This window comes from Procambarus clarkii, chromosome 29, assembly GCF_040958095.1.
Source record: "Procambarus clarkii isolate CNS0578487 chromosome 29, FALCON_Pclarkii_2.0, whole genome shotgun sequence".
NCBI lineage: Eukaryota > Metazoa > Arthropoda > Malacostraca > Decapoda > Cambaridae > Procambarus > Procambarus clarkii.
In genome coordinates, this window is record NC_091178.1 from 9,350,891 (window position 1) to 9,422,979 (window position 72,089).

General features: G+C 38.0%; 5 protein-coding genes across 8 annotated transcripts in view; 2 read left to right on the forward strand and 3 right to left on the reverse strand.

The window, feature by feature from the left end:
* Positions 1-4,130: 4,130 nt before the first annotated feature.
* On the reverse strand, positions 4,131-28,900 carry LOC123765021 (uncharacterized). Its single transcript, XM_045753371.2, has 4 exons — positions 28,151-28,900; positions 11,708-11,843; positions 11,237-11,366; positions 4,131-8,718 (listed from the first exon to the last, which is right to left on the reverse strand). Exons 1-4 carry the CDS (start codon positions 28,855-28,857, stop codon positions 8,633-8,635), a joined length of 1,059 nt encoding a protein of 352 aa, XP_045609327.1. The 5' UTR covers positions 28,858-28,900; the 3' UTR covers positions 4,131-8,632.
* A 4,271-nt stretch (positions 28,901-33,171) lies between these two features.
* LOC123765022 (putative peptidyl-tRNA hydrolase PTRHD1) lies at positions 33,172-36,415 on the reverse strand. Of its 4 annotated transcripts, none has more exons than XM_069333437.1 (3): positions 36,322-36,415; positions 35,219-35,416; positions 33,172-33,677 (listed from the first exon to the last, which is right to left on the reverse strand). In XM_069333437.1, exons 2-3 carry the CDS (start codon positions 35,402-35,404, stop codon positions 33,456-33,458), a joined length of 408 nt encoding a protein of 135 aa, XP_069189538.1. In that variant the 5' UTR covers positions 35,405-35,416; positions 36,322-36,415; the 3' UTR covers positions 33,172-33,455. The 4 variants fall into 4 exon arrangements, with proteins under 4 accessions (XP_069189538.1, XP_045609328.1, XP_045609330.1 ...); XM_045753372.2 differs by having other exon boundaries at positions 36,284-36,355; XM_045753374.2 differs by lacking the exon at positions 36,322-36,415 and adding an exon at positions 36,252-36,286.
* A 4,210-nt stretch (positions 36,416-40,625) lies between these two features.
* LOC123765024 (zinc transporter 86D) lies at positions 40,626-46,438 on the forward strand. The gene is given in 3 exon segments (XM_045753379.2): positions 40,626-40,905; positions 44,760-45,669; positions 45,671-46,438. Coding segments are annotated over 2 exon segments (1,083 nt in total). The 5' UTR covers positions 40,626-40,905; positions 44,760-45,127; the 3' UTR covers positions 46,212-46,438.
* A 5,469-nt stretch (positions 46,439-51,907) lies between these two features.
* On the reverse strand, positions 51,908-69,651 carry LOC123765023 (lysosomal cobalamin transporter ABCD4). Its single transcript, XM_045753375.2, is given in 15 exon segments — positions 51,908-53,326; positions 53,984-54,126; positions 54,243-54,445; positions 55,181-55,311; positions 57,660-57,739; positions 58,574-58,729; positions 59,189-59,317; positions 59,840-59,972; positions 61,031-61,104; positions 61,106-61,157; positions 62,174-62,290; positions 63,364-63,503; positions 63,769-63,896; positions 67,337-67,519; positions 69,595-69,651. Coding segments are annotated over 14 exon segments (1,941 nt in total). The 5' UTR covers positions 67,485-67,519; positions 69,595-69,651; the 3' UTR covers positions 51,908-53,019.
* Positions 69,652-70,032: 381 nt separating this feature from the next.
* The window catches only part of mRRF2 (mitochondrial ribosome recycling factor 2), a 27,888-nt gene continuing 25,831 nt past the window's right edge, over positions 70,033-72,089 (forward strand). The window contains exon 1 of the mRNA XM_045753380.2: positions 70,033-70,174. The gene's annotated coding sequence lies outside the window, so the exon portion shown is untranslated. The remainder of the gene's footprint in view (positions 70,175-72,089) is intronic.

Below are 72,089 nucleotides of genomic sequence, written 5' to 3' on the forward strand. Positions count from 1 at the left end.
TCGATTGTGAGAATGCACAATTGACTTGAGAATGGTCCAGGACGGACCGAAACGTCGTCGTCCTTTCACTTTCTAGTGTGTGGTCTGGTCAACAAACACCTCACCTAACCAGACAAACACCTTCCTAACTCTACCAAGCACACTGAGAGCCGTATCAAAGTTGGGAGGGTCCACAGACGAGAACGTGGTTGTAGTAGTAGGCATCCATCAGTCTCGGAAGACTATGGAGTTGCGCCCTGACAGGGCGCAAAGCCTGGGTAGGTAGATGTGGAGAAGCTGTTACCCATGCAGCAGGTCCCCCCTCTCCACGTTGCTGAAATTATCCAATAGAAAGGCAAATGCCAATACGCATGGTTCCAGCAACGTCGCAGGAGCTGCCAGAACGAGGTCGACGTCAACAACGAACTGCCTTAGGGGCTCCAACTCCGGATTTTTCCTCGAGGTTGACTCCTGAAGCCTTTCCCAAAAAAGGGGTATGGCCGCAAGGCAGCGGAGGTTTAAAATCAGGGTTTTCCTTCCCCTAGATGGGCTGCCTTCCCAGGCTATCGAGTCCCATCTCCGGAGCAGCTGGTTTTAAGGCGCCTGAGGCACGCCCTCGCCCCTTCTCCTGTCGGTAAAAGCAGTTCCGTCGGACTTAAAGACTAAGGCACCCGTGCAGGCCAGGAGTTGGACTTGGTTGTCAGAGGCTATTAATTGGAGACGCATGCCGTATAGGAGCATTTTATAGGTCATGGGAGTTCGTCCCCCATTACCACCCCCTGGCTATGACAACCCCTTGGAACCCCTTGGTGGTAAGTATAGGTCCACAAGCATGGATCCCAGTGCCCATCATCTGGGTTGGAGGGCAACAGTGCAATTGCTTTGCTCAGAGAGTATAATGCTGCTAACACAGCACTGCCTTCAATATGCAAACTTTTCAGGATTATTTAATTAGCTAAGAATTACCTGAATTTACCAGACGGTCACTATCTCTCAGTGAGGATAGGAAGCCGGCGGCTTGTCAAATGTCCCCTATTTGCCCTGGTGATTTTATCGAGCAATGTTTTATCAATTACGGCTTCGTCGGGAAGGTGGTTCCATGGTTTTGCTGAATTTACTCGAGGGTGGCCCTCGGGCAAATTCAGGTATCTCTCTCTAGTGGTCTCGACGAGGACAGGAAGGTTGTCTGGCTTGTCGAAGGCCCCTCCCATTTGTTTTGGGGCCAAACAAATGCCAATGTTTTGGCATTTACGGCTTCGGCGGGTATGCGTTTCCACAACTGTATAATTCTATAGGAGAAAACAAATATTTTCCATCCTTCAGTGTGGCTTGTTGAGCTCGAAACCGTTGCTCCTTGTTCGTCTTACATCTAGCCTTTTGAAGAAGTGTTCTGGGTCAATATCTTCCAAATTGTTCAGTAATTTAAAAGTTTTGCTGAGAGCAGCCCTGTCATGTCTGGTCCCTGTGGCCCTCAACCGTCCCCGGTATGAAAGTCGACTTAGTTCGGAAAAGATTTTAGTCGCCCGGTGTTGAGCTTTCTCCAAAGCAGATATGTCTTTATGAAGATGAGGTCTCAATGCGTGGATATAATAATCAAGTGGAAGGACACCAGAGATTTATACAGTTGTATAACTACCTTTTCCTTCGTCAAAATTTCGTTTGACTATTCCAAAGTTGTTGTTGTTGTTAAAGATTTAGCTACTCAGGACGAAGTGTCCATGTAGCAAGGGCTATGGTGAGCCCGTAATAATTCCAAAGGATTTGGTTTGCTTTTATAACTGCAGCTTCCACTTGCTGTACAACTATCAGTGATTGGTGGATTCTGACTCCAAGATAATGTTGATAATTTGGTAGTTGTGCATTTTTATGCCCCACGTGGGTGAAAAAAAAAATCCTTTTTTCTGTCCTAAGTTGTGGCTTGTTGAACTTGAAATCGTTCTTCCTTGTTTGTGATTGATTGATGAAGAGTAAGCTACCCAAGAGGTGGCACGGGCATGAATAGCCCGTAAGTGGAAGATTTTTTTTGGAGTGAATGTGATCTTTGGTCGTAAAAGGATATACTGCTTGCTGTGCTCGCATTGTCAGTTTGTGGCTGCTATCGCGGGGTGCTTGTTTGTGTTCCATCTGACCATAAATAATCATCATTGAGTTGGTTAACATTAATGGCCCAAATTAGCCCAACTTGCTTTTAAATTAGCCCAAAAAGTAGCAAGTAGCGAAATTAAAAATTTGGGAGCGCGGGGCTCTCAAAAGTAGCCCAATTCGCTACTTGTAGCCAAATCTGCCGGTAACCCTACTCCAACAGTTTGGGGGCGACGAGCGTTTTTATTATTGTCATTATCTTCATTATTTATTATCATTATTACTTATTATTGTCATTATTAATTATTATTATTATCATTATTATTATTATTATTATTATTATTATTATTATTATTAAAGAAGCTTAGGAACACAACAGAGCTAATACCGTGGAAACTTAGTACCCAAATGAGCCACAGAGACATTTAGAAATAAATTGTTCAGTGTCAGAGTAGTTAACAAATGGAATGCATTAGGCAGTGATGTGGTGGAGGCTGACTCCATACACAGTTTCAGATGTCGATTTGATAGAGCCCAATAGGCTCAGGAATCTGTACACCAGTTGATTGACGGTTGAGAGGCGGGACCAAAGAGCCAGAGCTCAACCCCCGCAAGCACAACTAGGTGAGTACCATGTTCTGTATTAGGAATTAAACAGTATTTACCTGAGAGCTACTAACACTAGTGGCCTCAACGAGAACAGGAAGCCGGTGGCTTGTCAAAGGTGTCCCCATTTGCCCTGGATTTTAGAATTGAAGAGAGTTTTGGCATGCATGGCTTCGGCGGGTAGGCGGTTCCATGGGTGTGTTAAAAACATCTCCTGTTTTCTGTCCTACATTGTGACTTGTTGAGCTTCAAACCATTGCTCCTTGTTTGTATTGCATTTAATCTTTTGAAGAAGTGGTTTAAATCAATATTCTCTAAAAAATTCAATATTTTTTTAAAGTTTTGATGAGATGAGCCTTGTCATGTCTGGTTTGCAGTGTTAGGCCTGTGGCCCTCAACCGTTCCTGGTATGAAAGTAGACTTTCTTCAGGAATGAATTTTTGTTGCCCGATGTTGCACTTTCTGCAAAGCAGATTTGTATTTCTTAAGATATGAAGTCTCCATAGGCAAAACATGTATGTAGGCTAATGTGACCTAGAAGTTGGGAGCCATTTCGGGAGGATAGCTTTAGGGAGCCACTGGGACTCGCCCAGTGAGGCGTTTCATTACATTCAACGTTTTATTTTGTACTATTATTCTATTCCCAGTTATAGTGACCCTTTATAAGTCTACCCTCGATAGTTTTACATTATCATTATAACTATGTATTTACACATGGTCACTGGTTACACAAATATATAAATTATATATCTTCTATCTCTTATTGTTGTTAATTTATAATTTACACATTATAATTTATTATAATAAAATTTTGTATTAAATTCAATCCCCAGTCGTTCATTGAGCCTAGAAAAGATTAACATGTATGGCTACAAGGGTAAGATGACAATAAGTTTCATGTTTGGCCACAGTCACATGCTGACCATGGCACCACAGTGAGCTCTGTTATGTCAGTGAAAGATAATACAGTACTGTACTGCAATTTCATATAAAAGATATCCAGGTGATTAATTCAGTTGATTGCGAATATGACGTCCCTAGCACCACAACAGCCAGGTCATTAGAAAACTATACTAGAATATAGTTACTATTACTACAGAATTTATTGTTATACAATGGTATAAGAACTTAAACAGTAGTGTCAGAACTAGAGCTAGAAGTCTAATCTCTTCAGTAAAATTGAATATTCTGCTTACTGGAACTAATAAATAGTGGATAAATTCGATTCAGACTTGTTATACAGCCATATGACCAAAATGTTGAGTATTAATTGGTAGAAAGATTCACTAATAATCATAATGGCAGGAAAATTATGGCTTCATGCATTACTTGTAGTACAATATTTCAAGGCTTGTGTACAGCTTCAACCACAACATTAGATTTATAATTTAACGTGCCTAAAACACTTTGTGCAAAATTATATATATATTGGTATAACATAATGTAGGATATAATAATACATGTTTTTGCTTAATACATTTATTCCAATTATAAAAATATATATAAATAGGAAGGCACAGTTTGTAACAGCTTATAATTATGTTTGGAAGAACAGAATTTAGAATTTCAGCAACTACAACATATACTGTACAGTATGTTTGGTAACACTTACTTATAAACTAGCACTCCAATATTTAATAACAAAACAAATTTACCTGTTTTGTAAATGTTTTACCTGTACAGTACTGTATATGAAATAAAGTTATTAACACAAGCTGGAAGAACTGTTTTGAAGCTACAGTTTATTGTTAAAAGGGTGGATGCATTGTACCCCACACACTAGGCATGTCCAAACTTTAAAAAGAATGTGCAGAAATCTAAAAAGAACTAAATAATCCCTAGTACAGTATTAATACAGTTGTAATAGTAGTACTGTATATATATATGTGAAATACTTATGTCTGCCAAGGAAGATTCTTCACAAGGATAAACTTTCAGAGCAAGGAAGTTCTCAAGATTGAAAAATATTGTACATGTACTTTAATTCTTTGAAGGTCAGATATGCTGAACCACAAATTCTTTCATTGTTGATTGGTTTTTATCCTACACAATTGCGGATTCACAAAACTGTCTAGTATTTCTTGCCTACATACTTTGAATACAAGTTAGTTTACGAGATCCTAGTGTGGCATGAACGTAGAAAACCTAGACATAAAAAATGTAGAAATTAACTACAGTGTATCTGAAAAGCACATGTAAAGAAAATAGATAGAGAAAGGAATTAAAATGTAATGGAAAGATGTTCAGTTCAAGTCAATAAATTCCAAGATTGAAATGAGTTCTGAGATAATTTGATTATGCTGAACAAGTGAATGATAAACTATTGAAGAGAATGTATTGAAGTGGACTTGAGGGCAGGAGAAAGAAAAAAAGCAGAGATGAGCCACCACTTTGACTAAATGGGGATTAAGTGTAAACAGCACATTGGATGTCATAGCAAACAAGGCTAGGAGGCAGCAGTTTCTGAAATGGGAGTAACTTACAAGGAGCACCATACACTTAGTCTTCTAAGTGGTGGGGTGTTGTTATGGATGATTTACTGGAGTATGGTGGTGCTGGTTCTTTCCTATACTGCTCCCATTTTTCTCTGGGTTGATGCCTCCTCACCTTATAAAAACAATATGATTAATGCCAGAACTTTACACTGTGCAGTTTACTGGTGAAAATACAAATAAACTAAGTATTGGCTAAGTTACTAGAAGGGTAAGAAATACTAAAGGAGAATGTGCTCATAAATGTCAGCATAAGTATACAATACAGTATTATGTTTGAGAGGCATTTGCAATAAAGTAATTGGCAAAGAGCAATATTTTGTAATATCTAAATACTGTCACTTAAATTGAACCTAAAAAATAATGGCCCAATCATGTTGTAAGAGAGCAAAGAAAATATTGCATAAAAAGTGTATTTTGTATGGAAATAATCAGTACTTTATGATGACCTCTTTCCTGATGATAATACTAAGGGCATAGAGATCCTGGACCAGGTATTGCAATTAAATCATGCAATTAAATCTCCAGGATGCAAAATATAATGAAAGAAATCAGTGAGAAGAATGAGGGAGTGCCAAGATATTATGAACAAAGATAAAAATATTATTTCATCATGTATATACAGTACAGCAGAGGTAATTTTAGAAATAAAGGTTGCTATGCAACTTCTGACATGCACTGTATCTGTTTATTTAGCTACAGGTATCAGTTGGCACGCAATATCTGAGTGTCAGGTATGTTTTTGCTGTGTTTTAGTGTAAGTGAATTCATTTTACTACTTATGTTAAACAAAATACTGCAATCTAGACTTTCATAATGCCATTTAGATATATATAGTTACAATAGTTTGTCTTACTACTGTTTATGGTGTGGCACTTCTCTAAATCATTAACTCAGTGTGAGATAGAGTTGAGAAATATGTGAAAAGGGCAAAAATATTTAAGCATTTACCGTTTTTTCCTTGATGGTATTAGAGTACAGTACTTTGTAATGTAACAGATGACTACCAATAATTTGAAGAAATTCTTGCATCAACATTACTGGTTGTTAATACAACTTCTATACTTATGATAAAACAAAATACAAAATTACTATTAAACACTAACAATATAGAATGGCTGAATATAATTTTGTATATATTTATTCTATTATATAAAGCATTTATATAACAAAATCCAACATCTGAAGATTTTATAGTACACTATATGTAGATATATTAAAAAAATATTATTCAGTGAAGGCCCATCAAAGATCTATACAAGAATAACGAACAGCTACTGCATATAAAACAATGTCTATTTAGTACTTGGTTGATCATTGTGGACACAACCATTAGAGGAATAACAAGCTATACAACAATTGTGCAAATATATGCCTATCAAATCCAAATATTTTTGCCAAAAAGAATATCCAGTACCATACATGTGTGCCTTAGGATGATACCCTTTGGAGACTGACCTACAGTATTTGGTTTTATGCAACAATTAAAAAGTTCATCCATTCCCAATGATTAACATGTTTTCCTCTTGAATTAGAAGGGGCAAGCCAGTTCAAATTCTAATGATTATAATAATAATAATAATAATAATAATAATAATAATAATAATAATAATAATAATAATAATAATAATAATTTGTATATAGCCAGAAGTCCTGTGTGTCTATTGATGTCTTTCAAATTAAACAACTTGAGAGAACTCATTTCTGAGATAACAGAAAATCCTGACTAGCACTGGTTAATGATTTATATCAGCAGAGCAACTCCTTTACTCAAGTGAAATGCCAAATTCTCTATACAATGCAACTCTGGCACAATAAAAATATTACAAAGTTATCAGTTTTACTTACATCATTTTAACAACAAAGGAGACAAGTCTGAGAAAAATATGGTAATATCTGGTCTGGTTATTAACCAGACCAGAGAGATTACTTAGTCTAAAGTAATTTGACTATTTGCAACCAATTTTATATATGCCAGGACGACTAAGCCCCTCTGAACTCGGTACTGTTCTTACACTAATACTTGTACTCAGGCTTTAGTGGTGCAAATAATGTACAGAGGTTTCCCTCCACTTTTAACCTCTGTTATACTGTGACTTGAAAACATTTGACTACTTTACTAGTGATAACACTGACCTCAATGACTAGATTACCTTCTTCCCTTCTTTACTATTTTCAAGTTAAATCACAAAACATTTTATATACACAATTCTAATTTTAAAAGAATTCATAAACTCTTTGTGTATCATCATAACACGAGTATCACCCACATCCTCAACCTATAAATACCTTTATATGTATGAATGAAAATGACAATAATGAGTAGAGTATTAATACATAGTTAAAATTAAGAAATTGTGTCAACAGTATACTATATAAGTTTTCTTTCAACATACATACAGTGTAGTACTTCATGCAGGTGTGTGATAAAGGATCTGGAGAGTTTTACAAATTGTACTCTAGCTTAGACAATTCTCCTCCCTGTTTCTAAGACCTGGAAATGTTGCATGTGCTCTACACACTTTACAGAAAATCCAGCTTCTACATTTTATCTAAATCAGGACTAGGGAAATCTGTACAGACTTTACTTTAAGAGACTGACATCAGCAATGATCTACTGGATACAGAGACAAATAAATATTAAACTGCCAGCTTCCTTTATGTGACAAGCTGAAAAACTCAATACTGTATATAATATATTTAAATGAAGACTATAAACTGTGCAATGGACAAACATGAAACATTATCAGGCATATAAAAGTTAAATATGTTACAGAATCTGTGATCACAATAATCTTTCACAATCTGTATAGCTGTAATATGCATGAAAAATATCTTGTATAATCACACACATTGTAACTAAAGTATAACATACTGAGGAATTTTTGGCTTTGATTTGTGTTTGTAAATGTGTACCTGCATTTGTGTTAGGGCTTGTAATACTGTATCACATAAAATGTCCTACAGGAACAATAGTTTGAGACTTTTTTGTCAATACCATCTATGTGACAATGCCCTATTAAAATGGTCTGCATACCACTGATTCCTTTGGCAGAGAGAACAAGCTTTTCGGTGAGCACAATGCGGGCTTCCATGGCGTATTAACTTCAATTTACTGTACTGTAAAATATGGGATGGCAGTGATTGCTTTTACTACAAATCCAGAACAACTACCCACTGCTCAACAATTCAGTGTAATCTATTGTTCACAGAAGCTTTGTGAAACTGATTTCTTACGGAGCTTGTTTGATCATTTGTGAATTTTGTGCTCTCAGATGGTTATAAGATGAAAACATTAAACATTAATACAGTCATAAATATAATTATAAAATATTGTTACATCATACTTGATGCTCATGTCTAATAGAGATCTGATGCAACTGAAGCTAATTCAAATGAAACACTGGTTTAACTTAAAGCAAGTACTATAATCATTTTTGACAAGTTACACCCAGTTCAACATTGGTTGATGCCTAGTCATATTCAGAACCAATAGTTATAGAAAGTTCACCTTCATGGATGTAGGTCATGTGGTACCACTGGTTTGTGTCGACAAAAACTGAAAGTAAAAATTTGAATTAAAAGTTTGAAATTAGTATTCTTTATTTTTAAATACATTTTTAAGTTAATTAAAGAGAATTAGCTGAGCTTTGTTTCTATATGTACCATATCATGTATACCGAATGATTCTGGATACACACAGAATAAATTACAAATATATTTCAAGATAGTCAATTTTATCACTGTTATCAATTGAGTTTTTTCTGAGCAAGGCCCTGAGTTGCTCCATTAGGCAAGGTGCTACAGATCTCATGAACAGGACAGTGCACAGTCAGGGCTCGTCAATATTCCACACCGGTGCAACAGTCATCTTTACAAATGTCCCTGTAATGTCAAACCTGAGAATACTCAATTCAAGCCAGATAACTGTGAAAATGCTAACTCAATTGCAGTACAACATTAAATGGGATTCCAAGTGGTACTTGACATGAAAGAGACCATTATGGAGTGTTTTTGGTAACTGTTAGTTGTCACAGCCAGCTACTATCCTGAAACACTACCAGATGGCAGCACCTATATGTGAACAACGTACCCTGACTCTACCCATTTCATAATCTGCCTGAAAAGGATCACCTATGAAGCATACAGTGAAGCAGTCCTAGCAAATACCTATAGGTAGAAACTATCCCTGCACCTAGCAGCAGGAGTAATGAAGGCAGAAGGGATAATCTTCATGGTAAAAAATTCCATTTGACAGGCTGTAAAACTGCACCATGTAGAATTATGACAATCTCTATATTGTGCTACCATGTCTAACTAGGTCCCAAGAACTCTGTTTCAGACTACAATACCAAGAAGAAGCTTGATCGACACAGCACACATACCCGAACCTAAATTTGTCTTATAACAGGGCGGGAAGAGATAGGGGTAATTAAATGAAGTAAGTGAAAGAATTTACAAATAATAAAATGTGTGGAAAGTGATTGAATGACAAACACATAATAACTGAATAAATAAATAACTAATGAAATGACTAAAACGACAAATAAGTATAATATCTTAATAATTACTCATAGACCGTTTAATTACTAGCGTATATTGTTACAAGTCTTATTAAAGGAACCACAGGAAAATCAAATCTGTCAAATCCACTCTAGTCCTTCCTTGCACTCAGTAACTAAAGAATTTGAACACTGGACAAAACTCAAAATTTGCACATCATCAATATAGATTACCATTTACACACTAGACTTATACAATTATTATATAGAATAACTAGAAGAGTAACTGGTAGTGCCTGGGTCCATCTGTCTGTCTGTCCATCTCAACCACCCCCTACCTCACTCTTTCCCTCTTACCCCTACTCCCCCTCATTCCCTATGTCCCAATCTCCCCACCTCTCACCTCTACCCTCCCCTCTCTTCCAGCATTCCTCCTCCCCCCCTCTGTTGGCCTCACTCTCTCTCTTCCTTTTTCAGTGTTACAACATATAAACATTCACAATTCTATACAGTGTTACAGTTCAACCTAAAAGACAAAATGGGTGAGGATAGCTAGTAACCAAAAAAAAAAAAAAAATAGTAATCCAGCATTAGATGCAATGAAATGTCTTTTTCTGGTGGGTTCCCTCTGCTACATCATGATTGAAAGGAAAATAATAACAGTACGGACTGCGGACTGTGGTAGAAGGGGAACAGACCCGGAAGACACGAATCTGAATAGCTGTGCAGAAGTCAAAAAGTGGACAAGACCACTAGCAGCAGACAGAACAGGTCTTCAAAGAGCAGGAAAGGTATATAAAACTACCCAGCAAGCCAGCAGGAAAACCGACCACTTAGACAATGAACCAGGGACACAGGCTCAACAGAAATAGTGCACCCACATGACCATCCTAAGCGGAATGCAGGGAATGCCACCACTCCTAACAAGCAAAGTGCTGGAGAAACACCCTGCCAACACGATCAAGTCCCACAAAGAGTAAGGCCAGCCTGATAGCAGAAAAGACAGCTCAGGCGGAAGGAATTGAGACCCTGAACAAAAGCGAACCCAAAAGGATGAACAGGACCAGCTATGGGCAGAAAAAGAGAAGATAAAGGAAGAACCCTAACTTTTCCTACTTTTAACTTTTAACACCAGCAATGCATGGCAGTTCACCACTACCAACAGAACAACCCAGAAAAGAAAAATCCAGAAGTGAAGCTTCCAGGTGGCCATCCATCAAAGAATGAACCAAATGTAATGTGGTTATATGTCGCCAAGCACTTCTTGGCAGACTCTTTGATGCCAAGTAGTATTTGAAAAGACTTGAGTGATGCTGAATAATCCTTCTTGAAATCACTCAAGGTTGGACTGAGCTTCCTCCAGCGTTATCCATTCACAAGTATGGCCGAACAGGGACATTTGAAATGATTCCTGTTGCTGTGATGTGGAATTTCAACCTGCCCTGACTGTAAATTTGAAAACAGTAGAACCTTTCCCAAGAGAAGCAACAAAGTGATACTGCTCTGAAATCTTCTAATACTGTATATGTTTTGATTTTTTTTTGTAATACCACTTCTCTCTAATGAAATACTTACTTATATCTCCCTTATTGACAGTAACATTGAATGGTTGGCAGACCTGCTGACACTCTGGGACAGGTCTGAAGTGCCATGTCTTAGTGCCACTGATCTGAGCTTGCCAAGAGGGTCTTTGTACATAATCCAGCTACAAATAAATAGATTTTATCACATTTTTACTATGTACACAGTTCTATATAAAGCACATTTCAACTAATACATAAATATATTAATACAAATTTTGAAAATTTTTATTTAAAAAAGTAGTATTACTGTACATGTACTTATATTTGTATTATCTATTGCACTCCATTAATATTTCATTAAAGAATTCTTCAGATGTAAAGAACAAAATTATTAGCATGCAAAATGGAGTAGGTACTGTAAATGTAAATAAATCTTCATCTCAGTTAGGTGTGTTAAAAACTGAAATCATAGCCAGATAAGAAAGTGTGAGCATAGAGAGAGTTAGCTAGGACAGAGACTTACATGCCAGGCAGCACCAGGTCCCTCACTGCCCATGAAGATCCAGTCAAGGGCTGATGACTCGGAGTGTAAAGGCAGGAATGCAGGTCGTGGTGCAAGCTGTCGTAGGATGGTACTCACACCGGGAGAGCAGTTACTCCTGTAAGATAAACCGCTTTAACATGATATACTTAACAGCAGGAACAGAAGATACATGTAGAAGAGCTTGAGACCCTTCAGTACTTCATCATGTAAACCATTTGTAATTTTAAAATTCCGTCTTGTTACTGTACAGGCAAAATATATTCAGAAGCTAGTTGCAAAAAATTTGTACACTGCAACATTATTTTGTTTAAATCTAAGAATTTCTGTAAGATCTTTAAATCTTAACAAATGAAACTTGAAGAATCAGTTACAACCTAACTGAAACTAGATAGGCTCTTGCTCAAAAGCACGAGGGCAATCAAAAATGGTATTCTGACTCAAAACAGCATATCTTATGGTTTGAACAGTGGCATAATGAGGCCAGACGTGTAGTGACCACAGGTTGGTTCAATGTGTACTGAACTCAGGCTGTTGTATGAGGGACATGCTGGTATATGAGGTACAGTCTGTTGTATGAGGTACAGTCTGTTGTATGAGGTACAGGCTGGTGTAATGAGTACAGGCTGTTGTAAGAGGTACAGGGTGGTGTAATAAGTACAGGCTGCTGTATGAGGTATGTGCTAGTGTAACAGGTACAGGCTATTGTATGAGGCACAGGCTGTTGTATGAGGCACAGACTGATGTGTGAGGTACAAGATGGTGTGATGAGTACAGGTACAGGTTGGTGTAGTGGGTACAGACTGGTGTAATGTGTACAGGCTTATGCAAAGGGTTCAAGCTGTTGTATGTGGTGCAGGCTGAAGCAATGAGGTACTTGCTATTGTATGAGGTACAAGTTGGTGTACTGTACTAGGTACAGGCTAGTGTAATGAATATTGGCTGGTGCAATGATTACAGGGTGTTCTATGAGGTAGTACAGGCTGGTGTAATGATTACAGACTGATCTAATGCCCAGACTTGTGGGGTTGGAGGAAGAGAGGAATGGAGGGTAAGAATGAGGGGAAAACGAAAGATGATTGCAAAGGAAGGGTGGTATGGGTGGAGGACTTGTGATGTTTGTGGTTGTGTCGTTGTGAGTGTAGTAGTGGAGTTATGTGGTGATGATGATGTGTGGTGATGATGTGCGGCAGTTGTAGTGATGCAATGGGGAGATGGCATTGTGTGTGAGGGTGGTGGTGGTGGTGCTAATGTGTGGAGGCAGTGCTGATGGTGTGTGCTGGTGGTGCTGGTGCTCAGTGAGGGTGGTGGTGGTGGTGCTGGTGCTCAGTGAGGGTGGTGGTGGTGGTGCTGCTGTTTGTGTGTGAAAGTGGTGCTGATGGTGTGATGGTGGTGGTGGTGCTGCTGCTGCTCAGTGGGGTGGTGCTACTGCTGTTGCAGTTCTGTAGTGGTGCTCTGTGATGATGACAGTGCTGCTACTGTGTGGTGCTGGCGGTGTTGCTTCTTTGTGGTGGTGGTGGTACTGCTTCTGCTGTGCTGTGGTGGTGGTGCTGCTCTGTAGTGGTGCTGCTGATGGTCTGTGGTGGTGGTGCTGCTGCTCTGTAGTGGTGTTTTGCCACTCTGTGGTGGTGGTGGTGCTGCTGCTCTGTAGTGGTGGTGATGCTGCTGCTGCTGTGGTGGTGGTGGTGGTGCTGCTGCTGCTCTGTAGTGGTGATGGTGTATTGCTCTGTAGTGGTGATGGTGTATTGCTCTGTAGTGGTGATGGTGTATTGCTCTGTGGTGGTGGTGCTGCTCTGTGGTGGTGTTGCTATGGTGGTAGTGGTGGTGTTGCTATGGTGGTAGTGGTGGTGGTGCTGCTCTGTAGTGGTGATGGTGGTGCTGCTCTGTAGTGGTGATGGTGGTGCTGCTCTGTAGTGGTGATGGTGGTGCTGCTCTGTAGTGGTGATGGTGGTGCTGCTCTGTAGTGGTGATGGTGGTGCTGCTCTGTAGTGGTGATGGTGGTGCTGCTCTGTAGTGGTGATGGTGGTGCTGCTCTGTAGTGGTGATGGTGGTGCTGCTCTGTAGTGGTGATGGTGGTGCTGCTCTGTGGTAGTAGTGCTGCTGCTCTGTAGTGGTGATGATGCTGATCTGTGGTGGTGGTGATAATGGTGATTTGCAGTGGTTGTGATGATGATTCTCTGTGGTGGTGGTACCCAACCACTTTGGCCTGACAGTAGAGCAACGGTCTCTCTTCATGCAGGTCGACGTTCAATTCCCGACTGTCTAAGTGGTTGGGCACTATTCCGTTCCCCCGTCCCATCCCAAATCCTTATTCTGATCCTTTCCGTGTGCTATATAGTCGTGATGGCTTGGCACATTCGCCTGATAGTCCCCTTCCTTCGTGACTGTCGCAGCATTGTATAACACACAATGTTATGTTTCCGAGAGTTGTTGATATACATAACTAGAGATGAATCGTAATATTCAAGTCCAGTGTTGTTCACGGGCGTTTTAAGGGAAATAAAGCCAACAAACTTTGTAAAATCTCTTTATGTATGTACCTTTACCTAAATAAATATTATTATTATTATTATTATGAAAGAGTTATGGTAGTCTGAGAATAGCATATTAGTTTGCAATACCAGCCCTCCGTCAGTGGCATAGACACGACAAAGTTTTAATGCCACAGTTATCTTCAAGTAACCTCTGTTATTTGACTTCGGTCATTTTATGATACCTAATTAACCTATAGTGTTTAGCACCGTTGCTGGTGAGTTAAGATATCGACGTCCAGGATAACAATTGTAAGGTAACATTCACCGGAAGTGTACTGTCAGCAATAGTGAAGGGAACCTGATACACTGTGAAGCTGAGAGGGATTCATCAAGCACTTAGGTGTTTACTTTCGAAACCTGTACATCTTAACTCGATCATGGAAGCTGTCTGTATTTATTAAACGCCTTACAAGCTAGTAAACGCTGCGGGATCATTTTTTGACCTCGTAGCGATTTAGAACTCAATATCTGTTTAATAAATACAAAATTAAGTCACCACGATTGAGGAAAGACGTAGAGGTCTACCCGTAAATGCTTGATGGATCCTGATGCACCGAGAGTGGTGCTGGTTGATTAGTATTACACGGTGTAGGGTGAAGGTGGGTAGCATCAGACTCAGCACGACTGGGTGGGGATCAGGAGGAATGGGGTGATAGAATGAGCAGGGGGAAGGATGGAGGGTGATAGAATGAGCAGGGGGAAGGATGGAGGGTGATAGAATGAGCAGGGGGAAGGATGGAGGGTGATAGAATGAGCAGGGGGAAGGATGGAGGGTGATAAAATGAGCAGGGGGAAGGATGGGGGTGATAGCATGGAAGGGGGTTGGCAAGACTGCGAAGGGGGTAAGATGAGTGGCATCAAGTGGAGCCGAGAAGAAGGAATGAGGAGCTGGGCGCGGCCGGAAGGGGTCAGGCAGGGAGGGAGGGGGGAAGGATGAGCAAGGCAGGGCAGCGAAGGAAGGGTTATACAGGGCCGGGCAAATGCCAACGAGCGGGGAGGAACTGCGGCAAGGATGAGCGTGCGTGATGGGCTGTGATAGTGATGAACGACGGGGAGCAGGGGTAGGGATGAGCTTGTACAGCTTTGGATAAGGATGGGCGGTGAGGGACTGTGGTAAGGATGAGCGGGGAGGGGCTGGGGTAAGGATGAGCGGGGAGGGGCTAGGATGGGCAAGAAGGGTAAGGATGAGCGGGGAGGGGCTAGGATGGGCAAGAAGGGTAAGGATGAGCGGGGAGGGGCTAGGATGGTGTCGGAAAATCCGACACCATTTAATAATCATACAGATAATAGCTGTGTTGTATAAACAAGTTACCCATAGAAAACGTAACTTGTAGTGGAATTACCGTCTAAAGAAAACGGGATATCATCACCACATACTATTATAATTCACCAGCTATTCTGCTGGGAATTATTCTTAAATACATTAGTCTTTGGACTTTACCATCATAAAAACATCTTATATAAATTAACTTAATTATCAATATTAAAGTAGAGTAAATGTGACCCTTCTATCACTTTCTGAAATCTGGACAAAGTAGGCCAGGCGTCAGAGTGGGGAAGGAGGGCAGCCATTGTTGTGTCACCTCCGAGACGTGTGGAGCAAATTTAGCTCCTATCATTCTGGACAATGTCGGCCAGTAACGTCAATAGGATGGAGTGTTAAACAGCCATTGTTTATAACGAGACCAGAGGCTCACACGGGAGCAAATTCGGCTCCTGTTAATTTTACTTGGACGTAGTGTTATGGAAACCAAAGGTGTACCATTTTTCAACACGCTGTCTACAAATTCAAGTTAAGTCTATCCGAAACCCGTTTATCATTCATTTATGGCCATTAATGTCAGGATATAGGGTGACCCGGTTAGATCGCGAAATCGCCTCAAACTAAAGGTAATTAAGCCAGGTCTTCATGTTCCATGTACTGTTTTCTCTGATATACTTGTCATATATAGGTATCTGGCTTCACAGCTAGCGCACTTTTGACAGGTCAAGACGAGGATGCAAGATTTTGTGCACCAGTTACTGGGTGATGGAAGCTGCCTCAAAGAGGATAATTTGGTGTCTACACCCTAGTTATACCTGGTGGACTAGCCTGCTGTACTATAAGATAAGGAACCTCTTCAATGTATGTAGATACTGTAGTTTGATTGGCTGCATATATATATATAAATATAAACCCCCCCTAATGTGTAGAGGATCGATTTGTGAGATTATGAGATTATCGCAGAAATACAGTCCACTTATCATTATACAAATTGCTATCGAAGTATATAAATTAACGTAAATATAAATTCATATAAATTAAATAAATATAAATCTCACAGGTCGGTTCCCACATTATTTGGTCACCTTCGAACCGGATGACGGATTATTTGATCCTTTGAACCCACATTTGGTCATCTTAGTACCGGATGAACCAGTTAACCAGTGGATTCATTAAATATACTAGTGCAGTGTTATTTAAACAAAGCCAGCAGTCAAGACGGCAGCGTAGCCTCGAGGGAGCTCAGGAGCCTCCCTCAGCCCAGTTCAGCTTCGTCAGCGGTTTCATGCACACCCACAGATATTTGGTGGCGTGTTATTTCGTGAAATGACAGCGCTAATATAGAAGCCAGCCTAATTAGTGACTGTGTCTTCGCGATATTGTTCACGGATTTCGTGGTGTTACATTTCGCGAGAGATTATCTACGAATTTTGTGGAGTTTATTTCGCGAGGTCACTAATAATATTTAATACTTCTTGATAATATTAGAAGTTTCATAGAGGCTAATTAAGAGGCTATTATCAATAATTGTGTATATTATTTCTCCAAAATAGAGAATCATTTAATATATACTGCACTAGTGTTCACAGTATAATATTTACTAATTGCCAACCCACAACAGGGTAGGATATTTACCATTGACTAGTTGAACTATTATTGCTCATCCTAGTCCCATTATTACCATAGTCAGTTGTACTATATTGAATAACCTAACACCATTAATGAATGGTGCAGACCCTATTTTGGGTGTAATTTTTATCAACTCGAGTTGAGTTGTATATATAATAATTTACTTATGATCATTACACCTTTGAGTGATTAATTAGTGTCTCTACCATCCTAGGGTGATATAGAAGAGCTAACCTAAAGGTACTTCCAGTGACACTGGTTTATCACTCAAATCATTAGTGTGTATGATTGTATATATATAATGTGTATTAATTTTAAGTGCTAACCTCTAGTAGAGGTAGGATTATTGCCTAGAGAGTGCATTTTACCCTAGGCTACCATCAGTGCTTGTTCAGTATTATGAGCAGCCCAAGTACAAGCCCCACAAGGCTTCACCAACTAGCCAGTATGGATAATGCAGGGAGAATGAAAAGAACCCTTGCAGGTCTTAAATGCCATTTAACAAGACAGATCAAGAAATGTGAAGATTTGTCACAACAATCAACAGTTGATTATGCTGACCTGGAAAGCTATTATCAAGCAGCTGCAGGTAAATTTAAGCAAATCAAATGCCAAATGGCTGTCCTTGTGGGGACAGACTACTACCATCAATTCATCGGTAGCCCTACTAAATATCAGGGTATAACCATGTTAAACTCTGCAGGAGGTAAATTACTCTCAGGCCCAGTATCAAGCCTGAGGAGACCTATGCCTGCAGATAAACAATACCAGTAGAAGTCTAAATTTGTCAGCTGATTATATTTCTCCAGTAGCATTATACTAAGGAGATTACAGCTGACTATAGTAACAGAGGTTGATGTTAGTATCATCATTTGAAGCTGAAGATGAGTTCATGAGGCCTCAGTGGCAAATCAGTGAACAGTAGCTAAAACAGCTACAAGTCACTGCGACCAATGTCACTGAACCCACTGCAGTCTCAGAACCATACTTTACTTTAATGATGAGCTATTCAATCTTCTGAATCAATTAACTAAATTAAACCCCAATAAATCTGATGACTGATTTGATACATTTATTATTTAATCAAGATGTATTCCATGGGCCTCAGTGTTTATATATCAGTGACCAGTTACCTGAAGAAACTTCAAGTTATATCTAATGTCACTGATCTCACTGCAGTCCCTGAATCATACTTGACTGTAGTACTTGATCACATCCAGTCTTCTGGGTTAAATAATATGTAATAAGGCTTGAATATTAGCCTTTCAAGAGTTGACAGGGAAATGAAATCGCATTAGACTTCTAACCCCTGCAACTCTAGTACGGGACATCCGTCCTGTACGAACAGACACACAAATGTGTGATTACTAACTACTAACATCAAATTAATCTAATAATTCGAAGGAGGAGTATCGGTGTTCGTCTGTTCTAAAGAGGACTTCGACCCGTGAGCAGCCCCCTGGGGAATTATGTCGGAAAATCCGACACCATTTAATAATCATACAGATAATAGCTGTGTTGTATAAACAAGTTACCCATAGAAAACGTAACTTGTAGTGGAATTACCGTCTAAAGAAAACGGGATATCATCACCACATACTATTATAATTCACCAGCTATTCTGCTGGGAATTATTCTTAAATACATTAGTCTTTGGACTTTACCATCATAAAAACATCTTATATAAATTAACTTAATTATCAATATTAAAGTAGAGTAAATGTGACCCTTCTATCACTTTCTGAAATCTGGACAAAGTAGGCCAGGCGTCAGAGTGGGGAAGGAGGGCAGCCATTGTTGTGTCACCTCCGAGACGTGTGGAGCAAATTTAGCTCCTATCATTCTGGACAATGTCGGCCAGTAACGTCAATAGGATGGAGTGTTAAACAGCCATTGTTTATAACGAGACCAGAGGCTCACACGGGAGCAAATTCGGCTCCTGTTAATTTTACTTGGACGTAGTGTTATGGAAACCAAAGGTGTACCATTTTTCAACACGCTGTCTACAAATTCAAGTTAAGTCTATCCGAAACCCGTTTATCATTCATTTATGGCCATTAATGTCAGGATATAGGGTGACCCGGTTAGATCGCGAAATCGCCTCAAACTAAAGGTAATTAAGCCAGGTCTTCATGTTCCATGTACTGTTTTCTCTGATATACTTGTCATATATAGGTATCTGGCTTCACAGCTAGCGCACTTTTGACAGGTCAAGACGAGGATGCAAGATTTTGTGCACCAGTTACTGGGTGATGGAAGCTGCCTCAAAGAGGATAATTTGGTGTCTACACCCTAGTTATACCTGGTGGACTAGCCTGCTGTACTATAAGATAAGGAACCTCTTCAATGTATGTAGATACTGTAGTTTGATTGGCTGCATATATATATATAAATATAAACCCCCCCTAATGTGTAGAGGATCGATTTGTGAGATTATGAGATTATCGCAGAAATACAGTCCACTTATCATTATACAAATTGCTATCGAAGTATATAAATTAACGTAAATATAAATTCATATAAATTAAATAAATATAAATCTCACAGGTCGGTTCCCACAGATGGGCAAGAAGGGTAAGGATGAGCGGGGAGGGGCTAGGATGGGCAAGAAGGGTAAGGATGAGCGGGGAGGGGCTAGGATGGGCAAGAAGGGTAAGGATGAGCGGGGAGGGGCTAGGGTGAGGATGAGCGGGGAGGGGCTGGGGTAAAGATGAGCGGGGAGGGGCTGGGGTAAAGATGAGCGGGGAGGGGCTGGGGTAAGGATGAGCGGGGAGGGGCTGGGGTAAGGATGAGCGGGGAGGGGCTGGGGTAAGGATGAGCGGGGAGGGGCTGGGGTAAGGATGAGCGGGGAGTGGCTAGGGTAAGGATGAGCGGGGAGGGGCTGGGGTAAGGATGAGCGGGGAGGGGCTGGGGTAAGGATGAGCGGGGATGGGCTGGGGGTAATCATAGGAGGGACTGAGGTCGGGCGGAAGCCAAGAGTCATTGTGTGGATTTATCAGAATGGGCGGGTGAATAAAGCTTCCTCCACACCCATCCATTATCTCTCCTTCCGCAGGACGGAGGAAGAGCATTAAGGAAGGAGAGAGAGAGAGAGAGAGAGAGAGAGAGAGAGAGAGAGAGAGAGAGAGAGAGAGAGAGAGAGAGAGAGAGAGAGAGAGAGAGTGAGTGAGTGAGTGAGTGAGTGAGTGAGTGAGTGAGTGAGTGAGTGAGTGTGTGAGTGTGTGAGTGTGTGAGTGTGTGTGTGTGTGTGTGTGTGTGTGTGTGTGTGTGTGTGTGTGTGTGTGTGTGTGTGTGTGTGTGTGTGTGTGTGTGTGTGTGTGTGTGTGTGTATTCACCTAGTTGTGCTTGCGGGGGTTGAGCTCTGCTCTTTCGGCCCGCCTCTCAACTGTCAATCAACTGTTTCTACTACTACTATTTTTTTCCCCACACCACACACACACACACACACACACAACTAGGTGAGTACACACAGGAAGCAGCCCGTGACAGCTGACTAACACCCAGGTACCTATTTACTGCTAGGTAACAGGGGCATAGGGCGAAAGAAACTGCCCATCGTTTCTCGCCGGCTCCTGGGATGGAACCCTGGACCATATGATCACGCGTCCAGTGTACTGTCCGCTCAGCCACCGGCCCCTGTAGAGTGAAGTGTGCGCACGCGCGTGTGTGTGTGTGTGTGTGTGTGTGGTGAGGGGGAGAAAGAGAATGAGGCAAGCATCTCGTGAAGCAATGTGGCGTGTGGCTAATTGCTATACCTGTAGCCCTTTAATTTACCTGCAGGAGTGCACCTGTCTCTCAATACGGCTTGGTGGCGCTCCCTGCATCATATGTGTTGCCGGTGATGTGAACCGGAGGCAGAGGAGGAAGCATTCTTCTGAGTATATATTTTAATGTCATCATCGTAGATAGGATCTATAGTCGTCCAAGAGACAATAGTTCGGTTATACCTGTGGTCGATTGTATTTAAATTTAAATTTTGCCCCGAGGGGCGAGTTTATTGGGCAGCGCCCCTCATCTTGTGAGTGGACACACCGCCATAGCAGCATGTACAACACTCCCCAATGTTATTCATTTTTTTTCACAGCCCTGCCCGGAGCCGGGCTTCCCTGGCATTTGCCTGATCAGTCAGGGTATTCGTCACCTGTGGGAGCTACCTGGCTGACCTGTAACTCCTCAAGAAACTTGTCAAGTTTCCTCTTGAGGGCTTCGACTTTTCTTCTGGCAATATTTCTACTATTTGTTGTTCCCAGTAAGTAATGTTTGGTATAAAGCTAACCTACCTAACTGATTTTCACCATGTAGTTTCTAAATGTTCTTGTTTCTACACTTATGTTTCCCTCACACCTCTTTTCCACTAACTCCACATTATTCTTATTAATTATTTAATAATCATAGCGTTAACCGTTCTCACTCTCACATAATCTCCACATTCTGACTGGACTGAGCGTCCTGTCTGACTGCAATGACCGACTACCAGTATACCTGATTGGCCAACACTCATACTCTCTCTTGCACACAGCCAGTTATAGAGACCTCAGCACCAGTATGGAGTCCTCTCCTTAGAAATGACAAAAGCCAAGCTAGAAATGGTACGGAAGTTGACTATACAGTTAGTCTCAGAACCTAAGGAGAAGCAGCCATAAGTAAAGACCAAGTAAACTGGACATTACCACGTACGTTGGAAAAGAGAAAGGAAACACGTGACATACTTGAAACATAAGAGTCTTGCGTGGATAAAGATACAACGGCCACCGTGAGAAACTTGAACAAGGTTAGCATAGATATAAGGCAGGATCCCTAAGGATCAGAGGAAGCAATTATTGTGAGAGTAGTGAGCATTTAACGAACAAGAAAGAATGGTGGAAGATCCTATCTCGATACAATTATCGAACGGATGCAGATGGAACTCAGGAGCTGAAACTTGACTGTAAACTCAACTGAACGTGTTACGTATAAAAAAAAGGCTAATGGCGATTATATTGTCATGTTTATCATCTCTCCCTTTTGCATAACTTATATTAATATGTAGTAGCGTAGCTGCCTGGGTGCGGGCGGACGACACAGGAGGGAACGAGGGAAGGTGGTGGAGGGCTTGGACGGTGGTCAGGTGGCGGATAAAGAGGGCAGGTGGGCGTAGCGTGGGGGGGGGGAGAGAGAGAGAGAGAGAGAGAGAGAGAGAGAGAGAGAGAGAGAGAGAGAGAGAGAGAGAGAGAGAGAGAGAGAGAGAGAGAGAGACAGACAGACAGACAGACAGACAGACAGACAGACAGACAGACAGACAGACAGACAGACAGACAGACAGACAGACAGACAGACAGACAGACAGAGAGAGACAGAGAGAGAGAGAGAGAGACAGAGAGAGACAGAGACAGAGACAGAGACAGAGAGAGAGAGAGAGAGAGACAGAGAGAGAGAGAGAGAGAGAGAGAGAGAGAGAGAGAGAGAGAGAGAGAGAGAGAGAGAGAGAGAGAGAGAGAGAGAGAGAGAGAGAGACAGAGAGACAGACGCAGTGAGGGAGTAGAATGGCCAGAGGAAAATAGGGGGATGAAGATAATAATAATAATAATAATAATAATAATAATAATAATAATAATAATAATAATAATAATAATTTATTTAGGAAAAGTACATACGTAGTTGCAGAGTTACAGTACAAACATTCTGTTTGATTTAAAGATAGAGGTAGTATATACAATACCTAAAGCCACTAGTACGCACAGCGCAAGATATTAGCAGAGGAGAGGGAGGCAGGAATTGAGAGACAGAAAGGATTGTAGAAGAGGAAGAAAGGTAGGGAAGAGAATGGGGAAAAGATTAATGAAGAAAAGGATAGTAAATGAGGTAAAGGATTTGCAGAGAGAGAGAAGCTACTATAAAGAAGTCAGCCCCCACCGAGGGCGGCACGAGATATAACTAGAGGTGGTCGTGTTGTGTCATGTCTCCACACGCAAGCCTCGCCCAGGTCGCCTAGTCTCTCGCTTGACCATCATATAACTCAATTATATACATTGTGTTGAGGATCGTGTAATTCACGTATGACTTCATATATGTTGTCTGCACTCTCGATACTAATATACCTGAACTTATAATAATATATCTTCCAGTACAGAGATTAGTATGTGTGGTATATCTGCAGATAGAGCGTGTATATGTGTATTTACTATTTGTCTGCAGGATCGAACTATTAACTCTTGGACTCCGCCTTTCTAACCGTTGGTTGTTTAATATACTGACTCCACACCTATTTTTCTTGTCATATCTACTACACATTGTTCTCTCAAATACACATCCCCAGGATGCAGCCCACAGTAGATAACTTCCAGACACCTATTTACTGCTAGGTGAACAGGGGCATTAGGTAAAAGAAATTTTACCTATTGGTTTCTGCTTCAACGGGGAATCAGAACTGGGCCCTTAGGGCTACCACTTCCCAAGTGCTGTCCGCTCGCCGCGAGCGCGTGAAAGAGAGGGAAAAAAAAAGAGTGCATTCTGTGTAACTGTGTCTCACTCTTGCTCAGTACATATAAAAGAGAGAAAGAGGGAGGAGATGCTATCATTGAGATAGATCACATGCCTCTTAATCAAACTGATGCCAGGGCGGCTACAGGATTGGATGGAATGATTACGTAGCCACTTGAGAATTTAGCTTAAAGCCAATATACATACAGTACCATCAATAGAAAGCCGTGATATAGCAATGGGTAGGTGTTATGCGGGTTATACTATATATACAGGTGCGTCAGAGGGGTGGAATGCCGGACACATCACATCAACCAGTATGGGAGACTGTCAGAGCGTTTCCGCCTGGCTGTGATCACTTCCTGTTGCTGGCTCTCCCGTGTTCTTGTTATTGAACCCACAAATCGGAACTAATATGCAAGTCTGACGAAAAGTGCGCCTGTTCGGTTTGCTTAAAAAGAGATGGAAGTTTTTATTTACAGTAGTAACAGATTCTGATGGCTGACAGCGCTGCACGATGTCTAATTATCCTTTTCGCATCATTTATGTGTTTACGTTTTTTTCGTACCCAATGCACGGGTTACTTTATCACGTTTCGTTACTTTATCATAAAATAGGTCAACTAAACTGAAATAACTAAACTAAATAGCTAAACTTAAATACTGTAGCTATAAACTATCTATCAAAGGGCGATAAGCTGACCACTCGAGGCTGGTCGAGTGATCCATCACGCACCAGAAGATAACGCTACACGGGCACCCGCCAGGTCGGGTGTCCCCTGCTACTTCCCCACTCGACGCTGCCACGGGACAGGCTTACCATCTTGTGTCCAAGGGAAGCGAGATGTAGCTCTTGAGCCCCGTCTCATAGTTATATTACTTGGTCTAATTTACTTCCCGAATTTTCGGTATTGTCGTGTTTACTCTTGAAACTGAATAGTGCTTGGTTGTTTCCCCCACCGTCTCGTTCACACTAGTGTTACTTGCTTACCACTTTCACTGCACATGAGTATTTCCTTATGTTTCTGTATTTCACCTGTGTTTCCAGCTCTCCTCCCCCCCATACCCCCAACATGTCTTTGCATTTTCTTGTCCCTCACCTGGAAATGCCTGGCTCTATCCACTTTATTCCATTCACTATCTACTGTTGCTATCACATTACCTCTTATCATTTTCTCTTCTAATGCCGTTAGTTTTAACTCACTTAGCCTATCTTCATTATTCATTTATCTTATCTCTAATATCTATCTTGCAGGAAATCTTTAGACCTTCTAACCTTTCTTATCATGCTTTACCAGGTATGGGCTCCACGCTAAACCTGCTTACTCTAAGACTTGTTTGACATGTGTCACGTTCAATATTCTGAAGAATTACTTGGCCAGGATCTTGAAAGCTATCCTTATCTCTGCTAATCTTTCATAAACAACCCATGCTATTCTGTCACTGTATATCTCTAGTGCAACACTCACTCCCGGACCCTGTTTACCATTTGACTCTTAAAAGTGTCTCCCACGTAACTCGTCTCTAGGTATCTTATCCACTCTCCTGAACCTCATTACTTTACACTTCTGACGATTTTACTCCATTGCCATTTGGCCACGCATCCCTGCAGCCTGTCCAGGCCCTCCTTTAGTGTTGTACAACAACGACTGATTGATGGATAAAGATTAAGCCACCCAAGAGGTGGCACGGGCATGAATAACCCATAAGAACAACAACGTAGTCGTCTCTGGTTTTATATATAGAGCCAGGTCTCTTCATCGTTGAGCGAGAGTATACCTGACGCAGGAGCTGGGTAACCTCGTTAATTCCCTACACACCAAGTGTCATAACTTGCCTCACATAAATAGTAATCAGGGGTATATATTATTTGTCTGCACTGAAACATTTATTTACAGAAGGCTGTACAGTGTTGCTTCACGTGGTGGGGTAAACATGGTGCTGAATAACCTAACCTGTTCCAGTAACTACTCGGCCGATTACCCAAAACCTTAGCCAAGTATCCCAAGTGTGCTTACTGCAAATTGGTTTCCCAGACGGACCGAAACGTCGTCGTCCCTTCAATTTCTAGTGTCTGGTCTAGTCAACATACTTTAGCCACGTTATTGTTACTCATCGCCTGCAATTCATCAGTGTTCTTACCCCACACATCATAGATTAGGGATCAGTTCCCGAGCCCATTATGTGTCTTAACTTCTCCACAGCTGCTCACGAGACGCATGGGCTGAATAATGAATGGTAACTAAACTGGTTAATCAAACTTCCAGTACCAAGGCAAAAATTTCACAAGAGCAGCTCTAATCAATCGAGAACTTGGCCACAGTATACAAGACAACAGCTGCTAGGATGCTATACATTTTTCACTCACGAGAATATTACTGTGAATTGTCTTAAAAAAAGGGAATCCTGTTTTGAAATCTTTCCATAATATATGTAACAGAGTCCCTGAGCAGAAATATATATAAATATTTCCCCCGAGCAGAAATAAATATATTATTTCCACACCAGAAATAAATATATCTTCGATATTCCCAGAGTCCGACTAAATCTATAGAACCCAATATATGGAACTCACTCCCCAGTGAATTAAAAATTTGTCCAACCTATACTTCATTCAAAAGTAGAACAATGAAGCACCTAATTTCATCTTCATAGTATCCCACCTTGTGCTACTCTCACAGTATCTTGTGGTACCCACTCACGCAGTATATTACAACATAGAAATGCAACTTCGTCAGTATAGTTTATTTTATATTATGGAGAGGCATTTATTACGAGAATTCAAATTCCGTTGCAATGTACCTATCATTACATTTATTGATTAGCTTAAGGCCGTATCCAAAACGTTATGCGTGCTAGCGGCTTTGCAGGAATGTTCCACTCAATCACCAATATATGTTAGTTTTACAACACATTATACCTTTTTGTATATAAATAAATAAATAAATAAATAAATAAATAAATAAATAAAACAACTGCTTTCTTTTAGCAAGTTTAGTGCGTCTAAAGCCTTTGAGGAACGTTTTATAAGTGCAATAATGGGCAGTGGTCTGTGTTTACAAGACGCCACGCACTCTCTCTCCAACTTCCGCATTCTTAACAATTTGTACACTCAAATTACCAAGTCTCAGTGCAATTTGTCCACGTCCAACTACGATACACTTTCAAGAGTAAGAAGCGCAGACACACACACATACACGAACGCACGCATAACCCCCCCCTCCCTCCAACACACAAAGTGCATATAGGTGCGAAAATTTATGTAAATAGACGAACACCTTGGGAGGGTTGATATGTAACCTGTCCTCCCACTTAATGCAAAGCAATTTTTTGACGCTATCGATCGATTATCGTCTAAATTCCACTAATTTAGTGAATTAAAAGCACAGGAATATCGACTCTTTCTCTGACTTATGGTTAAATGATGTACTTATGTGGGCGCAACCCGTTCACGACACTGGAACACAGAAGTGTTAGGTGAGACATGATCACCACCTATAAAATGATCAGAGGAATTGACTGGGTAGATAAAGACAAACTAATTAGCACGGGTGGTATACGAACGTGGGGACACGGGTGGAAACTTAGTACCCAAATGAGCCACAGGGGACGTCAGAAAGAACTTTTAAAGAAAGAAAGATCAGGGTAGTTAACAGATGGAACGCATTAGGAAATGATGTGGTGAAGGCTGACTCCATACAGTTTCAAATGTAGAGAACCTGTACACCTGAGAACGTGGCTCAGGAACCTGTACACCAGTTGACTGACAGTTAAGAGGTGGAGCCAAAGAGCCAAAGCTCAACCCCCTCAAGCAGAACTAGGTGGGTACACACAAACATGCAAATAGACGGGGCCTCGCGGCTGAGTGGACAGCACTCGGACAGCGCACGTAGTCCTCAGGGCTCGGGTTCGATTCCCGACCGAGGAAGAAACAAATGGGCACGTACATTCACACCGATGCCCCTGTTCACCTAGCAGTGAATAGGTACCTGGGAGTTATACCACTGTTACCGGTTGTTGTTGTTGTTGTTACAGATTCAGCTACTCGGAACAAGTTCCAAGTAGCACGGGCTATGGTGAGCCCGTAATGGATTTACCTGGCACAGAAGCGGTGCTCCTTTACCGGTTGTTTCTTGGAGATGTTTATGTACTCTCCTAGATGTACTCGTTTAGTTGTGCTTGCAGGGGTTGAGCTCTGGCTCTTTGGTCCCGCCTCTCAAATGTCAATCAAGTGGTGTACAGATTCCTGAGCCTATTGGACGCACACACCTCGCTCGCGTGTGTGTATTAAACAGAAATATATGTAGTAGACATAATACAATAAAAATAAATTGGTTAGAAAGCAGGGTCCAAGAGCTAATAGCTCGATTCTGCAGGAATAAATAGTAAATACATTTCACACACACACATATATATATATATATATATATATATATATATATATATATATATATATATATATATATATATATATATATATATATATATATATATAATATAATATAATAAACCCATTATAAAAGATAAGTAGTGAACTCACCAGCCGAAGTACCAGTGTGGTGTGCCTGGGAGCCGGGCGGCGCGGGCGGGGTGCATGGCCAGGGCCGCCCGCAGGTCCACGAATTCTGTGCGGAAGGGAAGGAACTGACAGTCGTCGGCCACGGCATCGTAGGAGCCCTCAATACTATCATAGACGCTACGGAAGAAGGCCACCGAGAACTTATCTAAGGCCAGCCAGTGTGCGGCGCCGCGACGGACGAGCAGTGGGCGGGAGAGGTACGCCCACTCCTCAAACTCCGCCCGCGAGATGTTGGCACTCAGGTCCGCGGGGCCACTCACGCCCCTACACACTCGCTCACACCTCGTTCGCGGGCGCGTCGCCTCCATCACGAAGTAGTTGTTGCGCACGATGCATTTCGAGGTGATAAAATCGTTCTTTAATCTAATCAAAATGTCGGAGTATGAATTGAAGACGAAGCTGAGGGCCAGCACGACCATGGCACCTGCTACCCATCTCCGCCAGCGGCAAGGTTTGTTGGCACTGTTGGCACACGCGGCCAGCTCCCTGTACTCTTCTCCACCCCTGACATCCAATTTGCCGTAGGCGGTGGTGAGGTAGATGTCCATGAGATGGTCGAGGGGGATGCCAGCTCGCGTGGCTTGCCCGAGGAGGGCGTGACAGAGGAGACGAAGCTTGGTGAGGCTATGGGCGGCGCAGTCCTCGGCCACATTGTTGTTCTCTGCCATCCCAGGCTCATCTGGCCGTAAACATCCAGCTGGCAGCCGCACTCACGCATCTCCCACACCAATAGTCACGCCGCTCATTTATTTAATTTATTTATTTATATATATACAAGAAGGTACATTGGTATTGTGAGGATACATAGTATAGTAATTACTATCTTGTAAAGCCACTAGTACGCGTAGCGTTTCGGGCAGAAACGCATCACTCATCGCACACATCTCGTGTAAAAGTATTCATACACAATTAAATTATTATAAATTTTGCTATATTTCTTGTAACAACACTAACATCAATTAAATCTCATCAATTATAAGGCCGTTACAATGATCAATCGTCTAAACCAATATCTAATGATTACGGTGTGACTATTATTCTGGCAATTCATGGCGCGTGAATTTGAGCCAGCAGAGGACACGGTCCGGCTTCCTTCCGGACGTTTGACTTGGGAATATGACACCGTGCGCCATACTAATCAATCATGATGGCTTATTGGCATGTATCCGAACCCGATAAAATTCAAATACGCTGCCAACTCCTCTATGGTTAATTTATTTATTTATTCAGCCTCGTCGAGGCCACTATTATGTTAGTGGCCTTCAAAATTGCGCTGCACTGCACAATTTACACCAAGTCTTGCGCATTCTCCTGAGTCATTTACCAAGATCTGAATGTGTAATTAGGACGAGACTAACATCTCAACGTCTAATCCAGACATTGACGTTGTAGACGCTGAGATGTAAGTTTTGTCCTAACCACACACTCAGACCTTGATAAAGCACCCAGGCGAGAGTGAAAGACTTGTTGTCACTTCCTTATATAAATTTTACAAGTTTGGGTTTTTATCCTAAATTCATTCATTCAGCGCTTATCAAAGGTCGTAGTCCTAAGAGCCCAGGTTCGATTCCTGGCTGAGGCAAAATAACATATATTCATTCATTCATTCATTCAGCACTGATCAATGGGTCGTAGTTCAAATCCTGGCCGATGCAGAAACAAATGGGCAAGGTTTCCTTACCTGATGCCCCTGTTCACCTAGCAGTAAAAACGTACCCAGGAGTTATCTGTTATATGGGCTGCATCCTGGAGATGTGTGTGAAAGAAATACAGTATATGAACTTGTTCACATATTTGTGAGCGACCTTTTTGTAACTTCACTCGCTCATAAATAAGCGAGCGAAGTTCAGCAATGACCTTATTTTGAAATTTTCCCACGATGCTTCCATGCCTGTTAACTGCCTCCAGAAAGTATTTTGTAATTCATCTCTCATCCAAGTTTAAGTTCAAGTATGTTTATTGAGACAAGAAAAAGAATACATCTCTAAGGGATAGAGTAGCTTAGGCTATTTCTACCCCCACCATTCCTTGTTATTGATGTATTAAATATGACAGAAAATGTTAGATCACTGAATCTAGCACGAATCATCTCTGTGTTCCTTATGTTCTTCACTTGCAAAGAAAGTTGAAAAATTAACTCTCTAAAATTCATCTCCACAGGGATAAAAAAAATTCCCTGTGAAATCCTTGTAAATGTTTTTTATATTATTTACTCAGCCTAGTTACCTGTTCAAGTAGTGCTTATAGTAACGATGAGGACCATTGTACATATATTGACATAAAGACAATTAGAAAGTAGAAATCATTACTACTGAATTTGGCCAAACTGGAAAAGCTTTTGATATAACTGTGAATTGTACCAAATTCTACTAATTGCCCATTACGTCTACAGTATATATGTACGATGGTCCACATACCGGGTAGTTACAAAAAGTATTCTCTAAACAGGAGGATGGGTTGTATTTAATATACATTTTCTGTACCTATTAATTAACCACTGTATTATGTTTATGTATGTTTTTAAATAAAATTATTATTATTAATATTCACATAAAATTATTATATCATATTATGATTACAGTATTATGAGCCAGTGAGAAGTGCGAGTAAGTGAGCAAGACCAGTGAGGGATCGAGAGATTCAATGTGTAAGCCAGTGATATATTTTTAATTTGTTTTAAGACAGAAAGGTGTATATTAGGGACTAATGTGGGATGGAGATATGCTGATAAGGAATACTTGTCTGAATATAGTATTAAAAGCATCTTTCTTAATAGGAAAAGCATCATACACAATAAGGTATGACCTGCAAGGTCATACTACTTGTGAGAGAGTAAATTGCAGTAAGTTGACATGTAGCTGCCACAGCCCAACATTATGTGCCAGGGCCGGGGTAAACAAGGTGGCATTCCAAGCCCCAAATGTCTCATTCCTAAGAAAAACCTGAAAAATTGACCAAACTTCATGCCAGTCCACCAATTGCGAATTGGCAGAAAGTAATCGAATCACAACCAAGATGGAGAAGCGGATCCAACATCAAAAGTATTCTGATCCATCTCCAAAGTATGGTCCCAGTCCTGGAGGATGAACCGAAGGAGAACCTTGCACCAAAGCTAGCATAAGATGAGACCATGGAAATCTGTGAAGAGCAGGCAAAATCGACACACTGAATGATATGCCAAAATGCATTTGAGGAAAAGAATCAAATTCAAACTGTGACTGAGGATAAGATAGTACAGAGGACAAAATCTCCAGGGTCAAGAACCAAAAGCCAAGAAGTCAAAAAGAAACTTTTCCTCCCAAGAGACAAATAACAGAAGATGGCCATGGGAGAGCACCACACTCTTAAAAGAGAATGCAACCGCACTTCAGGAAGATCCAAAGGCTCAAAAACAATAGCCAAACACAAGAGTCGCCACAGAAATTTCTGTCATAATTATCTCTGCCACAAGCTCAAATGGGGCAATCCCAGAGGACTGAAACTCCCAAATCCAACAGAAGATGAGACTCCAAAGGCCAAGAACACTTCCAAGCCCTAGGCACCAGTACTTGGCATATGTATACCTGAGCATTCTCTCCATCTTCCTGTGAAACAGTGGGGGTTCAAACTTTGTTTCAGGCCCAAGCCTGAAACAGAGCTATATAGTCCTTATTCATTAGTTTTTCTTTAATAGATTTTATACTTTTTTATTTGTGGGTTTGCCAAACTTAAAATTACTTACATCCGTGGTACAATGAGCTCCTAGACTAGTATTTTCCCAATTTGTACATGGCATGATATTTGAAATGTTGCCTCAGCACTGTATACAAAAATGGGATGGCCAATGTATTTACAAGTATTACACCCAAAAGGAAATATATTGTGATACTAATTGCTAAGAGAAAGGGAGCTTATTATGACAGTAAATAGAGGCATCTTTAAAAATGTGATTGTAGCGAGTTCAAGGTGACAAAGATAGTGATGTAGTGAAAAATAAAGAAAAGCTTTTTAAATTCTTTGCCAAAACCGAGGCAAAGGAATAGTAAGAAAGGTGTGTCTTGAAGGTAAGGCAGACATTGAGTACAGCAAGCCTCAAGTGATGTTTTGATGAAGCAATGTGGCAGTGATACAGGCAGAAGTGAAACCAATAGAAAATACCAGTGATACAGTAGTTGCTCATGAAAGATTAAAAAATTTCAAGCCAAAATGAACATTATTGACAGGTGCATGTAAGTACAGCACCATATTCAGAGGGGTGGCTTAGGAGCTTTAAAATTGATCATACTAAACAGGAAAAGATAATTTCCAAGCATGTCTCGCAGCACAATTATTACTGACACTAATATAGTACATTGTACTCTTGCTTGAAATGTCACATGCCACCATGCTCCGCCCATTGCAACTGGAGTTCTGTTACATATGGAGTTTACTGGAAGCACAGTACAGTACTGTACTGTATTGTGGGAAATGTACCCCCTTTAAATTATTTCCATGTTTACATGCATATTATTACCCCACAAAGTGATCTGCCAAACATTATGAAATTGCTTATCATGCTTAACTTATTTACATATTTTTTCATTGAGTTTCTAGTTATTGTTGCTCATATTTAGTTCTGATTCATTCTTCCTTGTACCATCATTATACAGAGGGAAGTAATATGACAAAATATGAGGACAGAAAAAAAGGAACAGTACCCAACCTTTTGAACCAAAGAGGATAGAATGCTGACCTTACAAGAAGCTATACTTATCAGTCCAACAGGATGGACTATCACATCAATATGTAGAGATTAGAAATTTGGTGAAACTAGATTTTTTATCCTAAATTTATTTTTATTTCTAATAGTACAAGAATGTGTATGCAATACGGTATAGCTCTTCCTATACTGGGCCAACTCTGAAGAAATGTTTGGCACAGAGATAAATTGTGACAGTCATTTGCTACTAAGGAAAATCCAGGAGTCTATACTTTAACTTTGCAATGGGAAAATGACACAAAAGTAAAATGATCCATAATATATTGCTTGCAAAATTTTAAATAACACATTGGTTGTAAAATCTAAGATGCTTTTATTAGTTTAACTTAGCTAGCAAGCTCCTACATGACAGGAAGTGATATGTTAAATACGCAGTACAATACTAACATTTTATCACTCTCACTCAACTCCTAATAAAAAAAAAGTGTTCCAAAAACACATCACGTGAAAAACATAAACTAACAGTATAAATTTTCTCACTGAGAATACAAAGGCAATATAAATATCTAGAACATAATATTTTTACAACTAGTTGGTTGTGTTTTCCCTGGAACTGGATGGGTTGTCCATCATAAATAATTTTAGCTTTTTAAATAATCTGCTAACCTCCTCCTTGGGATATGGCTTTGTCACTAGACATGTTGGGGTATCTTCAGGCTGCTCAATCCATAGCTTGTGATCAATGGCGGCTTCATTCAATTTCTCTGATAGGTTACGTAGTTTTGTTTCATTATCAATTCCCAGTACAACCTGTCATAAGCAAACAAGTGTAATAATACCATATTTCAGAAGATATATAATCTAACAGACTTTGTCAAGGAAAAAAAAGTGTTCAAAAGGGTGACACTGAGTAAAATGAGACTTATGTCCCAAGACTACTGCTTAATACTTATATTAAACTACATCACTCTCAAGACCACAATCATCATCCTGAATTGCCTGGACAGGACAGCACAATGATCACACGCACCAGCGATTATAGGTGGTTCCGTATACTTGAGAATGTGTTCACTCAGAAGCTGACACCAGTAATTAACATACAAGTGAATTCGACTTCAAACATACAGTTGTTTGATGCCCCTCTAATGATCGACAGAGAAGATAACAGACCCAGTAGACGACTAATTGATGGAGTTAGGCAACAATCACCTCACCCCATTCTTTGGCACTCTCTATGATTTAGGTAGTTAGATGAATCATAAGGTGAGGTGAATCCACACGTATAATTGTCTGTGCTTCTGCATGTAAGCTTTGTGCAAAAGTAATTCACTATTCTTGAAGATGTCACATCGCTGACAAAACGTTCAACAATAAAATGGAAAAATTAAGTGATCTAGTGATTAAAAGGAATCTATTTAACATCTGGGACTATATTAATTTAAGTGAACTGGAATTTTTTATTGCATATGACTTGCTTAACTTATGCATTACTTTACAAACTTCTTAGTTGAAAAATGATAAAAATTCATAATTTAATTTGATTAGGAAATATTATACTGTTTAAGTTACTGTACATAAATGTAATTCACTTTTATCTAAATGTACTGTTTAAAAAACTAGTTGAACATGGAAATTAAATTTAAGATCATACATTAATATTTATTTACATACTATAACTATAAACATGCTGCTACTGAATTTGCTACTAAAAATTTAAGGTGAGAAGGTGCACACGTTAAAGAATAGGATAAAGAATAGGAAATACTGGTATGAGCGGATGAAAATAGATTCTGAAGAGTAATCCAAAATATGCTAAAATATGAAAAAATAAAAATACTGTACAGTAGCAGTAATATCTATAAAGATATAGAATCAGTAGACATATAAAGTGATGTGTATATAGTACCATCAATGAGCATAGATGGAATGGCATGTTTAAAGAAACATTAGTGGGAATAGATGGAATAGTGTGTATATCCATAACATTAGTGGACATACATGGTATGGGTGTAGATGGAGTAGTATAAAAAAATAAGGAATGTGTATATGTATGAAAAGGTAGGAGTTTATGAGATGATGTAGTAGTTACATAGTTTCAATACCACTTCAGAAGGCAAAAGAAGGTATGTACAGTATCCAAAAATTACAAAAAGTATGTTTTTGAGATTACTGGTAAGATGCACAAATGCATAAATAAACTACATAAAAATATATATATAAAATCCCCCATTAACTGAGGAAAAAGAATTAACAAAAGTACAAAACTAAATTAAATTGTTAATGTTACAAAAAAGTCTAATAACAATTAAACCCCTCAAATGAACCTCATTAAAGACACTGTCAGTTCAAACCTTATGCATGTTGTCTAAGTCAGCCAGGTATCTTTGCATATTTTTATCTTCGTGGTAAAGATGGGCAACTGCAGTAGAGGCATGACAGGCCTGAGCAATGACAGCACCTACAGGCCATGCTAGCGAGGTCATAAGGTCTGTGCGTACCACAACATACTGAACAAGTCCAAGTGTGGCTCCTGACATGGCCTCTTGCACCTGTACATATCATCAAATATATTAGTTAAATTAAAAACAATAATTATTCCTATTATTACTTAAGTCTCAGACATTAGAAAGTAAGCAATTATCAAAAGAAGGCACCAAGCTGGGAATTCTTCGTTGCAGTGCTTGACATTAAGGTATTTTCAGTAAGACAAATTAAAGCTGCTCTAGCTAAAAATCTTGCCGTCTAAAAAATATCCAAATATGGTTGCCTCCAGTGAGAAAATGTCAGATGAAACTGTCGTCTCTGATCAGAATTGATATATAATAATGCTTGGCTATTAGAGAATAGATCAGTTAAGGATAAGCAATAAATAGATTAACAATAGTCAGTCTTAACAAATATTATCTGATAGCTGATGGCTCAGATGAATGCCAAAGATAAACATTAAATATTACAAACTCAGTACAAGTTATTATACAAAATAAAAATCTTCTCAAACTCAGGAAATACTGCCAGAATATTAACTGAAGATTTAGATGGAAAACTCTCAAGATTTAATTAACAAAGAAATTAAATTAATTTGTTTGTAAGCATTATATTTTCAGTAAAGATACACTCTTGGGAATACAATTATTTTTTCCAAGATGTGCTTTACAACAACAACAGATGTGCATTGCTTTTCAATAATGCAAACTGTATTTTGTGCCTATCAATTAGCAGGCCTATGTACTATCCTTACAGGCTACTCATGCCCGTGCCACCTCTTGGGTGGCTTAATCTTCATCAATTTTATGTACTATCAATGTTGCTGGCTTGCTTTATGCGTTATGCGTCCATAACGCATAAGCCAACAACATAATTTTCATGTTATATCATTCACATCACCGGTAAATGACAATGTATTTTCGGCCACAGACCTGCTTCAAAACGTCAACACAAGAGGTCGGTTACACACCTGAACCTGTGCGGTGGCGGCACCCAGCTGGCCAGGGGAGTACTATACACTACAGTATTGCATTTTATATTTATTTATATATATATATATACCAGAGTTCTTACAATTCATGCAAAGCCACTAGCACGCATAGCGTTTCTGGCATGTCCTTAGTCCTACTGTATTTTTTCTCCCCAAATGCGACCCGCCAAATCGTTTAGGTATCCATTCACTACTGGGTGAACGGAGGCTACAGTTAAGGATTGGTGCCCAGTCAATCCTCCCCGGCCAGGATACGAACCCGGGCCAAAGTGCCGGGGGAGTACGTTACCACTGCGCCACGGGGACATTACACAAGGACACTGTAACGGTTCTATTGTTACGTAAAGTATGGTGACAAATAAACACAGACACTAAGATACTATATATATATTTGGTCGAATATACAGAAGTACACAGGTGATACTTTGGTGTGAGTTGAGCGCACTGAGCGTCGGTACAGTATCTCGCAAGTGTCTGCTCTAGACCACACTTGAAAGTAGACTAGTTAATGTTCGCTACACCGCTGCTTATATTGCTCGGGCATCTCACCGTGTTGCCCGGGCAACGCCTCACCTCATTCATCTCCAAAGGTTGACAGGAACATTAACACTATATTTGGAGCGAGTATATTATTGGGATAATCTACTCGCTACAGAACTCCCCCTCCCAGGGGATGAAAGGAAAAATACTTGATCAAGGAACTTAGCTGGTCGGCGAATTGTACGCCCTGCTCGCGTTACATAACCATCAAAGTTAACTTCCTCCTCTTCGCTGATGTCATCTAACTGGGGTCGTAGGGTGGGAGGTCGCACAGGATCGTCCGTCGTCGCAGGATCAGGTTGTGGTGCGGCTGGTAACTGGGGTTGTAGGGTGGGAGGTCGTACAGGATCGTCCGTTGTCGTAGGTGGCGATGCTGCTGGTAACTGTGGTCGAAAAAGTGAACTGCGTAGTCGGCGGATGTGTCTCTGGATTTAGCAGTGTCGCAGACGTTGAGACGAAGCCTGGAGCAGAGCAGAGAGCTGAGTGAGGCCGGAGTCGTGGAGCTCTATGTGGGAGAGCGTGGCGGCTCGATTGAGAATTGTGAGTGTCTGAACTCGGGGAGCGAGAGCGTGGCGGCTCGATGCGGTCGTAGTCTGCTGTCTGCTCTGTGTTGAAGCTGTAGCGTCTTGGGTTGATTAGGACTGTACACGCCGAGTACTACATTGTTGACTGTGGAAATTGTAGTCTGGTACCAATAAAAGATGTAGGCAGCGTGTGGACAAGCTCGGTGTAGCAGGAGAGAAGAATGTGCATAATTGTTGCGTCCTTGGGTCGCTGGTGGAGCATTTAGATTCGGGGCGGATGGGCTCGGGCACCAGGACATTTAGGAGGTAATGTAGGTACGTAGTTAGGACAACGAGGTAATCACTGCTAGAGGTGAATTGTCCTGGAGGCGACGAAGAGTCGGAAACGCAAGCTGTAAGTCCTGTACTGCGCAAAGTGCTTGAGTCAGCAGAGTATCAGAATGCAGTGAACGTGTAGATGAATCTGACGAAAGAGCAGCTTTCGTGGGCGCCCCTGTAGAGCAAGCAGTGCCCTGGCAGCGACGGAGAGTCGGCAGGACAGGCTGTAGATCACACATCATGTAGTTACTGATGAGGCTGCCAGATGAGTGAGTAGTGATCGTGGAGCAGCAAGCCGTAGTAGATGAAAATGCAGAGACGATCGCGATGAAAATCATAGCTGTGGCAAGGGTGTTGGCAACGTTCCATGACAGGTGGCTGCAGTCCACAGCAAGCAGCAGCAGTGGAGGTCCAGTGAGAGTCCATGTTGTATGCTGGAAACCTGGTAGATAAATCCATGACGAAGATCTAGTTTGTGACTAGGTGTTCTTTTTCACTCACTGGGTCACCAATGTAACGGTTCTATTGTTACGTAAAGTATGGTGACAAATAAACACAGACACTAAGATACTATATATATATTTGGTCGAATATACAGAAGTACACAGGTGATACTTTGGTGTGAGTTGAGCGCACTGAGCGTCGGTACAGTATCTCGCAAGTGTCTGCTCTAGACCACACTTGAAAGTAGACTAGTTAATGTTCGCTACACCGCTGCTTATATTGCTCGGGCATCTCACCGTGTTGCCATTATAGAATATTGTACATTATCTTAATGTTAAATTTAACAGTGTAGATCAAAAGTTAGCTATAAGTTCATTTAATAGTCCCATCTCACAGGATGGTTAGTTATACACGGAATCAGGGGAGAAAATACCAGCCTCAATACAAAAACAAATAAACTCTGACTGAGAACATGAAATGTAAGGCTGATCTATTGGCCCCACTAGAAAAATCTGGGTATAGCACAAGAAAAATTCTTCCAATATTCCTGAGTGTATGAAATAATTACTGAGCTCAAAGTACCTCATAGTCTTATACCACATGGTCTGAAGTCACTTATAACAGGGCAATCACAGATATAGTGTTGGATCAGTTCTTGTTCACATAGTTTACAATTGGAATGTTCACCATTGGGGGATTCATTATCTGCAGCCACCTGCCATGATGATGATGATTTGATTTATAAATTATACATAAGAACTTGTTGCAGTAGTTAATTATAGTAGATACATAAATTATATATTATTTAAAACCACTGTAATACAGCAACAATTTAGAGCATAACAAAATAATTTAATTAACTTATTTTAGCAGTCCAAATAGGGGTGCACCACAAATTTGTCACCAATATTGGAAGATATTCTTGAACTGTACCAAGATTTTGTACACGCATAGCACGCATAGCGTTTCGGTCAAGTCCTTAATTCTAATTTTCACACACACCCACATATCCCTAGGAAGCAGCCCGTAGCAGCTGTCTAACTCCCAGGTACCTATTTACTGCTAGGTGAACAGGAGCATCAGGGTACAAGAAACTGCCCATTTGTTTGCGCTTCTACCGGGGATCGAACCTCGACCCTTAGGACTACGAATGCCGAGCACTGTCCACTCAGCCGTCAGGCCCTCTGGAGGACAATAAAGTGTCATGGGCTTTGCAGGTATGTACAAATAGCAATCTTATGTAATCTCTCATACCCATTGTACCTTCTTGCAAATAAATAATTATTACAATATATCAGCATCGTATTTCATGTTCTCTCATGGCTCCATATATGACTAACCATCTTGTGAGATAGGGATATTAGATGAACTTATAGCTAGTTTTTGATCTACACTTTGTAATCTTTCATGTAGAATAGGGTAGTAGCACATTATTGTGCATACCTAAGCTTGTTAATAACAAAAAATCCATGAAGTCAAAGACTAGCTTAATTTTTCCTAGAGTTGGGTTGGCTTTTTTTTTCACTGTAGCTCCCACTTGTTGAGTAGCTTTCAATGACTGGTGGATTCTGATTCCTAAGCCCTTTCTTTATCAATCTGCTACATGGTACTGTTGGTGATTTGATAATTGTGGAAGGTTTGTGGAGAGGGTTGTCCTCGTGGTTGTGGGGGGGCGGGGGTTTGGAGAGGAAGGTGGAAGAAAGGGGAGGATACTGAGGTTGGGGGAAGGGAGTGAGTGGGTGGGTGGAAGCGAGATGTTATGGAGTGGGAGATAGGGAAATTGAATTGAAATTGAAATAAGTTTATTGAGGTAAAATACACACAAAGGGATGAGGTAGCTCAAGCTATTCTCACCCCGTTCAGTACATCGTGTAAGGAGACAGGGAAGGGAAGTGTGTGTGGAGACAGGGAAGGGTGGTGTGCAGAAACGGGGAAGCTTTTTACCAAAATAGTACTTCGATTATTTCAAAAGACAGATGTAAAAAACTTCTCAAGAATAATAATGGGGTGCTTTTGACAAGTCACCGGCTTTCTAACCCAGTCGGGACGACTATTATAGAGAGTGGTCCTCGGGTATATATAAATTCAATTCATACGTAGATCCTGAATTTACCTGATGACACCGTCTCATATATACAGTAGACAGAAAGTAATATATGACATGTAGGCGACCAGTTTATCCCAAACACACAAAACCGAAGCTTACGAAAACCTATTTTCGTGCTAATTGGGACTTTTTTTTCCCCCTGAGACTGAGCTGTCAAATTACCCGCGGTCGCTTATTTCTTTAGAGAGAACCTTTGTATTTTATTTAATAAAAACGCATTAAGAAAAATATTAGTTGAAAACTTGGATTATAGAAAGTAGAAAACTTCTTATAAATTATAAACTTATAGATTTAAACCCTCCCAAATAATTATAGTTAGGTAGAGATCAATCAGTGTGAGGAATGCTCACCTGACCCTAGAGTACAGTTTGTGTACATCATCACCAGTGTCGCTGGGGAAGTACGCTGCTCTCCACCTCATGTCCTTCTGTTAAATAACCGGGCGCTCACCTAGGCCCTTTCTCAGGTGTAGGCGCAACAGGGAAGAGACTTGTGGAGGGCGTAGTGGCCAGATACCCTTGTAGTAGTGCCTAGGAGGGCGCGAGATGGATAGAGGAGGCGGTGAGTGACCCAGATCTGCTGTGCCCACACGGAACCCACTACTCCAGATGGGATCCTGGAAGCCTCTTGGTACGTCAGTTTCTTCACCTGTTCTGAGATCAGTTAATTTTATTTTATTTTTTTGGGGGATTGTGTGCTTGGATCTTGTATTGAGTAAAGACAAAGATAGTATGGATCAACAGCTGCTGAGAATGTTGACCCTTAACATTATGTTGAGGAAATTTCATGTCTTTATCCACACTGGAGGCTAGTCAAAGATGGCACGAACCCTATAAGTTTGATATAATCTGTGCCATCACAACTATTAGCAATCCTGCTTTTGCATTGTGCTTCGGGAACAAATATTTATCTGAAGTAATGTTGCATTGCCTAACATTATATTGTATACAAACTGTACAGCAGCTTTTAGACCTTTGTCAATATAGCACATTGGCCCATTGACCTGTCTTCACAGTTTATAGCACCCCATTGATCTGCGTATGATGTGTAATGATTTTCTTGGTTACCATGTATATTGTATTGCAAAGACAGCTTGTACAATAATGCAAATTTATGATATCTATGTTTGTATATATCATGTGTGATGTGAAATGAGTTTGGCTTGCACCAGGTTTTACACCTCGCTTGTGACTATCAGTAAAAATGTGCTCTCTTTTTAACGTACATTTGAGTATTTTACTGTACTATCTTATAAAAACAAGACCATAAGAAGTAAGTCACCATAGTGGGCCTGTTGATCCATTCTGGGTAGTGCTCATCTAGATTCAACTGATCTTACTTTTATCAAGCCTATTATTATACCATAAAACTGGGCTCATTTTATAAACTGGACGGTAGAGCGACAGTCTCGCTTCATGCAGGTCGGCATTCAATCCCTGACCGTCTAAGTAGTTGGGCACAATTCCCTTCCCCCCCCCCTACCCATCCTATTCCACATCCTTATCCTGATCCCTTCCTATGTGATATGTAGTCATAATGGCTTGGCACTTTTTCCTTATAGTTCCCTTCCTTTCTGCATATGCAGTAACTACTGTGTATAGCTCATTTTATAAGCCTTAAGACTTCAAGTACACATATTGAGGGGTTATTATTTGGGTCATACAGTACAGCATACAGTAAGCTCGTCACACTCAGTCATCACACACTAACTTGTCCTTCATTATATGATAACTGTGCAGTATACCTAAAGAATAAAGATAAGATCTGAATAACCAAGTCCAAGCATCCTAATGATCTGGAGGATGTATATAACTTTCTAATGTTTTTCCTTTCTAATTACATTAAATATTCTGTGACACTGTTTTGACTTATATGCAGCATATGAATAACATTTGAACACAATGTGTTACAAAATTTACTAGAAAGCATGACTGGTTTACACAACCTTGATATAATGGATAAATTAGGACCAAATCTGTTCTAAACTTATGAAGTTATATTATTTTTTAGCTAATTACAGGGCTGTGTTGCCAAATATTTTTCTTACCCTAAACGATTAACTACTTTACAGCTTTGAAAATATTTACATCGTTAAATAATATGCTGTATAAGCACTGTATTTGAAATATAATGTACACAAGATAAATGTAAGAAAATATGATTTTTATTAAAAGATCTTTCAAAAGAGCAGCCTTATAAATGGAATGCAAGTAGGTTTATACAATATAGTATATATATATTACAGTGCTGTATGCAATACTTACGGGTTTTCATAACGTTCTGTATGTGTAATTTTCACTTGAAATATTTTAAAGAAAAATCTTTTAATTTAATTTTTAAATGATACTACAAATTTACAATACAAATTTAGCAATGTAATCAAATTAAAACAAAACATTTGTGCTACTGTACTTTATATTATGAATGTTATTTTTGACCAACAGAGGATCAAGAACTGTCACTTGTACTAATTGAGGGACCTTCATTTGATAGATATTCATAAGTGGAATGTCCTGCCTTCAGTGCTTGATTTTGGAGTTCTTACAACAAATCTCTCTTTCATCTGTATTGTTCTTCTAACCACCTTCAGGTAATATTCTTTGGCTAGCCATAAGTGTGGATAATAAAAATATGCAATTTACTTAATGTCTTATACGAAGCATCTAAAAGAAAATCTACTTGTGTAACACACTTCTTAAAGTCTATCTTCTGTGTACTAATCGTCATTGTGAACACAAACTGCAATTTCATCTTTAGTTAGCAACCCCTGGGTCATATATCCTATAACTGTTCCATAATATTATCCAGAGTCAAGTTACCATCAGCCCCTTTAGGCTTTCAATTTGTCATTTTCAAATCTATTAGTCATATTAATCAACCTCATATACAGTATTCATCTTCTAAAGGTACAGGATTTATTATTTTATTCCTTGATCTCGGCATAGTAATTTTCTGTTCAAGCCATATCCCAGTTGTAAATTGTATCGCATATTTATTTGCATTTGAGAAGGTCCCAGTAGTACAGTCAAGTTCATTCTTGACTCGCCATTGGGAATTCTGGGTTTGAATCCCGGGCAGAACTGAAATGGTTGGGCACTTTTCCTATCATGTAATGCTCTGTTCACCTAGCAGTAAATAGGCACCGAGGAGTTAGTTAGCTTGTTGTGGGGTTACATCCTTGAGAGTCAGTAATTTGACCTTGAGGGGTACCTCAATATAAACCTAACATGTATATATACACTGAGTACATGTCCCCTGAAATGCAGCCATAGGCACACAACCATAAACCATGCAACCATAAGCACATGTTTATTTGAAAACATCTAATTGCGATGTTACAAAGGATGAGGTGTTTTAGGAAGACCATGAGGAGGCCCTTGGTACTTGTTGTGAGGATATCTAATGCATTCTCCACATTGAAGGAGTAGTTTTCAAAGGAAGTAGCTGCTCACTTGATAGTGGAGACAGCACTGTGGAGAAATGCCCGACAGACCGCTGGAACATTATCTAACACAGTGCACAGTTACAAACCCATTAAGATTTCAACTTAGATTCAACAGAGCAGAAGAAGTTGATAAACACATGGGGCAAAATCTTACTGAAGCGACCATACAAGTCATAAATATTCATACTCTGCCTACGTAAAACTGAAACAGGTAACACTTAGTGGGCTAGCCAGAGGCGTAGAGCTTCCGCAAGAATACCTCTGCCAAAAAAAAAAAAAAAAAAAAAGTGCAGATAGTGGGGTAAATTGCCAACTTGAAAGAATTCTTTGTGGTTCAGTCCCATTTATCAATAACGCAGACGCATTCGTTAGCAAGAACTAACTTGCTTTTTCTTTTCGTTGAACTCCCAAACCTGCAATTTTTTTTTTTTTTTTTTTGTCAAAACTAACCGAGTACCAGTATGAAATGATAAAATATGGAATGTGGGTATACTTACATTGAATTGTTGCAGTGTATTTAGGCACCTTTGTATAATGGATGCCATGCTATGTTCTGTGTTGGGCATTTACAAAAAATCATGTATTGATATGACAAGAGTTTCCAATTTAAAGGAGGAGATTTGGTTCATTAATATGTGACCAGTTTTGAATATATCCAAAACAAGCATACTCTGTTTGGTCAAACAAATGTGGCCACAGAGCTGTTTTTATTAGTACAGTACTATATTCTGTATTTAAATTAGAAAGTGATTATCAAAAGAAGGCACCAAGCCAGGGAGACTGTAGCTTTTTACTTAAGAATGCAGTTCTGTATATCTAACTGAGGAATAGGTTTCTGACAGACTTTTCATATTCAATGAGGCTGTGGTCTTTTGAGTACAGTATGTTGCTTTTTCTTTTTGTTAGTACAATACGTGTATGAAGATTTTTTGTCATTATCTAACAGCCATCTTGTTTGTTATATACTAGTTGCACACTTCAGTTTTTGGTGAATTGTAATACCAGCCAACACTATCTTATATTCCTACTTCTGTTTCAGGGTGTTAGTTCTTGCAGTGTGAAGGACAATGGATAGTTGGTAAGATTTCTGTACAGTACTTCTCTAGGCAAGGAACGTCTTGCTGCTGGAAAGATATAAGAACCATCAAGAAACAGTTACTTGAAAAATGCCCTAAAACTATGTTACATGTAGTCCAGTACCTGAAATGTGCCATCATGAGAATATATTTATTATTGTGACTGTTTTAAGCTATATATTGTAGTGGTGACTAAAATTTGTCATAAGTGTTCTAGTGAAAAAGTGGAAGAGGTCACAAAACATTAATATTGAACAGTACTATACTTTAATTAATAGTGTTAATCTTGAATCCAGAAACTACATTAGTGTGACCACCCAAAACTGGCAAAATGTTGCCCATTACTATTGATGTGGAGGACACTAAGCTAACTCCTCAAGTTAGCAAGACTAAAATCAAGGATTTACTCGGGAGTGTGGTCAGACTGATCCTTTCAGACTCTGACTCTCGCAATCTATTCTTGTTCCTTTTGCTAAATTTAACTTTTGGCTTTGTGGAGCTCTTTTATGGAATAATGACAAACAGCCTGGGTCTTATATCTGATGCCTTCCATATGTTTTTTGACTGCTCGGGATTGATGGTTGGTCTGGCAGCCAAGGTTATAACCAAGTGGAGAGCTAATGATAAATTTACCTATGGGTATGTCAGGGCTGAGATCCTTGGGGGATTTATCAATGGACTCCTCCTATTATTTGTGTCATTTTTTATATTTGCAGAATCTGTTGAACGTTTAATAGAACCTCCCGAAGTGAAACATGAGCGATTATTTGTTGTATCTGTACTTGGCTTCTTTGTTAATATTATTGGTATATTTGCATTCCAACATGGTGGACATGGACACAGTCATGGTGGCGGATCTCATGGACACAGTCACTGATGGAGGATCTCATGGACATTCACATGAAGACCATGGACATGGCCACTCACATAATGGACATGCACAACATGGTCACTCGCATGGGGGAGGTGGAGGCTCTCATATCATGCAAGGGGTGTACCTTCATATTTTAGCGGACACGCTGGGATCAGTCGGTGTTATAGTGTCATCTGTCCTTATGTATTTATTTGGCTGGTTGATAGCAGACCCAATTTGCTCCTTGTTTATTGCTGTTCTCATTCTAGTCAGTGTTCTCGACCTTCTGAAAAATTCAGTAGACATTCTGATGCAGCGACAGCCCAAGGAGTTGGATAATGTGCTGTCTGGGTGTTACTATAAAATTAGTGCTCTGCCAGGAGTGTTCAGTGTTCAGGAGCCACACTTTTGGACACTTTGCACTGGGCAGTATGTTGGGAACTTAAAGCTAGAAGTTTCACCTGCTGCTGATCCACGGTATGTTATTCAGCAGACTCGTGCAATTTTTTATTCCGTGGGTGTGACACAAATGTATGTCCAATTAGATTATTCAACTATGTAGTGAATATAAAAAAATATAATATATTATTGTGTAGTATTAAGAATGTGTCTGGGAGAATTATGGTTGTTTTATATGAAGTTATTGCTGATCCAAATGGTATTTAGGTCTCAAAGTGTTGTAATGAGAAAAGCTTTTTGTACAAATACCGGTAATTAAAGTAATTAGGCCACTGATTTAATAGTTCAGAAGAGTACTTGTATAATTTCATTTAGCCACACATATATATATATATAATATATATATATATATATAATATATATATATATATAATATATATATATATATATATAATATATATATATATTATATATATATTATATATATATATATATATATATATATATATATATATATATATATATATATAATATATATATAATATATATATATATAATATATATATAATATATATATAATATATATATATATAATATATATATATATAATTTTTTTTTTTTTTTTTTTTTTTTTACTAAGATACTGTAATGCATTTCAAAAAGTTGTTCTTTAATCAATACCTAATTCCCACTTTCTTGGGTGTGTGGAATAACTAAAATTTAAGGAGCCGGAGTTCGTTGTTGCTGGGCATTAGACTTGCAAGTTTTCTTGTCTATTCTATCTTGTATTTATAAATGAAAACCTCCTGTTGAGAACGGGATCGTCCAGAATCTCTTGTATTCTTTTTTTATTTGTTGTTGTTTGCATCTTAGATGGCTTTACTCTCATTACAATAGTTTTCCTGACCAAGTCCTCCTTAAGTTTGGTCAGTCCCAGGGTTAGGCTGTGCATCCTCCCTGAAGATGATTCTCAGTGGCGATTCTGCTAAGATCTTACACTTTTCAAAAGTTCTTTATTAATTAACACCTTGCTTTATATTATAATTCATCTCTTACTCAACTTCACATATTTTTTGTATTTTTTATAAATTTTCTTTGTGTAATATATTCCTGTAAAGAAAAAATATTTAATCATTTAAATATAGTATATAAAAAATAGCTCTGTTTATTATTGACAAATTGTGACAAATAAAATGAGTAATACAAATTTCATTTAAACATCAAGAATTTCACCATGAAAGGTTTCGGTAGAATTGTTCGTGTACTGAAAACCTGAACTTTGAATTCATGCAGCCTATCATACCTACTACATTCTTATTGCAACAATTCCATAATACTGTACAGTACGGCATTGAATAACTGCATCTGTGTTTGTTTGTTTAACCCTGTACTGTACTTCCATATTATATGCTTGGTTGGAAAGGTAAAAACTAATTTGTTATCAACTTTATAATTCATCTTGCAAAAGTTAACAAGTGTGTCTGATGCCCTGCATGTGCCTTTTGATAAATAGAGCTTGAAACTTCCAAATCCAGTATATTACTGATGGCCATTAAGGATGTACTACTGTATTTGTCTCATCAAAAAGTAGAAGAGAAGCTCAGTAAATTTATCACATGAAGCTATGGAACATGAGTGCAGAGTAAAAAATAAAAGAAGAAAAACCCAAAGTGATAGTTGGGGGGATACTGGGTTTGAGTGATTGATTTGACATTTTTAGAATTTAAATAAACTGTACTTGCAAAATATTTAAATTGAATATGTCCTTATGAATGGCTGTAATATATACAGACAGATAAGCTTAGTCCTTGCAAATGAAATGTGCATTATTGCAGTTACTATGTAATCTTATGGATAATTAAATTACATTTGTCTGCTTACTGAAGCATGCACAAACTTTTCTTCCTTAGTACTGTGGAAATAAATGAATGCTAGTGAAATGATAAAGTAATGTCACACAACTGAAAACTGAAATACAGCATGATGAACTTTGGTGTATTGAATATATATTTTTGTACTAGGTTAGATTTGAGTTACTGTGCATCCTAACAGACATCAGATAAATATTTGTGTGAGAAACATGGATCTTTATTACATATACATGTATGTGTTGCATTATGTATGCAAATGTGTTCCTTCTAAGGCTCTCTGTAACCAAACAGTTATGTATTTTTGTATTAAAGTAACATTTTAGTGGTAGTTTTTCTTACACTGCACTGTCCACAGATGCTCACAAGAGTGATAGGTTTGAAACCATGTAAATGTTGTGCTACAGCAAGGTATGAAGCAGTTACACAGTTGATTTGCTCATTCCACGGTGATAGCCGTTATAAATTGTGGCCAAAGTCCTCACCTTATAGGAAGAGGTTGATTCGGCCAAGGGACCAGCATCACAAATGGTTGGTCAGTGTGTTCATTATTGTGTTTGGTTAATGTTTCTATTCTTTTATATGTACTGTATACATGTTTACAAGATCAGTAATAAGGTAATTCAATAAAACAAAAGAAAAGTAAATAATTTTGCTTGCATGGCAAACACTTAAGGTGCAAGCTAACGTTTCAAGTAAGTGTTAATTAAAAAGCTTAAGATTCTTCATATTTGAATGTACAGTAAAGTTAAAACATCAACAGATCTGTGAGTTTATTCAACACGACATATATTTAATCTTGATTATCTTCATTAGTAGCTTTAGCATGAATTTATTAAGGTGAAGATCACACTCGTGACAAAATTAAAATGGGATAGAACATTGATATGCAACTACATACTAACGCATACTTCCCCAGTCTCGTACAGGTCCCTCACCCCAAGTCTTTCATTTGTGTCTCGTAATGTTTAAAACTAGTGATTAATTTTTTCCGGTACTCTGAGTAGTCTTGGTTTGAGGCAATATTAGTCTATGAAGCATACACTAGATATCCATTTATGGTTACAATTCACTGTATAATTAAAAAATGAAGGACCAACATATATATTGTACTGTAAAAGTATTTGAATTTTGTTAATGCCTTTAACAACAGAGTAAATTTATATTAATGCTTTTAAACATTAATATAAATGTTTAAATATGTAAACATAATGGGTACAATAATAATAATATATTTATTTGAATGGGACTAACAGACTTGGATAGTCAAAAGAATATGTTGATGAGAAAGGGTGTTGTGTCCTGCTTCATTAAACTCTACAACCTCTTGGGGAAATATTAATACAATTTGCTTGCTTTTAACAATATTTTCTTGTGTATGTAAAGTAGACAATTCAGATATTCCTTGAAAAATCATTTATCACTTACAGTAACAGTAATCAGTTTATTTGCCTGTATCAAAGTAGGGATACACAATGAGTTTCATGAAATATATTTTAAATTGGATAGAACTTACATATATAATGTACAACAAATACACAGCAATGTTTTCACATGCTTTGTTCTGTCATTTTTAATTAAAATGTACATTCAGTGATTTCAAAATAATATTGTATGTTAATATTCCTTCAAGGGGGAGGGGCAAATCATTGATAGTGGGCTGATTGCACTTAAAGAGTTAGTCCACTTTTGTATTTTATAGGTACTGATGGACTTTTTTTTATTTATTTAATTTTTTGCTAAGATATGCCTGCAGGATTTCTGGGTTTGTTGCAGTAGTGTGCAAGTTTAGTCTTTTAAAGAGTTCAGAATACTGGTGATGTAAATTGATTTCACTGGCATATGAAGTAAAATGAGGTCACAAGTACTATATCTTAAGTAATGGTTCATTTTGCAAAAATTAGGTAAATTTTAAATGCAATTGTTTGGCTAGTTTAAAAAAAATACCTGATTCAAGTTTCTCTGATCTTGGTCAGTATTCATAAATGTCTTTGTAATGTATGTTAAATTTGTTCATATTGCATAATTTTGCTGTATATACAGTAATTTTATTAATACATACTGTATTTTGTATTTTTTCCAGTGAATATTAAATTAAACGATACATTTGTTATGACTAAGGGAAACAAACTGCCATCTCCAACACTCATGTGCCGTGATAGGCACTTCTAACATCTGTAGTAGTTGCTCATATTACGCTAGATTTGAATTTTGTTTGGATATCAATTACATCTTGAGAGGTGGATACTCTCACGAATATATTGGTCATGCAGGTACCAGAATGACCTGCAAGAATTCATGATCTGTTACTGATGGTGGTCTCTCACCCGCCACAATGTTGGTCCACTAAAATGGCCTTCATTAATCATTTACATGTATCTAAAGAAATTAATGTCAATATCAATTACTGATTTATCTTGCCCTCTGGTGTTAATCTTAAGATATGTCTTCCAGTGCATATGAAGTGTACTGCAATTTAGCAACAAATTTATTTATTTAAAATCAATACTGTACTGTAATAAGCAGGATAAATATTTTATATAATTCTTGAAAAAATATATCAAAATGATCTACCTTAGGGAAGGGATAAATTTAATATTAATATGCTATAGATGAAGAATTTATTGATACATTCCTTTTGTATAGGTGATGGTCCAAAGACTTTTATTAAAGTGTGTTATTTTCATTGTAGTTTTCCTACCCAACAACTGATCTCAACCAGTGTGTAACCAAGTACAATACTCACTCTCACATCATGCTTCATAATGATAACCTGCAGAAAAGGTTGCTAAACAGCCAAACATCAAAAGATTTTAGAATTTGCATTCATAAATATTCTGTAAAAAGTGGCCAATTATCTAACTACTGTATATAAATGTCAGAAAATTCTTAGCAGATTGACTGGGAGAGATCTTCAATAACAAGTTGTAAGAGCATCTTTAATGGAAACATTGTTATTTGTATTATAGCACATTCAATAAAGCCATACAACATAGTAATGGTTTGTACAATTTTGATACATTTTAAAATGATCAATTAATAAAACAATCATGGGAAAATGATTAGGTATATAGCTGTATAGCTATCCGACTTGGGATGTTGCTTCCAGGAACTCACATGTATTATGTCATTCATTCCACAATTTCCTCTTGTTCTTATGTTCATTAACTAATAGTTTTTTCATCTTACATGTATCTTTCCTTTTTACTGCCTATATATCTCCCTCTACTGAATTGTACTGTTCATACTTATGAAGATGTGATTTGTGTACAATATTAGGCCTAAGTGTGCATTAGGTCTTAGGATAGTTAGGAGAGATTAGGTCTTATATTTGTTTTATTAGTTTTCCAGTTTGTCCGATTTCAATAATAAATTATAACAGCTGGTCCATCATGCCATATTTCTATTTTAGACCAAATAGTTATTATAAATACAATACTTTCATTTTAGGAGGATGGGCTGATATTATTTATTTCATGATAACTTCTACTGAACTTCAAATTCATTGGAGTCCTCTGGCTTGTGGTCCAGTAATTCACCTTCAATGCTTCTCGTCAAATACACAATGAAATCACATTTATGTGATGTATCAATGAGAGAATCTGTAGGAGCCCAGAGGATGATAATGTGATTTCATTGTGATTTATTGATGTTGCATTATTCATTGTAGGTTAGATACCATGAGGTAGATCATACAGTTACAGAGTTCCATACCACACTTTTATGCACTGTACTTTTGTCCTCATTGAACTTAAGCCAGCACAGCTCCTCACACTAAGCTTATTGTTTACACTTAATTTAATGTCACCCAAATGAGATGGTATTATGGGACATACTATATTATCTTCAATTACTTTGGACAATATACCATGGTCCTAGATGTTATAACCCAGGATGCAGCAGGTTTAAGAATTTTACTGGTTACTTAATGTCAAACTTTCATAAATTGTTTCATATATTCTCTCATTTACTCATGAGTAAATACAGCCAGTTGATTGATCCATAACTTTATTTACAAGATACATAGGTCAGTGCAAGGTCACTCGGGATACATGGTCTGGTAGGAACAAAATTACCCATGGCCATTTTAAGCTTTAGTACCTTTAGAAGGTGCAAACCCTATAAAAACAGCTATTTACATATTCATGACCTAATAGTGTAAATATATACATAGCATTCCCAACAGTTTACATGGATACATTCCACACTACTCTAGAATGATTTATAAATTTTGTTTAAAAAAAAATAATTTATAGAGCATGGACATGTTACACACTCAATTTTTAAATATTTATAAATATATCAAAAAATGTTAAGTATAATAAAAATCTGTTCATGTTATTTTTTCAGGAAAGCTAAAAATATTTCAGTCAATTCAAAACAAAAGTTCAGAACCTATAATAATACTAACACCAAACCTCTTCTCTGTTTATATTCTCAACTTCTTTCTCTAATAAAGAATGATTGATTATTTACATTCAAATGGTAAATAACCCAACAAGTTCTTTCCTACTACTAACAAAAACTGAGAATCATGAAGCTAAAAACTTGCAAGGCACATATTATTAGCAAAGGATAAATTGTACAGTATTAGAAAATTCACAAAATGCTTCATGTGTTGCATAACTGTTATCTGCATTAAAAATAGAATCCCCTGAATATTAGTCAATAACATGCCCAGGAAATACTTCATTTAAACCCTGCTACACGAGAAGAAAGCATTCCACACACAATGACGGTAGTCCTGAATATCACTGGGATCAGTATCACATGACATATGTAGAGAACAGCATCCACAACAGACTGATATGAAATACTATACAGACGGAAATTTACCTCTCAGGAGGAAACTCCACTAAATTTCCAGTCATTATGGTCAGTGTTCACCCTTAGATCAAAGCTTTTCAGTCTGAAATTTTAATTAGTAGTCAAATTCAGCGATTGCTTAGCTTCACAAAATGGCCCCTACTTTTACTGACAGTTAATACTATAAAAATAAAAAATTATACACAGTATTTATGAACAAACATCTCTTATACTTGTATTTGATACTTGCAATGCTTCTAAGGAACACCAGATAATATCACCTGTATCTTTGTGCCTTCACATCTTGGCGTCTTCATTCTGAGTGCAAAGCTCAGTTCCATTATATTCTTGACAAATGGGCTCCTTCTTCCAGCCACCTGTTCCATCTAGGGTTATCAAGTAGTTGTGGTACTTTGTTAAGGAGTGTCTGTGTCCCACACTCACTAAAGTAATGTTGTGCTGCAAACAAGCCTTGTACAGCTGCTCCTCAACATCTAAGCTCAGAGCACTTGTTGCCTCATCTAAGAAGGCAAACTGTGGTCGATGGTAGAGAAGTCGCAAAAAACAAACTCGCTGCATTTCCCCTGGTGACAATGCATCACTCCTATAAAGAAATAAATGTTATTTGTTACTTGTAAACTACAGAGGATTACTGTACATGAAAAACAGTGCATTACATTACTGCAAACTTACAAACAATGATAGCTGGGGGCAATTATTTAACCAATGACTCAAATTTATGCTGAATGACCATAGTACCACTAATATTGTGCTCTTATATTTTCTCATTTGTTAGCTTGGGTCCTTCCTGCTCAAAATGCTACAAATACCATGGGTTACACAGCTGTCAAATGTTGTATACTATATACCTGTGCTATATCTAAATAATTGCATAAATATTATGGTAACCTGAAGAAACTAGATATGGCTTAACTGAAGGTGATCAAGAAAGATAACCTCAGTCTCTAATGTTGGCATACGTCATGATATGAATATTTATAATAATAAAACAGTGTGCTTATCCACAGTGTGTTCAGACACGGCTGAACATAATTCCATGAATATTTTCAAGGATTTCCCCATATGATTCAAGGAAGTTCACAGACAATATTGTTTTCCAGCTAGAACTAAGCCATAGAGCCCATTTCTTCACAATTCCAACCATTTACCACATGCTCTACAGTAAAGTCTATTTTACAAACTTTGTCAAACGTGCCACAAACTCTCCTTAGTATACCATTTACCACTTGTTAAAACTCACCAGTTCCACTCAGGATCATTGTTCAGTCCCCCTGAGCGGTTGACAAGGCCTCTCATATGTAACGAGTCTAGGAGGTTAAGGATGTCCTCGCAGGTGTCATTGCTAATAGGGTTATTTGGATCTTGTCTCAATGGGTAGATAATCTGTAAAATCAAAACAAATATTATATGGTACAGCTTTTAATTTGCAGTGTGAAAATTTTAAGTGTCTCCATTTTAATTAACTTTATTGATTACTTTAGTTTATTAAGCATCCTCACCTGTTCTAGCAAAGAACCATTAGTAAGGAGTGATTTCTGAGGCAGGAAGATGACAGATTTAGGTCCAGGAGGAAAGTCATGAGCAACTGTTCCTCGAGCAGCAGGCCACAGTCCTCCCAGTATTCGAAGAATGCTAGATTTCCCAGATGAACTTGGTCCCATTATCAGGAGATTTTCACCTTTATGGATATGCAGATCAAGATCTGCACACCAACATCACACAAATATTGTCATAAATTGTTATATTATATAGTTTAAGTTATTTAGTAATACACATATACATACTATTATTGAACATGATATTTATCACAATTAAAACTTTATAGCATACAGTATATAGTTGTACATAAGCAACCATTTGTGTGTGCTTAGCTTCTACTTTATGTATTACAAATGGTAAACTGAAGATATCACAATTATTGTTTCATATTTCCAATGCTTGGAAGTAGTGTGCTAGCATATGTAAAACTGAAGGTGTACTGCCCTCGTCAGAGTAGAAAAGGCACCTGCCTGGCATATAAAGCTAAATTTGAATCTAGATTATAGAATATAATTAGAATGATAGTATGTTATTATTATAACTTATTATGTTAATAATAGAGTACCAAAATTTTAATGTAGACTACCATAAATGTACAATACAACTATTTATGAACAAAGTTGATTTGACTTGAGCCCTCTGCCTGTCATGTCAGTTAAGTCAGCATAAAGTTCCCACACCAAAGTAGCAAGGGTACTTAGGTAAGAAGCAACTTTTTGGGTGCCAGGCAGATGTTTTATACACTCCAGTATTGTCAGTAGAACTTTCCATTTTGAAATTTTTACAAGAGCCCCATGGTCACAGGTTCAGTTCCTCAGTATTAATCATGAACTTTAAAGGAGCATGTAAGGGCTATGTTGCTAAGATAGTATTCATTATTATAAATTACACTACTTACTTGTAACTAGTGGCTTAGTTGATCCTGGAGCAATTATATCCACATCATTGAGAATAAATGCAATATTTATTGGTTTCTGATCTTCTTCACAAACTGTTGGTTCATTTTCTGTATTCTCATCCAACAGACATCTGGGGACACAAGGAGCAACATTCAGCATTTACTCTTAAGCCAAACAGAAGTAGCTTTCTCTGTGTAATCAGAAACTTGGAACATGACCAGGAACATATTCAGAGAGAAGCGTTATGCTGAAAAACAGCCAGGGTGCAGGTAGATCTCATCCATAAGATGGTGAACATAATATTTGCAAAATATATATAAAAAAAAAAAAAATCTTTTTTTTCTCTAATGAAATTATAAATTTTCATTGTTGTCTGCTGCTAAACAATGCTATAAAATCCAAAGATGTCTATGAACTTTAATACAATGAGCACTGCTTATGCCATCTGTTTTGTGTCAATCATTCCATCTGTGTCTGTGTCAATCATTCTAACATCACAAATCATTTCAGGTTATTTATTTCTTCTGCTGCAACCACTGACTTGTAACTATTATTAATTGCTATTTTCATGCCATATCAACATTTCACAGTTGTGGCCAGAAGCAGGCACCATCACTCCTTCATGTAGCCTTCAAGACCCATTGCTTCTACTACTGTATTATTCTTCCTAACCAGGCATCCACTGTACCAGCCACTTTCTTTTCCCGACTTACTACACTCATCTATTCTTACACAAATTCCCCTTTTATAAAATACTAACCCAAGATATGTTGAGTAATTACTTTTAGGTCTTTTTCATTTCACCATTACTTTTGTCCACATTTACTTTTAGACGTCTTCCCTCATAAGCATCACAACTTTTTAACTATTATACTTCATATACAGTATGATGACTATAAGTAGTAACTATGCTCAAGACAATCTTTCATGCACCTTCTCCACTAGCTGTATGAGAGCAAATCCATAAACTATTCCACTATAGAACCCACCTTGTTCACCCCTAACACACAAGCCAGAGATATTTAAGGAATTGCTTTTATAGAGTGAGTGGCAGACAAGTGGAATGAGATCATCTTTGGACTAGTATGGCAAGATCACACCAGTGACTCATCCTTCCCCAAGATGGTCTCATATTATTATTGTGATTTCATGGTGTAGGTGGAATGAGTGAGTAAGATATGATGGAAATTAACCACTTTTACAGTATTAAGAGTATGACAGTATTGGATGTCAAGTGGTATAAATGAACCAGATACAATTGCTGAGTTAGGGTTCTATAGAAAGATCTCATACCCTACAGAGATACTAAGTTCTCGGTAATTTTCTATATTCTTGCAATCACTATCCTACCATACACCTTGCCCCACTACACTTTGAAGACTAGTATGTGTATACAGTACTCAATACATTCCAATACTGTATACTGAGTGTCCTGTAACAAAATTGCTATAATGCAGCTTAAGCATACCATTTAGCTACATTTTGACAATTATTGTAGTGAGATGCTTAAAAAGACATACAGTGGGGCCTCGATTTATGATAGTAATCCGTTCCCAGAGACGTATCTTAAGTAGAAATATCGTAAGTCGAAGTGATTTTTCTAATAAGAAATAAAGGGAATTGAATTAATCCGTTCCCCACCCTCCAAAATATTAACTTACAAATACATTTTATACTGAATACAATTTTTTTCTCTAACTACAATACAGTATACAGTATGTTTATTTTACCTTTATGGAGGACTCTTGATGGTGTATGGAAGATGGTGATGATGGGGGAGGAGGAGAGGTGTTACTGTTTGGAAGGGGAGTTCCCCTCCATTATAACATCAGGTAGTGGGGACTGGACTTTTGGACAACATCAGGACTTTTCTGAGATATGCTCTCTGGCATGTTTTGCCTGCATATCACTAGGACCTGCTTGTGGCTCACTGCTTGTTTGTCTTACTAAGAATCTGTCTAAAGATATTTGTTTTTCCCTAAATTTTAACACTTGTCTGTAGTAAGACATCACATTGTCATTTAAAAGTCAATGCAATGGCCTCCTACAGCTTTATCTATGAGAGTTTTTTCAACAAAACTTTGCAGTTCTTCCCATACTTCACACATTTTCTTAATGAGGAAGGGACATCCTCTACTCAACTATTTTCTTAGGTTGAACCTTACCACTGACTTTCTTGGAACTCATGGCATAATATATAATAATCAGCTTTATTCTCAAAAAGCAAAAAATCACTACAAAAATGGAATTTCTTATAGACGTCATCGTCACTAAACGGGCAGCTCTAGTAAACTGAGGCAGGTCGGCCCGCGTGGCCGGGAACTACGCACTTGGTTGACCCAAACGTGTACCAGCAAATATTATTAGTCGACGACACTATTGTAAGTCGAGTTGCATTTTTCGATCAAATTTACATCGTAACTCAAAATTATCGTAAATCGAGGTGCCACTATCATAATTGTTACAAGTGTTACTCACCTAGAATCACTCGAACATCCTTCACCAACGTCTGGTCTGCGAATAAGATTCTGGGTGATGTTAGCAAATGAGGAGGAAGCCTGGAATGAATCAAAGTCTTATTTATCATACCAACAGCATTCAGTGTTAACTGCAACCAGTCTTTTTGAATAATACATTGCATTGTGAAGTATAAATCCCCAAAGGCTAGAAGCTGATGTACTAAAAATCATAGTACATCATACATCTAAAAATCATAGTACATCATACATCTAAAAATCATAGTACATGTCAGTCATGTTATGACTGACATGATGTCCTGTTTTCTATTCGTGGGTTCCCAGTTTGGTTAGGTTCGGTTTGGTAATTCAGTACATCAAGAGAGAAGGGACTGTATCTCTTGTACACAACATGTTACAGCCTAACAAAAGTAAATACAACACCTTATTATGTAAACAAAAAAAATAATAAAAATATAAACTGTCTGCAGTTTCGAAAAAGCTTACTTGCCAGTTTTGAGCAATGCTACAATGGTTAACATTCGATCCTATTGCCAACCAATGGCAGTATTTACTGTGTCTAGGCACCCTTTCATAAGGTCAGAGGATCTAGTTGAACATTACATGATTTTTAAAGTTTTTCTAGGGATATGGATCAAAATTACATATCACATCTTCACTAAATTTTACAGCAATGACCACTATTGCTAAGCACAGCTTAAGGGTTAATATGACAGTTTACCGTTTATTTGTTTCTGGCAAATTACTGCACTACTGAACAAGTGAGGTGGTGGTGGTGGAGGCCAAAACCGTCAGTACTGTAGCTTCAAAGCGCTATATGATAAGAGGGCTGGAAAGATGGGACACCACGATCATAGATCTCATCCTATAATGTAACTACACTTAGGTAATTACTGAAATTAAACAAATACTCACTTGCAATGTAGTGATGTCCCACTCAGTCTGCAGTTTGAGGAGACACTCTACCAGCTGGGCTACTCTGTGCGTCACACCCGACAGTAAGACAACCTGACTGCCCAGATCCACTAGGGAAGTCAGGCTATACACCAGGTATATGCATATGAAGGAGTACTGGTTGAAAAAAGTAAAATTAGCAAACCATGACCTGAAATAGGAATAAATATATAGTATAACAATTAATTGTAAAATGTCAACAAAAAAGATTCAAGTTAATATCAGGATTTCATTATCTAAAGATACAGTATTTAAATACTGTGCATAAATATGAAGCCCAAGTTATTAATTTGATACACTGAAATGAAGAATTATTCTAAGAGTATATTTAAATCCTGTAACATTCTCTAGTGATTCTAAGACTATCTCTAGCTTTGAACTTACATATACTATTGGCAAAGTATGCTCCACACGCAGTTTTTGATAAAGATGGTGCAAAGAAGCATTGGCATCAGCATATTATAGTAACTGGTTATATAGATATTAAAATAATTAACTTTATTAAGTACAAAATAGTAACAAAACTCCATTCACAAGGAAAACAATTTAATTACAAAAATTGTTCAAGTTACTTACTGCACTGACAATAGATGAAATGTCCTTAGTATCACCAAACTTGCCGCCAAATATTGGTATTGCAATGGCTAAGTATGATATAATTGAGCCCAAGTAGTCAAAGACATAACGTGTCATATTCAACATAATCTGAAAACAGTAAATACAAGTTATTAATTAGCTGTAGAATATTATATGTTAGCTGTAGAATATTATATGTAGAATATCAGAATATTGTACCACTTGTACAATACTGTACAAGTGGCTGTACAAGTTGGGACAGCCTACTGGATATTTTGTTGCATTTTTGAAGAGGAACAACATGTTAAACTCTGCCATCTTCAAGAACATAATGAAACATACAACATACTGCCCCAGCCATCATTGAAACAGATTGGTAAGCTGCAGTGGGCCTATTAGCCTATAGCAAAGTGCTTCGATACTCTGCATTTGATAATGTTGACGAGGGTCAATGAAACGCATCTCTTAGCGTCAAGATATAATAAAACTGTAAAATGAACTTTGGAGAGTTAATTTTTTCAACTTGTTCTAACTGATACAGCTTGTGCTCTAATAAATCTATTTACACTTTAAAGTACTATATAGTAAGAAAAGTGTAGTCCATTAAATTAATTTTAAACTTATTATATGGAAGATTGAACTAAGTCGTACCTGTCTGTTAAAGAGCTTCTGTTGAGAGCGTATCAGTGTGTCCAATGACTGGTTAGTCTTGAAGGACTCGACCAGGCCAGAAACATGGAATGATATTGATTCAGAGTTCACACGCACCTGCATGTGTTTAAACCTGAGGAAATAATGAGTGAAAATATAGTGACCTGAGGAAATAATTAGTGAAAATATGGTGCATTATGAAAACTGTCCTTATAATATTTTTCATACATTGTAATCAGAAGTAAACAAAACTCAGAATACGTATGGCAGTTTAACGTTCAAGCCACTGGAGGAGGTAAAACACCTGCTACTCTCGAAGCCTGGCTTGACTTTATAGTGTTTGGTCTACTAGGCTGTTGCTTGCAGCAGCCCGCAGGCCCACATACCCACCACAGCCTGATTGGTCCAGCACTCATTTGAGAAAATGATCTAGTTTTCTCTTGATGTCTACGGTTGTCCTGGCAATATTTCTTATGCTCGCTGGGAGGATGTTAGCACCGTGCATAGTACATTGTGCTATATTGAATATTATGCTGCATCAGATGGCCTCATCTCCAGGTAGCATGCGGCACTATACCGTGCTTGGATTTTACTCCACACCCATCAGAACTGCATGGTTGTTCATTATGATGCATATAAATGTAGATAGTTTATACATGATTGTGTGTGTATATAGTGCAATAACAGAAAAAATGCATATTATTGTTCAAAGAATATAACAGTATTGTGCACATATCAGTGATGCAAATTTATTGAGCATTCTGAGATTCCACATATTTTCTTATGTAAATTTCTCAAATGACATACTGTACTAGTGAATAATATTACTGAGAAAAATAGAAAAAGAAGTCAAGGCACACTAAAGTATCTAAAAATATCTTTGCAGCCACTCATGGCAGGGCTAGCTCAAGCACCCCAGAGCAAATACTGCATGAACACTCGTCAATTATTACACTTCTTGACTTCGTCATGGCCACAGTAAGTCACAATTGACTTTTCCTGTCATCAGGAAATGCAGTTTAATAATATTAGAAAGATTTGATTTCTTACATATTGGGGGGATGTCAGCAATATACAGTGGCACAGTACAAAGGTTAAAGAAACTTACTAATAGAAATGAATGTGATAAAAATTATTAATAATTACAATTTACCAACAGAAAAAATGTGATAAAAAATTATTAATAATTACCTGAAATTTCCCTCACATTTTTCTTGCTTGATGACAAATCTGACCACAGGTGACATGACCAGTTTGTTGACAACAGGAACCAAGGAAGAAAAGTCCATATATACTCAGCGTTCCAAGCCATCCTGTCCTGTCAAAGAAAACAACCAAGATTACCAACAGACATGTACTGGCAGATCAAATTAAAATTTGTGATCATATTTAACCCCCTTAAAGAATCTAAAATTACGAGTAGTAACATTATTATACGTTATCAAAGAAAAGAAATATAATGCCATTAAACACAGTACTGCACAGTACATAATATGCAGACTAACTACTGTATATTCACAATGATTATTTATTTGAAGATCTGCACAGATTTCATGCCTCAACACTAATATGAAAATCATTGTCAGGATAAAATTCAACTCCCTTGCAACAACCCTGTGTATTTGTGGACATCATATTACTCTGAGTTTCTTTGGTTATTGAAGCAAGGATCATTAAACTTTGTGAAAGCCCGATGCTAATTTTCCAGAGAGGGTGTGACATCCAGATAACAGCCTTTAAGGAGTACACTACTGAGGTTCTCTTGTCCTGAGAATTCAGTGCTTGACTGTCACATCAATGTCAAGTTAACAGTAGCCCCAGTAAAGTCAGTCACCTCCCAAATAAGGTGACAGCTCAAAATACTAAAAAAAAAAAAAAACTAAGAAATACCTACTAACATAATATAACAAATTCCACTCATCCTATAAATAACTCAATATGTACTTTTGTAGGCCCAAATGGTATGGCCATTTGAGCTTAGGCTCCATCGGTTTGTCAATTCTTTTGCATGGCTGGTCATAGTGTGCTGTACTCTATATCTGTATACTTGTTCATCTGAAGCTATAGTACTGTTTTACTATTTACCTTGTGAGTGAGTGAATAATTGGGGGTGTCCAGTGTCACTTCATCATGCCGAGGAAGCGACCATACAAGACACACACTTACACATGCCAAATTTTCCAGGAAGCAGCGTATACCACTGAACTAATACTTATTACTCTGACTTGTGGTAAATTTTCACAAAACACTTTGAACATGAAGGTGTAAATTCTTTTTATAGTACATGGGTTTCTGCCTTATAGAAAAGTACACCCTATTTAATTGATGACTTACCCTACAAATACTTTGTATGTATAATAACCGATTTGAAAAGGTGATATTATGACCTTTGTAGTGATTGTGGCCAAAGTTAGGCAGAGCTTGTCTACATCTTGAGTCATTCTCTGGTCACTGTAAAGTAGAAACTACAATTAATAGCTGCATGAGGATTTAACAGAGGTCATTCTAATATAACATTCTTAAAATTACAATGAAACAACTAGTGTAATTTCAAAGTTACATTAAATTCTTTTGGGTATAACTAATATGAATAAAACCAAATTCTGTCCACCAAAACAAGGCTAAAATAATTTTTAAGTGTTAATTTTTTCAATGTAAGAAATTATTAAAAGTATAAATAAAGGGATTTTATAGCTTTCCCATATACAAAATAATGTTCTTTTGGAAGTATATGTACAGTATTATCCTAAATCAAAATATTTATCTGGCTTGAGATCAATACAACATAGGGTAAATTCACCTAAGTCTTTGGCCACCTACATGAACCAACTACTCAAAATGTTACTGATCAGTGGTGGGAGGACAGTTTACAGTTTTGTAAGCAGACTGTGTCTTTGGACCGATATAGGCCACTGGTTGTTGACAGTAACTGAGGGGCCTCAGCTCAAAAAAATAAAGGGATAAAAGGGAAAATATTCATAATCCTGAATCCTAGAAAGTTTGGATTTGGTTCTCGCTACTCAGGATTATGAATGTTCCATGATACGAGGATGCAATGACCTCACTGTCCACCACAATGTAGTTCCCTCAATGTTGCATCCTTTGCATAATAGAGACAGGAGGAGTGGGCTTGGAACCTATCGTCCTCTATAAAAATTCCCTTCACCGGCAAGAATAGCCTTTTTTTTTTTTTTTAAATACAGCACAGTACTTATGAAGTTATAACTACACTATTCCTTTTTCCAGGCTGAAGCTTGTCCACTTAATGAAAGTCAGAACTGGGATTCTAATAATGAATAAATGAAAAGTTCAACCTCAGGTGCTATTGAGCTTCATTACTTGATATCAAATGAGTACCTTTAGTTTTACAAATGATATATCATTTTAGCGAGTCAATATGATGAGGCACTCATCATATATTGATATTGCATACTAACTCCAACAGAAAACAACAGTACAGCATTCCTACTAGGAATACCTACTTATATAATTACATGTCAGCAGATATGGTGTACAACACTTACGGATTATCAACAGTTTTATCTAAAATATTGAGAGAGTAGTAATTAATGCCCGAGAAGTAGAGTCTGTGGACAGCACGACAAAGAATCTGCCGCCATGTGATGTACAGAACACTTTCAATATACTTCTTCACGCTTATCACCTGAAATAATAATATTATACAGTATTTATCAACAAGTTACATTTATTCCTATTTAATTTTGTTTAAAGAATGATTAACCTCGTTAATAAAGTCCTGCATTAGTAAAGGACAAGTAGGAGTTGAAGCAACCAGCTTTAGAGACTGGTAATAATTAATGCTCTCAAGCAAAAATAGTACAGTACAAGGCCTTCATGAGGCATACTTTCTGGTTCTAATATTCCACACTATATAAAACTTTCTGGTACAAATAACTACAGTAACTTACAGATGCAATAGAAAAAATTAATCCACAGGCCTTGAGGGTGAGGTATAGAAACTCTTGCTTGTCCCGGTCATTGAACACTGTGTAGTATTTACTGGGCACAAGTCCCATGTAGTAGGCCAGGTACTGCTCTGTGAGAGAAGGCAATTTACTTTCAGAAAAACCAAGCACACACTATTCCCTGGAAGTGGGCTGCAAATACCAGCCTGTTCTCACAAGCGTTCCCAATGTTAAGAAACTGTCGTACTAAAGTGCCTTATCCTAACCTACCAGAGGACCCATGAACAGAAAACAGGACATTATGTAAATTTTGTGAGGTGCTATAATTTTCTAGTATGACAGTTTTTAGCCTTAGGAAAAGTATACATCAAAATCCGACAAGGAGGATGGGTTGCAAATACTGTACAGTGAAGCCTTACTAAATTCAGTACAGTAAATCATAATTCTATTATTAAAAGGGGTTACAATACAATGAGCAGAAGGATAAGTACTCTACCATGGTGGGGCTTAAATAATGCATTGTGATACTGTATTGAAAATGACTCCTTATGCAACTCATTCCTTTCTCACAGCAAGGTATTGGGTTTCCAATTTCTGAAATAGGAAGCCCATTAGGTTTATTGAGGTGCACCTAAGTCCATGACTGACTTTCCCAATATGCAACCTAAAACAGTTGCCAAACTCCTAGGTATCAATACAGTGCTAGGTGAACGAAGGCATGATGTGAAAAGAAAAATGTTCAAAATGTCTGTCCTGCACAGGTAATTCAGCCTGGAACCTCTCAGTTTGAAGCCAACTACACTTCAGTTTTTACTTATGGTTATCTTTATCAGTACAATATTATATTCTAGTGGTAATCATCACTGTCACAAACTTAGGAAATACTATTATAATTAATTGTAGCAAGTATATTATGTAAATAATATACTTGCTCCATATTCTCATTAGCTTATGTGTAGATAATGAGATGGGTCTTAATTCTACATACCCTATCTCTAAGTTATCACATTCCTTGAAGTTCTACACTGATGATCCTTGGTCCGCTAATTACAATTCCCAAGTGTACAACCAATTACAGTTAATACCTCTTTCCAACCTGCTAGATGTTGGTCAGGTGAGGCCTGTAATACAAGCTCCAACAGCACATCCGTCAGTTTAAACTCGTATAGTGGTTCAGTACAGACGCTTGAGAGATGCCACACATCTTCAACATTTACTAGCAGCAATGTAACACTAAGAGTCCAGTTCCTACTCTCACAAGATGCTACAGCCTTGCTACGGAACAGCCAGACTCTAGCCGCATCGAGGTTCCATGCTCTCATCCCACACCAAGCTCCTCACACTCTGAATGTGGGTGGAGTGAACGCTCTACACACTCACCCCGCATCCGAGCTTTGTACCCCCGGCGTCACTCGGCTTTCTGCCCTGCTCCAGGCATCGTCTCAACTACTATGACACTTCACTATGTTGCTAACAAAGCGACTGCTGTAACCAAGCCTGTACTGTACTAAAATATAAAAAAAATACTAAACTGTGTCTAGTCAACCAAACACGTACACAAACATATAAATGAAACCTCATATCCAACTTGTGCAAAGCAATAAAGCACAAAATCAAATCGAATACATATAACTTTCATTTACCATGCCCACAAAATTAAACAAAATGAAATACCCAAACGATGTTTTGTAAAAATTCATCATCCAGTTTCTTGTCATAAAGAGCTTTTGAGTGAACTGAAAAATACTGGAACCTTTAAAAATAATAATAAAATAATTCAGCTGAACGTTAAAGATACACAAGATCCTATGTCCCTAGAACGAGATCATGCATAATCAGAAAAGATGACAGAACTGTCAATAAACTGTAAATGATCAGTAATAAGCACCCTGAACAAAGCAGTCTGGAAATAATCACGGATAATTAAAAGACTACTAAACACGTGCTCATTTTAGGAACTGCTAACAAGATGAGAGGTAAACATGCAAGTGAACCAATTTTGTTTAGCCTTCCCCCCCCCCATCTCAAGTTTTTTATTACCAAGAGAAATAGCTTTCTTTAGCTACACTGAGCTTTATTTAATATAAATTGGACAACATTTTTAAGACCACAATATTGGAAGAGTTGCCAACTAGTAATTTTTTTTGCTTTATTTTGCTATTTAAACAAAATATAATTTGACTAAGTAAATAAAAGCCATTCAAAAGTAAATTAGAAAGTTTTATAATTATAAGGGATACTGATTAGAATTTGTGAGGCTGGATATTTGTCAGGAAAAATAAAATATAAAAACTCAAGTTCATAGCTTTAACTTCCACATGCCTGTTAGTTTTATTCTGACTTCGATGACAATTTTATAGCAATTTTTCTGATCTTTCCAATGATACCAAACAAATAACTTCTAAATACCAGATAATATTTGTTTGCATATCTGCTGCATTACAAAAAAAAAAAAAAGGTATACTGTATAGGGCAATATTTTTTATTTAGTTAATTTTGAATGGTTCTTACCATTCCTAGCATACTTATGCTAGAATAGGTAAATGTTAAATATATATATAAATCTGAAAAAAAAGTTTATATGAACGTATGAATAATGATCCCTTAGTTTTAGGATTAGTCGAGTCAATTTTTAAGTACAGTGGTACTACAGTTTTTCAACTTTATGAGCTATTGTATGTTGGATGCATTCTTATGAAATCACAATGCAATAGTTATTTACAGCTGAATTTTAACAAGATTTGACTTTACTCAACTTTTGTATACTGTGTACAGTATTGTATACTGTACAGTATTGTATATCTGCCCGAAACGCTGCGTGTACTAGTGGCTTTACAAGACTAATTACCATTTTATGTATCCTCACATTCCCAATGTACCTTCTTGTATATGCATAAATAAATAAATAAATATACTGCAGTGAAAAAAATTGCAATCTGTATTAACTTACTACTTTTATTCTGGTTAAATTTATTGTGATTAATATTGCTCATATGTAATAAAATACTGTATATAATCATATACTGTACATCATAAATTAATCAACCTTGCACCAATTTGATAATATTTTAAATATGGCAATAATTTTTATTAAAAAACACTGCTTGTACTCAGTACTGTACAGCATTATCTTATCTTTAATGACAGATTGGACACTTATATGGGACACTGAGACAGCACACAAGGCTTTAATCACATAAAAAGATTAAGAACTTTAAGTACAAAAGCTTTTCTTATCCAAATGTCAAAACATTTTCAACCATACATTTCAAGAAAATTTTATAGAAAGGTAGTAAATGACAATTCTTAAATGAGCATTAAATATTTATGCTACAGGTTATTCTGAAAATGTTATAACTATGTTGGGTCAGGTTACGATTACCGAATTTAAAATTTATTTTATGTACCGGTAAATATACATGTATTTTATTTAAATTTTATTTTACTGTAATTTCTTTATAGGAGTACGTTACATTTTGCTAGCAGAGACCATTCAAATTTAACCTAATTTAACAGTTATAATTATTATTATGCCAAGACAGCACACAACAAATTAAGAAAAATTACTTACCTAGAAAACAGAGGAGAAGCAAAAGGAAGAAAAGCCCACTTGGTACGGAATACCATCCTGGGAAGATAATTCGGATTATCTTCCACAAGCGGCGGAACATATGCAGGTCAAACCCCTCATTTTTCGAGTCTTTCTCAGGCTCCCCCATCGTTGAACTAGTCACACGTCATACCGGTCACTTATCTTAAAAACAAATGTTTAGTACAGTAGTATGAATGCAGTACTCCTCCAAAGGGTCCCATTAATTACTACAAAGTACTGTACTAAAAAAAATTACTGAAAAAATAAAAATCCAGAAAAATTACCTTTTAGCCTTAGAAAATCATATCTATACATATCTCTCAAGAGAATGTGCGTATCTCTGAGGATAGAGGTCAGAAGCTTGGTGCTAGCAAAACCCAACTTTACTGTATGACACATTGGTGGCAGGGGACTATCATAGGTTGGTTGGGGTAGTCCCCATTGTCCCCAAAAAGGGCAGAACTCTAAAAAAGGAAGATGGAACTGATGCATCCAGCAATCAGGAGAATGATTGATAACACAGTATATAGGCAGTGTGTGATAGACAGTATGGAAGGGAGAGAGAAGGGGAGAGAGAAGGGGAGAGAGAAGGGGAGAGAGAAGGGGAGAGAGAAGGGGGAGAGAGAAGGGGGAGAGAGAAGGGGAGAGAGAAGGGGAGAGAGAAGGGGAGAGAGAAGGGGAGAGAGAAGGGGAGAGAGAAGGGGAGAGAGAAGGGGAGAGAGAAGGGGAGAGAGAAGGGGAGAGAGAAGGGGAGAGAGAAGGGGAGAGAGAAGGGGAGAGAGAAGGGGAGAGAGAAGGGGAGAGAGAAGGGGAGAGAGAAGGGGAGAGAGAAGGGGAGAGAGAAGGGGAGAGAGGAGAGAGAGAATGGGAGAGAGGAGAGAGAGAATGGGAGAGAGGAGAGAGAGAATGGGAGAGAGGAGAGAGAGAATGGGAGAGAGGAGAGAGAGAATGGGAGAGAGGAGAGAGAGAATGGGAGAGAGGAGAGAGAATGGGAGAGAGGAGAGAGAATGGGAGAGAGGAGAGAGAATGGGAGAGAGAAGGGGAGAGAGAGGAGAGAAATCAGGAACGAGGGCAAGAGACCAGGGATGGAGGGAGATATAACGAGAGAGCACAAAAGTGGGCTGAAGGAGAGGAAATGGAGGAAGAGCAGAAAGAGGGGGGGAGAAGAGATGAGAAGATAAGATGAGCAAGGAAGATGAGGCGATAAGCAAAGAAGATGAGATGATGGGCAGAGGAGATGGAATGATGAGCAGATGAAAAGAAATGAGCAAAGATGAGATTATGAATAGAGATGAGCATAGGACATGAGATAAATGAGATGATGAACAGAGATGGAATAAGCAAAGATAGTACTAGATGACAGAAGAGATGAGATGAAGTAAGCGGAGATAAGCAGAGATAAGATGAGCAGAGATTTATTATTGATACACAGGAAGTGTATTTGGGTATTTATTTATTTATTATGTATTTATATTGTACAAGAAGGTACATTGGGGGAAAGAGAGAACATAGAAATGAAGTTGATTTTACATTCTTGTAAAACCCCTAGCACGCATAGTGTTACATTGGATTGTAAGAGCTGACGAGCAGATATGACAAGATGAGCAGAAATGAGATGAGAAGAGCAGAGATGAGATGAATAGATGAGAATACATAAGCAGAGATGAGATGAATAGATGAGAATACATAAGCAGAGATGAGATGAATAGATGAGAATACATAAGCAGAGATGAGATGAATAGATGAGAATACATGAGCAGAGATGATACAAGCTGAAATGAGACATGAAATTATATAAACATATTAACAAAGATGAGATGAATAGAGACACGAGACGAGATAATGAGCAAAGATGAGATGAGTACAAATGACACGAGGTGATGAGGCAAGAGACACGTCGAGCCCACTGGCATAGCTGGCAATAGCACAGCAACACACACACAATGTTGCAGACCTCAACATTGCAACCCCTCCCCCCCACCACACCTCTCCTAAGATGCTCAACACCTTGACAAAAGATTAATTCTGCTACGTGGGCAGTTTGACCTGGTGACGGGGGAGGCAACTTTGAACCTTTATTGTTGTTGATTGAGCCAAAAATAAACTTGCAAGTATTGGGTAAAGTCCTGAGTTATATAATATGTTATTAATAGTCAACAATATCTATATAAGATTCACCTGACTGCCACTCATGGTCCCTCACAACCTCCCCAACTCCCCACTCATCCGTCACTTACCGTTCCCTTCTCGTGTCCGTCTCACAGTGAAAGTCTTGCCACCCAGTCAGGAGTTTTATAGTTGTTTATGGTTAGTTATGGAGAAAAATAATCAATAAAGCAGTCGTTTCTGATAATAAGCTTTATATATTATTTAAATAAATTTAAAAATGTCAGCTCTTTAATGTAAGTTGAATTGTAATTGAGAGAGAGTTTTAAGTACTAATATTTTATCCATATCCAATACCACATGACTTGCAAGGTGTGGATGTGTTCGAATCCTCGAAATAAGAAAAACATGAGTATAAACTAACTGAACTACCAAATAATTCATGTACAGTATGTAAAAAATAAACATATTTATTATTGTTACATTCAAAACATTTGTTTTTTATTTTTGTTAAATTAATGAGTAAAAACGACTCTTGAATTACAAGTCACACATTCGGACCCATTAAACAGCTGATGGTCACTCGTGTGAGTTTGTTGACATAAATTTCTCGCTTGGAGTCTCTCACCGGCGGGCCATTGTACAAGAAATAAATTTAGAGGGGGTACTCGTTCAGTGGCAATGTAGAAGGACTGTGGCTTATCAAGGAAGGTTAGTCAAGAATATCTTGTTACTGCTAACTTTATATGCATGTCAGTTCCTTCTTAAGGGGTACGATCATTGCACGCAGTAGGTTTCCTCAAAGGACATTTTTCTACATAAATTATGTGGTGTTAAATCTGGATATATATATATCTGTCTATTGTGACTGTTTTGGACGCCCATACTTGTGCTTCACATACTTTATATGTGTATGCATGTCAATGCCTTCTTAAGGGGTATGATCATTGCACGCAGTAGGTTTCCTCAAAGGACATTTTTCTACATAAATTATGTGGTGTTAAATCTGGATATATATATATCTGTCTATTGTGACTGTTTTGGACGCCCATACTTGTGCTTCACATACTTTATATGTGTATGCATGTCAATGCCTTCTTAAGGGGTATGATCATTGCACGCAGTAGGTTTCCTCAAAGGACATTTTTCTACATAAATTATATGCTGTTAAATATATATATATATATATATATATATATATATATATATATATATATATATATATATATATAGATATATATATATATATAGATATATATATATATATAGATATATATATATATATAGATATATATATATATAGATATATATATATATATAGATATATATATATAGATATATATATATATATAGATATATATATATATATATATAGATATATATATATATATAGATATATATATATATATAGATATATATATATATATATAGATATATATATATATATATATATATATAGATATATATATATATATATATAGATATATATATATATATAGATATATATATATATAGATATATATATATATATAGATATATATATATATAGATATATATATATATAGATATATATATATATATATATATATATATATATATATATATATATATAGATATAGATATATATATATATATATATATATATATAGATATATATATATTTATATATATAGATATATATATATATATATATATATATAGATATATATATATATATAGATATTGTGACGATAATCTCCTTCAAGAGATTGAGCCTGCTCTTCCCTCCATAATTACGTCTTCACAATTATATAAAAGACTATGGAAGAGATGTCCAACAACGACAACAACACCAGCAAGGCTTGCCAGGGTGAGCAAAAACGTATGCAGCCAGCCACCTGTTCGAACTCCAACCACCAAACTACCCGTTGATCGCTACGGCTCCGCTGATTGGTCGCCGGTCTGGCTGCACCTGCACTCGCCCCCAATACTACCTGATGTCTGGGGTCGCCCCAACATCAGTCCTCAGAATGTTCAGTGCTTTCGTAGCCAGCACTCCTCCCAGCTAGACGTTAGCGTGTACTGAGAGAGGTGGTGGCTTTAAGCCAATATTCCAGCACCTCCCACTTACCTTTTGTATTGCACTTCTTGTTATTTTGCCTTAACGTAACTTTTCATTGTGTCATTTAAGTATTCTTATTATTTTGATTGATTGATTTTATTATAAGAATTTGTTTGTGCATTATTTTCATGTTTTGATTTATTTAACGTAATTAAAATTTCATTGTTAAAGTTTTACTTGTGTTTTGTGTGTCTTCTCCTTACCTTACCACAGACGAAGTTCCAGTTTTTCTATTTTTTTTTTATAACTATGTGACGAGGCCATACCCCTAGCCTTAAACAGCCGAACACCAACGCGTTACCGTCACAAGTTATATGGGGGCCTGTCCTAGGAGCTTCACTCAGGTACTGGTGCCAAGTGGTAATTTATGGTAAGCGTATTTAACTTTGTTAACGTAGCTTTACTATTTTTCATTCAATTTCATTTTTTATAAGGTGCGGTGTATTGTGCATTACGAGAGTAACATATAGTGAAGGTGAGACAACTTTGGATTACGTGGTGACTGTAGGCCGCAGTCATACTCTT

Excerpts from the sequence above, each read along its gene's own strand:
- LOC123765021 (XM_045753371.2), bottom strand. The coding sequence starts at position 28,857 with ATGGCAGAGAACAACAATGTGGCCGAGGACTGCGCCGCCCATAGCCTC. Across the intron at positions 11,367-11,707 it reads GACCTGGTGCTGCCTGGCAT|CTGGATTATGTACAAAGACC; the intron begins GTAAGTCTCTGT and ends ATTTATTTGTAG. Across the intron at positions 8,719-11,236 it reads TGTCAATAAGGGAGATATAA|TTTTTGTCGACACAAACCAG; the intron begins GTAAGTATTTCA and ends TTTTACTTTCAG.
- LOC123765022 (XM_069333437.1), bottom strand. The coding sequence starts at position 35,404 with ATGTCAGGAGCCACACTTGGACTTGTTCAGTATGTTGTGGTACGCACA. Across the intron at positions 33,678-35,218 it reads ACTTAGACAACATGCATAAG|GTTGTACTGGGAATTGATAA; the intron begins GTTTGAACTGAC and ends TGCTTATGACAG.